This window comes from Rutidosis leptorrhynchoides, chromosome 4 (genome assembly GCF_046630445.1).
Source record: "Rutidosis leptorrhynchoides isolate AG116_Rl617_1_P2 chromosome 4, CSIRO_AGI_Rlap_v1, whole genome shotgun sequence".
NCBI lineage: Eukaryota > Viridiplantae > Streptophyta > Magnoliopsida > Asterales > Asteraceae > Rutidosis > Rutidosis leptorrhynchoides.
In genome coordinates, this window is record NC_092336.1 from 636,047,709 (window position 1) to 636,119,797 (window position 72,089).

Genomic DNA, 72,089 nt, shown 5'->3' on the forward strand with positions numbered 1-72,089 from the left:
GCTACTGCTGATTGTTTCTGTTCCATCATGCAAACACCACCAACACCTTTAAGCTATAACCACCATCGGGAAAAAAAAAAAAGCTTACCGTCGCTGGATATTTTTTTTTATTTTTATTTTTTATTATTTGTTGATCTCCTCATCGCTACTGCTCTAATTTCATGAGATAGTGATTTTGATTGTGAAGAAGTTGATGATCAAGATATTTTTTTTATTTATTTATGATACATGAAATAACAAAGAGGATAAATGTTCTGGGTTTTTCATTGAAGAAGAAGAATGAAATAGTTAAAGGCTAAATAGATATTAGGTATGTTATACTTCAGAAAAACAAGGTGGATCAGATGGTTAGAGTGTGTAGTCAGGGAACAAGAGGTCCTGAGTTCAAACCCAAGTCACTACAATATTCTTTTTATTATTAAGAGAAGCTGTTGGGCTTATTAAATCGTTAGATGGGCTTCAATTAGAAATATAGTTGGGCCGTGAAATTGGTTAATGAAGCTGGGCCGAGTATTCCTTTTCAGTTGGGCCAAAGGAGTCCTCATTGGACTAGGAAAGTTGGGCTGTGTCCCCTTTTGTGTTATTGGGCCGAAACAAAAATAAATGGGTTAAATAGTTTTAGCTAGGAGTATAAACAGAAAAGTAGAAGCAGCGGAATGGTTAGTGGTGTTGTGGGTGAGCGGGAGGTCATGGGTTCGAGCCCCGTCTGAGGTTTTTCTTTTTAGAAACCCTTTTGAAGGTAGTTTTCATTTTTAAAATTGATATTATTATTAGTATTGTTATTATTATTATTATAGTTATTTTTAGAAGACTTATTAGTTCAAATACAAGTATTATTACAAAATCTATCATTTATTATTATTATGATTATAATTATGACTAGGATTATTATTATTATTATTATTGTGAAAATAATACAAGTTATTATTATTAGTATCACTTTTGTAACTATTAGTAATATTATTGTTATTATTAAACATAAGTATCATTGTTAACAATATCATTATTAATAAAGCTATTATTATTATTATTAATAGTAAATTATTATTATCAGGATTATCATTTTAAACAAATAAATATTTAGTACATAAAATATACTTATTACATATACTATAATTATATTAATATTTCACAAAACTATATATATCAAACTCATTAACATTATACTTACATATAACAAACTATTGATTTTAGATAAAACATTAAACATATATGTATATATATAGATATTTTAAAATAACTAAACGAATAAATAATAACTATTTTAAAGTAATTTATATAATATATAAGTTAAGATATAATAAGTAAAAATGAAGTATATTTTTAATAAAATTTAGTATAAATTTTATGTAAACTACAAACACATAAATAATATATAAGTAATAAAGGAAATTATGTGATTTCCATTATATGTTTTAATATATATACAAATGATATAGGTTCGTGAATCCGAGGCTAACCCTGCATTGTTCAGTTCTGTCGTATGAATATTTTTACTACAAAATATTGTAGGGTGAGTTCATTTGATTCCCTTTTACTCTTTACATTTTTGGGACTGAGAATACAGGCGCTACTTTTACAACTGCTTTATTAAATGCTTTTGAAATACATTTTGAATCTGCGAATACATGAAATGCTTTTATAAATGTTTGACGAGATAGACACAAGCAAAACATTCCTCGAATGAATTATGTGGACGTGATAATTGCCACCATTGAATTATGTGGACGTGATAATTGCCACAATTGATATGAATATTTTTCCCCTGATTATTATTGCTTGGTAACCTAAGAATTAGGGAACATCACTAATTTTGAGAATTAGTGCATGCCTAATTGACGCGAATTCTAAAGGTAGCTACCGGGTTTAACACCCCCACCCAGAATGTTCACTAGACGGAAGGGCTAGTGGGCGTGGTGTTTAGTACTTCGAAGTTTATATGATTAATATACTGACGAGATGTTCTGTTTTGGGGATATTATTATGCGCATTATATGTTAAGGTCGGTTACCAAGCCAAGTTATGAAAGCAATGAAAAATGAATGTTATGTATCGAGAGAATGATTTTATACACAAGTTATGTGTATGTTATTTTTGTGCATGAGATATGTGTACGGTTACTAAGATTTATGAAAAAGGATTTCGTACACGAGAAATGTGTACTGTATTTAAAAGATATCGCACGTACATTACAGGTGGGTATAGGATTCGGGTCCATTTGTACCATGCAGCATTTAAATCTTGTGGTCTATCAAAATGATGAATTTTATTGTTTTATGATAAACTTATGAACTCACCAACCTTTTGGTTGACACTTGAAAGCATGTTTATTCTCAGGGATGAAAAAAACCTTCCGCTGTGCATTTGCTCATTTTAAAGACATTATTTGGAGTTGATCATCGCAATGGGACCAGATGTTGGTGATTTCGTCCAGATGGATTAGGACGGGGTATGACAGTATCTTGTTTTGCTTAAGTGTTTTAACCTCACGATCCATTATTTCGACGGGTTCTTCGATGAATTGAAGTTTTTCGTTGATTTGGATTTCGTCTAACAGAATAGTGAGATCTTCTTTAGCAAAACATTTCTTCAAATTTGAGACGTGGAAAGTGTTATGTACAGCCGCGAGTTGTTGAGGTAACTCAAGTCGGTAAGCTACTGATCCGACACGATCAATAATCTTGAATGGTCCAATATACCTTGAATTTAATTTCCCTCGTTTACCAAATCGAACAACACATTTCCAAGGTGCAACTTTAAGCATGACCATCTCTCCAATTTCAAATTCTATATCTTTTCTTTTAATGTCAGCGTAGCTCTTTTGTCGACTTTGGGCGGTTTTCAACCGTTGTTGAATTTGGATGATCTTTTCAGTAGTTTCTTGTATTATCTCCGGACCCGTAACCTATCTATCCCCCACTTCACTCCAACAAAACGGAGACCTGCACATTCTACCATAAAGTGCTTCAAACGGCGCCATCTCAATGCTTGAATGGTAACTGTTGTTGTAGGAAAATTCTGATAACGGTAGATGTCGATCCCAACTGTTTCCGAAATCGATAACACATGCTCGTAGCATGTCTTCAAGGGTCTGTATCGTCCTTTCACTTTGCCCATCTGTTTGTGAATGATAAGCAGTACTCATGTCTTGACGAGTCCCCAATGCTTGAAGCAATGTCTGCCAAAATCTTGAAACAAATCTGCCATCCCTATCCGAGATAATAGAGACTGGTATTCCATGTCTGGAGATAATTTCCTTCAAGTATAATCGCGCTAACTTCTCCATTTTATCATCTTCTCTCATTGGCAGAAAGTGTGCTGACTTGGTAAGATGATCGACTATTACCCAAATTGTATCATAACCACTTACTGTCCTTGGCAATTTAGTAATGAAATCCATGGTAATGTTTTCCCATTTCCATTCCGGGATTTCAGGTTATTGAAGTAGACCTGATGGTTTTTGATGTTCAGCTTTGACCTTAGAACACGTCAAACATTCTCCTACGTATTTAGCAATATCGGCTTTCATACCCGACCACCAAAAGTGTTTCTTGAAATCTTTGTACATCTTCCCCGCTCCGGGATGTATTGAATATCTGGTTTTATGTGCTTCCTTAAGTACCTTTTCTCTCATATCTCCAAACTTTGGTACCCAAATTCTTTCAGCCCTATACCGGGTTCCGTCTTCCCGAATATTAAGATGTTTCTCCGATCCTTTGGGTATTTCATTCTTCAACTTTCCTTCTTTTACAACTCCCTGTTGCGCCTCCTTTATTTGAGTAGTAAGGTTAGTACGAATAATTATATTCATAGCTTTTACCCATATAGGTTCCCTGTCCTTTCTACTCAAAGCGTCGGCTACCACATTCGCCTTCCCCGGGTGGTAACGAATCTCAAAGTCGTAATCATTCAACAATTCAATCCACCTACGCTGCCTCATGTTCAGTTGTTTCTGATTAAATATGTGTTGAAGACTTTTGTGGTCGGTATATATAATACTTTTGACCCCATATAAGTAGTGCCTCCAAGTCTTTAATGCAAAAACAACAGCGCCCAATTCCAAATCGTGAGTCGTATAATTTTGCTCGTGAATCTTCAATTATCTGGACGCATAAGCAATTAACTTCGTTCGTTGCATTAATACACAACCGAGGCCTTGCTTTGACGCATCACAATATATCACAAAATCATCATTCCCTTCAGGCAATAACAATATAGGTGTCGTAGTTAACTTTTTCTTTAACAATTGAAACGCTTTCTCCTGCTCATCCTTCCATTCAAATTTCTTCCCTTTATATGTTAATGCAGTCAAGGGTTTTGCTATTTTGGAAAAATCTTGGATGAACCTTCTGTAGTAACTAGCCAGTCCTAAAAATTGGCGTATATGCTTCGGAGTTTTCGGGGTTTCCCACTTTTCAACGGTTTCAATCTTTGCTGGATCCACCTGAATACCTTCTTTGTTCACTATGTGTCTGAGAAATTGAACTTCTTCCAACCAAAATGCACACTTTGAAAACTTAGCATACAGTTTTTCTTTCCTCGACAACACTAGCACTTTTCTCAAATGTTCTTCGTGCTCTTGATCATTCTTTGAGTAAATAAGTATGTCATCGATGAAAACAATGACAAATTTGTCAAGGTATGGTCCACACACTCGGTTCATGAGGTCCATGAACCCAGCTGGTGCGTTAGTCAACCCAAACGGCATAACCATAAACTCGTAATGACCGTAACGCATTCTAAAAGCAGTCTTCGGAATATCATCCTCCTTCACCCGCATTTGATGATACCCAGAACGTAAATCAATCTTCGAATAAACTGACGAGCCTTGTAGTTGCTCAAATAAGTTGTCGATTCTCGGTAGTGGATAATGGTTCTTGATGGTAAGTTTGTTCAACTCTCGGTAGTCGATACACAACCTGAATGTACCATCCTTCTTTTTGACAACCAAAACAGGAGCTCGCCATGGTGATGTACTTGGTTGTATAAAACCACGCTTTAAAATTTCTTGTAGTTGGTTTTGGAGTTCCTTCATTTCACTGGATGCGATTCTATATGGAGCACGAGCTATTGGTACAGCTCCTGGTACAACGTCCATTTGAAATTCAACGGATCGATGTGGGGGTAATCTCGATAATTCTTTCGAAAATACATCGGAAAATTCTTTTGCCACAGGAACATCACTGATGTTCTTTTCTTCAGGTTTAACTTCCTTGATGTGTGCTAGAATGACGTAACAACCTTTTCTTATTAGTTTTTGCGCCTTCAAATTACTAATAAGATTTAACTTCGCGTTGCTCTTTTCTCCGTACACCATTAAGGGTTTTCCTTCTTTTCGTACAATGCGAATTGCATTTTTGTAACATACGATCTCTGCTCTCTGCTTTTTCAACCAGTCCATGCCAATTATCACATCAAAACTCCCAAACTCTACTAATATCAAATCAATCTTAAACGTTTTGCTAACCAGTTTAATTTCTCGATTTCGACATATTTTATCTGCCAAAATTAATTTACCGTTTGCTAATTCGAGTAAAAATTTATTATTCATAGGCGTCAATGGATCACTTAATTTAGCACAAAAATCTCTACTCATATAGTTTCTATCCACACCCGAATCAAATAAAACATAAGCAGGTTTTTCATCAATAAGAAACGTACCCGTAACAAGCTCCGGGTCTTCTTGCGCTTCTGCCGTATTAATATTAAAAACTCTTCTGCGGCCCTGTCCATTAGTATTCCCCTGATTTGGGCATTCGTTTCTGATATGACCCGGCTTCCCACATCCATAACAAATAATGGCGGTATTATTTGTTCCGACATTACTTGTTCCTTTATTCTTGTTAGCCATTGGTCCGTAAACTTCACACTTCGTCGTACCATGACCCTTTCTATTACACTTAGTACACGATGTCGTACAAAGCCCAGTCGGATGGTATCCTTCACACCTCTGGCATGGTTTCTGCCTCTGGTTGTTATTGTTGGGATTGTTGTTGTTGCGGTTGTTGTAGTTGTTGGAACGGTTATTGTAGTTGTTGTAGTTGTTGGGATTGTTATTGTTGTTGCGGTTAAAGTTGCGGTTGTGGTGGTAGTTATTGCATTTGTAATTGCGATTATTGTTGTTGTTGTTGTTGTTGTTATTGTTGTTGTTGTTGTTGTTGTTGTATTGGTGACTCTTGTCACTATTTTCTTCCCACTTCCTCTTGACTTGTTTCGTGTTGGCTTCTTCGGTCGCTTGCTCTTTAATTCTCCCCTCAATCTAATTTATGAGTTTATGAGCCATTCGACTTGCCTTCTGTATGGAAGCGGGCTCGTGTGAACTCACATCTTCTTGAATCCTTACTGGTAACCTTTTACAAACGCGTCGATCTTCTCTTCTTCATCTTCGAACACTCCCGGACACAATAGGCACAACTCTGTGAATCGTCGTTCATATGTGGTAATGTCGAACCCTTGTGTTCGTAAATCTCCAAGTTCTACCTTGAGCTTATTGACTTCGTTTCTAGGACGGTACTGCTCGTTCATCAATTGCTTAAATGCCGACCACGGTAGTGCGTAAGCAGCATTTTGTCCTACCTGTTCAAGATAGGTGTTCCACCACGTTAACGCAGTACCTGTGAAGGTATGCGTGGTGTACTTAACTTTGTCCTCTTTAGTACACTTACTTATGGTAAACACCGATTCGACTTTCTCGGTCCACCGTTTCAATCCAATTGGTCCTTCGATTCCATCAAATTCCAAAGGTTTGCAGGCAGTGAATTCTTTGTAGGAGCATCCTACACGATTTCTTGTGGAATTAGTTCCACTGCTAGATCCAGAGTTATTGTTATTTTGCATCGCAGCCTGTACCGCGGCTATGTTTGCTGCAAGGAAAACACGGAAGTCTTCCTCGCTCATGTTCAAATTCTGACGAGTCGTCGGTGCCATTTCCTTCAAAAATAGCCCAAAAGAATTAAGTTAATCATATAGAATATTAAGAGTAGTCAATAGTATTTCGTAGCATAATATGAACTCATTTATAAAAGCTTTTTCTTCATATTAGCATTTTATAGTTTTAATTCGGGTAGTACCTACCCGTTAAGTTCATACTTAGTAGCTAATATACAATTCAACTACTACGATTCTATATAAAAAACTTATTACAATAATATTTCGCGTTCAAAATTTTATACAATATTTTACAAACATACAATACCACTATTATACATATAGGATAAAATATAGCACATAATATCTTTGCTACTCGGCAGCTATAAAGGCAATTCTAGTTAATACGCAAGTTGTTCAGCAAAAGAAATAAAGACACATAATTCATAAGTCCAGAAACAAGTCATGCATTCTGGTTTTACTAAGACGACTTCCCATCCTTGGTCTTGTGTAAAGTAACCGTTATGACCATTGTCTAGGCAGATGTTGTAATGTCGCCAAAAGGATGAGGATTTCGTAATGTTCAACAGCCTCGTAATAATCTAAAAACCTTGTTTCTCACCCCAACTACTGAATCCGTCACTTGTGGGAATGTTTCATTTAATAGTTGTAATCCGATGTTCTTTTTCTCACTTTGATGAGAAGCGAACATCACTAACCCGTAAGTATAACATGCTTCTTTATGTTGCATGTTAGAAGCTCTTTCTAACTCACGAAATCCTATGTTGGGATATGTTGAGTCAAAATAGGTTCTTAACCCGTAGCGTAAAATTGCATTTGGGTTCCCCGCATTTAACGCTTTAAAGAAAACACGGCGTAACTTACGGTCTCCCCAATGCGATATACCCTACCTATCAAAGGAAAGCCTTTTGTAAACTAAGGCATTTCTGGAAAGTCTTTCAAATGTTGGACAAGTTAATTTCGCCATAACTAAATGTGCTGATGAATTCTGACCGACTCTAGACAAGATTTCCTCAATCATATCCTCTGGTAGGTCTTCTAAAATATTCGGTTGTCTACCCTTAACGTCCATTTTATTTTTATACTGTAAAATAGACAAGGATTAGATTCGTAAAAGATAATTAACAAACAATACAAATAATTTTTACATAGAACATAAAAGTACAAGCACACTACAATACATATAATACACAACATAATTACAACCCTCTAATCTGAATCACTGGTTTCTTCTTCTTCGGACTTGGTTCGCTTTCCTAATTTTCTAGGAATATATGGTGTTCCTCTAATACGAGCCATTGTTTTCCACAATGGTTTAGAAAAACCTGGTGGTTTAGAGGTTCCCGGGTTATTGTTACATTTTAGAAAATACGGATGTTGTCGATACATATAAAGTTCATCGGGGTTGGAATCAGGTTTCTCTATTTTTATACCTTTTCCCCTATTATTTTCTTTTGCTTTATTAAATTGGGTCGAGGTAATTTCTATAACATCATCGGAATCCTCATCGGGATCTGATTCATCGGAAAATTAGTAATCTTCCCAATATTTTGCTTCCTTGGCGGAAACACCATTGACCATTTTTAACTTTGATCCGTTGGTTGAGGATTTTCTTTTATTTAATCGATTTACTGTAGGTATCAATATTTCTTCCTCCGGAACCTCTTCTTCTTCTTCCGGTTCCTCCTCTTCCGGTTCCTCTTCGGGAATTTGTGAATCTTCCCAATATATATTCTACTCTTCATTGTTATTAGGTGAGTCGATGGAATTTGTACTAGAGGTAGACATCTATCACACAATATCAAACATGTTAAGAGATTAATTTATCACATAATATTTACATGTTACAATTTGTAGTTTCCAACAAAAAAAAAAATATTAAGCAATCATTTTTAAAGAAAACACGGTCGAAGTCCAGACTCACTAATGCATCCTAACAAACTCGATAAAACACACTAATGTAAATTTTCTAGTTCTCTAAGACCAACGCTCTGATACCAACTGAAATGTCCCGTTCATATTGATTATAAATGTTCCATATTAATTGATTTCGTTGGGAGGTTTTGACCTCTATATGAGACGTTTTTAAAAGACTACATTCGTTTTTAAAACAAACCATAACTTTTATTTTATCGACAAGGTTAAAAGGACACCATCTAGATTACCAGAAATGATAATCTAAAAATATCACACTTACATACTTCCAATACATATTGGTTTACAATATTAATATGTTACAACAAAGTAAATCTCGAATGCAGTTTTAAACAATATTATACAAGCATGCTGACACCAAGTCTTGTCCATATGTTAGCATGCAACAGCGGAAGTTCTTAATAATCACCTGAGAATAAACATGCTTTAAACGTCAATAAAAATATTGGTGAGTTATAGGTTTAACCTATATATTATCAAATTAATATAATAGACCACAAGATTTCATTTATTCAATAATCCTACACTCGCAAGTGTATAAAAATCATTCTATGATGAACACCTGGTAACCGACATTAACATAATGCATATAGAATATTCCCCGCATATTTGCAAGTATGTCATAAATTGGCAATCGCAATCACGATATAAATCAAAGTATTAAAGCATTCCAAATTCCAGAATGGAGTTTGTTAGGCTCATAGATCTATCTTTAGGATTCGCGTCAATTAGGGGCCATTTCCCTAATTATTAGGCTACCAGACATGAAGGGGTAATATTCGGTTTAATAATCCAACCATAGAATGTAGTTTCGCGTACTTGTGTCTATTTTGTAAAACATTTAGAAAGCTGCATGTATTCTCATCCCAAAAATATTAGATTTTAAAAGTGGGACTATAACTCACTTTCACATATTTTTACTTCGTCGGAAAGTAAGACTTGGCCACTGGTCGATTCACGAACCTATAACAAATATGTACATATATATCAAAGTATGTTCAAAATATAATTACAACATTTTTAATACGTTTTAATGTTTTAAGTTTATTAAGTCAGCTGTCCTCGTTAGTAACCTACAACTAGTTGTCCACAGTTAGATGTACAGAAATAAATCGATATATATTATCTTGAATCAATCCAAGACCCAGTGTATATACGTCTCAGGCTAGATCACAACTGAAAGTATATATATTTTTGGAATCAACCTCAACCCTGTATAGCTAACTCCAACATTACTGCATATAGAGTGTCTATGGTTGTTCCAAATAATATATATATATGGGTCGATATGATATGTCAAAACATTTGCATACGTGTCTATGGTATCCCAAGATTATATAATATATTAGAATACATGTATAATACAATATGAGTTAGCTAGGATATGATTAATATAGATTTGTTACCAATTTTCACGTAGTTACAACAAGTAAAAATATCCAATCTTGTTTTACCCATAACTTCTTCGTTTTAAATCCATTTTGAGTGATTCAAGTTGCTATGGTTTCATATTGAACTTAAGTTTATGAATCTAAATAGAAAAAGTATAAGTTTATAGTCGTAAATACAGGTTACAAGTCGTTTTTGTAAAGGTAGTCATTTCAGTCGAAAGAACGACGTCTAGATGACCATTTTGGAAAACACACTTCCACTTTGAGTTTAACCATGATTTTTGGATATAGTTTTATGTTCATAAGAAAAATCATTTTCCTAGAAGAACAACTTTTAAATCAAAGTTTATCATAGTTTTTAATTAACTAACCCAAAACAGCCCGCGGTGTTACTACGACGGCGTATATCCAGTTTTACGGTGTTTTTCGTGTTTTTAGGTTTTAAATCATTAAGTTAGCATATCATATAGATATAGAATATGTGTTTAGTTGATTTTAAAAGTCAAGTTAGAAGGATTAACTTTTGTTTGCGAACAAGTCTAGAATTAACTAAACTATGTTCAAGTGATTACAAGTTTAAACCTTCGAATAAGGTAGTTTTATATATATGAATCGAATGATGTTATGAACATCATTACTACCTCAGGTTTTGTGGATAAACCTACTGGAAATGAGAAAAATAACTTGAGCTTCAAAGGATCTTTGATGGCTTGGAAGTTCTTGAAATAGAATCATGACACAAAAACAAGTTCAAGTAAGATTATTACTCGAATTAAGATAGTTATAGTTATAGAAATTGAATCAAAGCTTGAATATGAATATTACCTTGATTTAGAAAGATAACCTACTATAAATAATAAAGGTTTCTTGATCTTAGATGATTGCTTGGAATGGATTAGGAAACTTGGAAGTAAACTTGTAAACTTGGAAGTGTTCTTAATGTGTTCTTGAGTAATTGTTTTTATGATGATTATAGGTAATAACCAAAGCTTGTATTTGATGGTTCTTGCTGGAAAAATAGTAACTTATACGTTCATGGAAGAGAGTGTGTGTTTTGAGAGAGAATTGGGAAGAAAATTGGAAGTGAAATGGAGTAGGTGGTGAGTGGTGAAGGTGAGTGGGGTTAAAAGGAGTTCTTGTTTTTGTTTCCTTGCTCATAAGTCATGCTAGTTGTCTAATTGTTGGTTCCACATGTTTGTTGACTATCTAGGGCTGCTAAGAGCTGAATTATTATATGTATATACCAATAGTATATACGTTTAGGAGCTGGGTATTGTACGAGTACGAATACGGTTGCATACGAGTAGAATTGTTGATGAAAATGAATGAGAATGCAATTATAAGTATTTTTGTTAAGTAGAAGTACTTTGATATGTGTCTTGAAGTCTTTCAAAAGTGTACTAATACATCTAAATACACTACATGCATATACATTTTAACTGAGTCGTTAAGTCATCGTTATTCGTTACATGTAAGTGTTGTTTTGAAACCTTTAAGTTAACGATCTCATTTAATGTTGTTAACCCATTGTTTATTATATCTAATGAGATGTTAAATTATTACATTATCATGATATTATGATGTATGAATATATCTTAATATGATATATATATACATTTAAATGTCGTTACAACGATAATCGTTACATATATGCCTCGTTTCAAAATTCTTAAGTTAGTAGTCTTGTTTTACATATGTAGTTCATTGTTAACATACTTAATGATATATATAATTATCATTTTATCATGTTAAATATAGTGTAACAATATCTTAATATGATACATATGTATTTAGTAAGACGTTGTAATAACGATAATCGTTATATATATCGTTTCAAGTTTCTTAACTTAGTAGTCTCATTTTTATGTATATAACTCATTGTTAATATACTTATGGAGATACTTACTTATCATAATCTCATGTTAACTATATGTATATCCATATATATATATCGTCATGTCGTTTTTACAAGTTTTAACGTTCGTGAATCGCCGGTCAACTTGGGTGGTCAATTGTCTACATGAAACTCATTTCAAATAACCAAGTCTTAACAAGTTTGATTGCTTAACATGTTGGAAACACTTAATCATGTAAATATCAATTTCATTTAATATATATATAAACATGAAAAATTTCGGGTCACTACAGTACCTACCCGTTAAATAAATTTCGTCCCGAAATTTTAAGCAGTTGGAGGTGTTGACGTATCTTCCGGAAATAGGTGCGGGTATTTCTTCTTCATCTGATCTTCTCATTCCCAGGTGAACTCGGGTCCTCTACGAGCATTCCATCGAACCTTAACAATTGGTATCTTGTTTTGCTTAAGTCTTTTAACCTCACGATCCATTATTTTGACGGGTTCTTCGATGAATTGAAGTTTTTCGTTGATTTGGATTTCGTCTAACGGAATAGTGAGATCTTCTTTAGCAAAACATTTCTTAAAATTCGAGATGTGGAAAGTGTTATGTACAGCCGCGAGTTGTTGAGGTAACTCAAGTCGGTAAGCTACTGGTCCGACATGATAAATAATCTTGAATGGTCCAATATACCTTGGATTTAATTTCCCTCGTTTACCAAATCGAACAACACCTTTCCAAGGTGCAACTTTAAGCATGACCATCTCTCCAATTTCAAATTCTATATCTTTTCTTTTAATGTCAGCGTAGCTCTTTTGTCGACTTTGGGCGGTTTTCAACCGTTGTTGAATTTGGATGATCTTTTCAGTAGTTTCTTATATTATCTCCGAACCCGTAATCTGTCTATCCCCCAATTCACTCCAACAAATCGGAGACCTGCACTTTCTACCATAAAGTGCTTCAAACGGCGCCATCTCAATGCTTGAATGGGAACTGCTGTTGTAGGAAAATTCTGCTAACGGTAGGTGTCGATCCCAACTGTTTTCGAAATCGATAACACATGCTCGTAGCATGTCTTCAAGGGTCTGTATCATCCTTTCACTTTGCCCATCAGTTTGTGGATGATAAGCAGTACTCATGTCTAGACGAGTCCCCAGTACTCATGGCTAAGAAAATTGAAGTTGAAATGGATATTGAACCTTCATTCCCTCAAAAGCGTGTAATTCGTAGAAGAAAACAATTTGATGAAAGTTCAAGTGATCAGGATCGGATACTCTCTTCCGAGGAATCATTCAAAGTTAATTATTTCTTATACATTGTTGACCAAGCAATTGTTTCGCTTAAAACAAGGTTTGAACAATACAAAGAGTATGAGAAAAAATTTCGTTTCTTGTTTACTTCTGAAAAGTTGAAGTTATTTGATGAAGACCATCTTAAGTTGAGTTGTTACGATCTTGAAGTCGCTCTCATGAATAAAGATAAAGAACACTCGGATATTGATGCAAATGAGCTCTTCATGGAATTAAAGTTGCTTCGAAAGTTCTTGCCAAGTGAAATAATGAGACCCATCGATATTTTAAACTATTTGAAACAGAAGGATTGTTTCCCTAATGCAACAATTGCATATAGGGTATTGTTGACAATTCCCGTTACAGTTGCATCCACAGAAAGAAGTTTCTCAAAACTTAAGTTGTTGAAAAATTACTTACGCTCCACAATGACGCAAGAACGACTTAATGGATTAGCATTGATATCTATTGAGAATGATTTGCTAGAGAGTGTTGATTATGAAAAGTTGACTAATCACTTTGCTTTCAAAAATGCAAAGAGGTCATCATTATTCATATAACATATGTATATAAATTTTTGATTTAATATTATGTTTTTTTGCAACGGTTATTTTAATTGATGCTAGTATTTATGAAGATTTTTTTTAGTAATATTGGACTTGTTATTATTATATATGAAAGTTTATTATATAAAGGGCCTACTTTTATTTATTGGACAACGTCACAGCCCCTCCTTGCTACTGAAATACTCTGCGTTTAGTCAAATAATAAGGGCCCATTTTTACGTCTCGAACAGGGCCTTCAAAATCAATGAGACGGCCCTGGATATTTGATAAATCAATAAACGCTTATAGGTTTAGCAAACCTTTTTCTTTAATGATTAAGTGATTTATATGTTCTTAATACGATGTGTTAGAAGTTCTAACTTAGAACATCATTAATTATCATTGTAAAGTTAATATTATATCCATAACATGCAATATAAGTCATTTAAATCGCAAAATAGTAGTTGAACGTTAATGTTTGCAAGTTGAATCTGATCAGATTGTTTTGCGATCGATGTTGCGGTCAGACCGCAGTCATCAACCACATAAGGTTGTTGACAAACGACATTTTTGTATTTGAATTATATTTCAGTCGATTTCTCGATTAAAATGTAGATTTATGAACTCATGTTGTTCAATGGCGTATAAGGACATCGTGTCTCATCAAACAAAGATATTAACATTTGAATATTAGTGTTAAATTAGAAATCAACAACATTAAATTTAAATTGAAGCGATTCAAGGATTGCAAAGATACAAATGATACAGACTACAAGTCTACTTAAAATGATCCACCGATTTACAAATCATACATACAACAATTGAACAAACTTATACACCTTCAAACAATACATGGCTAATGATCAAATCCTAATGAAGCCTCCAAATCTCGAGTCAGGTTTGTGAAGCGGTCCAACGAAACGCCAGAAGAAGTGGTTGATACCCAAATTGAGTGTGAACCAAGTATAGCTCCTAACGAGCTTTGGACACACAAAAACACGAGGTGAGAGGCGGTGCAAAAGTAAAGTGTTGAAAACACCTAAACAAATATATTGAAATTCAAACCTCTCAGTCATCACTTTCAATCAAATAACCAAACACCATTAAATCTTCCGAATCTACAAATGACCTGATACCAATATAGCACCTAACAATCACTTGAGAAGCACATATATTGAAGTTAACATTAAATCAATTTAATTATACTTGTGGAATCATGTGCCGAAGTTTACTATGAGAATTAAAGTCTAGCTTGTTAGGTCTTAAATCTTATCAACCATCACCTTTCAATTCAAGGAAATGTATAAAATAACTTAGAATTAAGCATATCATCACGTTCCCACGTGTTTTATTCTAGTAATTTAACCTTGTGTTTTAATATTTAGATTTGCTATTTTATTTTATTACTTTTTCCGTCTCATTATTATATGTGTTCATTATTAGTCGTTTTTTATAAAACGGGTTTGTGATTTGATAATACTTGATTCATTCTTAAAACGTAAAACACCTTTTTAATTAACTATTTTGATCCTTACAAGCCTATGGTTACAAGCCTATGGACTATGGTTGCAGAAATCTCAATTGAGATCAGACGAGAAATCAATTTACTTGTAGACAAAAATAATTCAAATCAAATTATTAGTGTTTATGTTAATATTTCTGTCTATCCTTGATTGACATTCTCTGACTGTTTTTTGGAGGGAAAAACAGTTATGTTCGGTTGCAATCTGTAAGTGTGCAGCCCTTCGAGCAGGACCCCAACCAGGGGCGTTGCCACTTGGACCCTTAAATATTGCGCAACCCCCTTGATCCCACTATATCCGCGATAATGTATATTATAAAATTCTATGAGCGTGCAATTCACATTCTCCAAACCCGTTGTTGAGTATTGCTAGAAACTCAAACTTTTAAATAAATCACAACTACCTAAAATGATTCTTAAATAATAATAAAATCACCAACACTTTTAAATGTCTTTCTTTTTCAATTTTAATGTACCACAAATTGCTTTGTTTGTCTTATTTGATAAAATATATATGAATGAAAACACAATTTAAAACTCAATCTATACTTATAATTTTCATCAAATGTTATATATTATATAACATGTATACAGATATATAGAGTCAAAGTTGAAAGAAGTAAATTTGAGTTAATAGTTAACATTTATAATGAGACGATGTGAGTATTTTTCTTTTTGAGAAAAATATGAATTTAAAACAAAATAGATGATCTAATAATGTATTAGATAGATTGAGACCCGTTTGTTTTTTTTTTCTTATTAAGTTTTGTTGTCTGAATTTAAATAAAACGTCTGTGAGGAATAAGTGATGAATAAATAATTAGTGTTTGTTTTTTGTGATGAATAATCGTCTGAATAATTGAATTTACCAAATTAACCATGTACATAGGTAGTTACTAGAGTAGTTAATAAAAAGTCAGGACCTGAACGGAAATTCACATTTATTTGAATTTTTATACATTAAGACATGTTTTATATATTAAGTCACAAACAAACACTTTCAATATCTTTTCATATTAAGTTCCATGCTATTAAGTCAATTAAGTAAAAAACAAACATGACCCTAATGTTCGATTGAGAAGACCATATACTCCAAATACAAACCAAATTAATTGCAAAAATACTCAACTAACCCAACCAAACAATTACAAACCATTCTAGCATCATCTCTACCGCTACGGGTCTATTGAAATTCAACACTTGAAACACTCCTATCAACACCCGCGACCTCCAAACAACAACCAAGTGTGACGACCAACTAATCGAAGTTCCTAGATCAATCAATACCTGGTAATCCAAATAAATATATTTCAAACCATACTAAATTCCGAACGATAAATCACTCAAACTACCTTATCATAATAGAGACCCGCGCCTCAGGTGACCCCGTATTCCAGGATTTCAGCCCGTTCCGTCTGCGCCTCAGGATAGCTTAAGGATCAGATCCCTATAATGCGGTTCAGGTTTTCTCCCGAAAGTCCGTGTCTACGTGAAAAATGATAGGTGGGCGGGCTATTCCCCGGTCAGTAATTTCAAATACTTGCATTTCAAATTTCAAAAACAATAATAAAAAATACTCCACAGAGACCCGCCTGTAATACTATTTAACCACAAATCACATACTGAAAAGTTAAAAAATAGAAAGCCTAATCTAGTACTTACTTTCAATTTCAATGAACAGAAACAAAAAGTGGATTGCTAATAGTCAATGAAAAGTGATGGGCTAAAAGGGTTTTTGTTTTGATCTCTTTGTTTTCTAGTGCACACATAGTATAACCCATGTTTTGAAAAACATGAAAATAGTACATTAATTTTACCAAAAGTCACAAGTGAGAGTAAAAGTTTGAAAATATTCAGAGCCATTTTGGTGATATGCAAGATAGTTTTACTACTATATGTAAGGATCGTGCACTTAGTGGGGTTAAATTAATGAATGTCAAATGGGTGGTATATGTGTGTGTGATATACAGTAATTAAGTTGTATGTATCTGCTTGGCAGTGACTTAACACACTTGAAACCAGAAAGGTGAGCCCATTTTTAACTACAACTTCTTGTAAGTTTGTGGTAGGGTTTTGGAATTACAAGGTTTGTACTTATGCATTTCATTTGTTTGATTCTTCTTGGAACCTTCTTTATCTATAAAAGATGCTATTTTCTTGATCAAAGAGGTCACCTTGCATGAGAGATTGCATTCATTATGTGTGTATGTGAGAAGATATCAAGTAGGTGTGGGGATCATGAGACTTACAAGACAAGCTCTTTCAACTCATCATGATTCAAGTACTATATAGAAAAGAGATTCAAGATTTAAGGCAACTAAGTGTTTTATCTGATTATCGTTGTTTGGATTTATAATGACAAATGAATACACAATTCAGTTGATTATTTATTTTCACAAACACTTAAATATGTGTGTTCTAATATTTTTAAAAAGTTCCTCAGTTATATTACATTACATTACATTACAAACTATGCTAAATGGCGTACACTAACAAAGAAAATGAGTGGCTAGATTGGGATAATTAAGATGGATTGCATTTTTTATTAAATAATTAAAAATAGTAAATGGCCTAAACTAACAAAGAAAATGGTCTACATTGAGTGTGACAAACTGAATTGCCTTCTTTATTAAAAAAACAAAGATAAATACTAGTACTATTATTCGGAGTATAATTTTAAACGAAGTGATAAACATAATTAAATAGGCGGAGCATTTTGAAATAACGTATACTACTAATCATAAACAAGCGAGGGTTCAAGTTCCTTTCTCCATTTTATCTTATCTTTTTTATTTTATTTTTTAATTAACCCCTTTCATTTTTTAGTGTTTTAGTGTTGATTAAGAAAAATATTCATATTATATGTGTTTAAGTGATTTAGATATAGAAAATTAGATCATGTGGATTTAATACTCGTTGCTCGATGTTCATAAAAAATGGGTAGAAAAAGAAAAGGTGCGTTCAAGTGTGACGAGGCAAAAATCGAGGATCAAGTGGATCGTAGATGGTGATGAAAACTCCCGTTTCTTCCATTCTTCCATTCGAACTTCGAAGAAGATACTCAAAATTAAATATTAGAGGTTTAAATATCAACGGTGTATGAAACGAAGATCCATTAGATATTAAGCAAGCCACGTTCAATCACTTCGAATCTCTTTCCAAAAAGCAGGGTGTAAACAGGATGAAATTCTCGATTGACAATAATCAACCGGCAACAAGACGTATTAGTGAAGAACGGGCTGTACCTCTCGAAATTATTTTTACAGAAGCAAAAGTTCTCGAAGCAATCAATGATTGTGGAGTCTCGAAAGCCCTGGGGCCCGATGGTTTTAAAATAAAGTTCTTCAAACTCTATTAGGACTTGATAAAAAACGACCTATTATTGGCTCTAAACTGGTTTTGGGATAAATGTGAGATATCAAATGGTTGCAACTCCTCTTTCATCATGTTAGTCCCAAAGAAATCGGATCCCATGAGTTTGAACGACTTCGGGCCTATTAGCATGATAAGCTCATATGATAAAATTCTTACCAAAGTTCTTTCCAACCGAATCTGGAAAGTTATCCCGAGTCCTATTGATGAGGTACAATCTGCCTTTATAAAAGATAGATATATCATTGATGGCGCCCTCATCGCTAACGAAGCTACGAGTACCTAAAGAAAAATAAAAGAAAAAGCCTAATTTTTAAAGTAGACTTCGAGAAGGCTTTGATAGCTTAAACTGGGATTATCTTTTAGACATAATGAAAAGAATGGGATTTGGCCTTAAATGGAGGCAATGGATCCTTGATTGTCTCAAGTCGGCTTCCGTCTCCGTTCTTGTTAACGGTTCTCCGACCCATGAATTTAAGCTTGAAAGAGGCATTCGACAAGGTGACCCGTTGTCACCTTTTCTTTTCATTATCGCGGCGGAGGGTTTAAATATACTCACAAAAAAGGTCGTACATTGTGGGTTATTCAAAGGTGTTGAAATCGGGTCGGATAAAGTGTTAATCTTGCATCTCCAATATGCGTATGACATCATCTTTTTTGGCGAATGGAGTAGACAAAATTTTTACAATCTCATGAAAGTTCTTAATTATTTCAAAAAAACTCCAGATTTAAAAGTCAATTATAATAAGAGTGTGATGTACGAGTTAGGGGTTATAAAAGATGAAATAGAAAGTTTGGCCCTTCAAGTTGGTTGTGAAATTGGTGAGTTCCCATTAACTTATTTGGGACTCCCCATTGGATGTAACATGCGTGTCGAAAATTGGAAGGCCGTTGTAGACAAATTTCACACCAAACTCGTTGATTGGAAATCAAAAACAATTTCTTTTGATGGAATGTTGACGTTAGTTAAATTGGTTCTCAATAGCTTACCGCTATATTACTTCTCACTTTTTCGTGCGCCGGTGAGTATCTTAAAAATTTTAGAGAGTATATGAAAAAATTTCTTTTTTTTTTGGGAGGGGGGGGGGGGGGGGTGACAACCCGAAAATTTTCGAACAAATTTAAACTTTATCTTTATATTATTCCGACACGATAAGAAAAGTTTGTTAAGTTAAATCTCAAGAATTTTAAACTATGTTCATACATTCAATTAACTTCGACCATTTTCGACGATTCACGAACAAATGTGTGTAAATAAATATGTAAGTATATAGATATATGTAAATATAAATATAAGTGTATATATAATATTTTGAATTAATAAAATACACTTTAAACAATTGAAATTAAAATAATAAACAGAATAATTAAGTTACTATTAAAATATATATATATATATATATATATATATAATACTAATATAAATCTATATATAAAAATATATATGATTTCTACTAATAATTATTATTATATTGTAATATATATAAAATATATAAAAATTAAATATTCAATAAATGTTATCATATAATATATAATATAATTATTAAATATTACATAATTAATAAATTGTAATAATGATATATTAAATGTAATTACAAGTTAAAATATAGTGGTTGTTATATTATTACATTCATTATTATTAATATTAATATCAGTATTATTACTACTATTAAAATTATAATATATAGATATAAAAGTTTGATACTTGTAAATTTTCACATTATTATCATTATTATTAATATTATAATTATTATTACCCTTATTATTATTTTTTATTATTATTATTAATATAGTTAGTATTATTATTAGTATTATTATTATAATTATCATTATCAAATTCACAAAAATTATTATTGTGACTTATTATTATTATTATTATTATTATTATTATTATTATTATTATTATTATTACTACTTTTATTAAAATTATTATTATTAGTAATTGGATTATTATTAATATAATTATAATTATTAATTATTAATTATAATTATATAAAGATCATACGTACTATTTTTGGGAATCAATTCAGTTGCACATCGTAATCATATTGTAAGCAATTTGCTTTAGGTCGTAAAAATTGATTCCAATTGATTCAATAACAAACAAGAGCAGTTATAGTAGATGGTATTTTTTCTTCTGACAGGATATTTGATGTCGAACGAAATCAAGCTACAAAACAAGTTCCATTGGGTCAAATTAGCTGTAGTAAAATCTGGTTAACCTCTATATAATCACCTACTAATACAATTCGAAGGAAAGCTGAGGAATTAAATTAAAATTTTGAAAATAAGTCCGACTGTTTCTGTTCTTGGTTCAATTATTCAAAAGCAATAAAATGAATCGAAATCAAAAATGTATAAATGCAATCAGGTTATAAATCTTCATTTTAAACTATCTGCAAAGTTGTAAATCCCAATTCTTTTTATCGAGAACGAATTTTAGAGTCAAACTTTTGAAAGTAAAAAGTCAACGATCTGTTCTTCACAAAATTCGAATTCGTTTTTATGATTTCAGTTAAACTGAAGGTTCAGAGAGTTTCTAATAACGATTTTGAACCTTTTTCATTTGGAAATCGTGGTCTGAAACACTCTTAAAAATCGAGTTGATGTTTGAGTTTCAATATTTTTTTTTACTAAAACAGAAGCAGCAGCATTTTTTTCTGTTAATTAAAGGTTACAATCACAGGTCATTATAGTTAAAACCCAAGTCTTAATTCGATTTATATTTCATGGTTATGATATTGGGTACGATTCTGAGTGGGTAATACTTCTGGTCGACTAGTTTCAAATGAAGAAGAAGAGTGACAACAGAAACATGGGTTAAATATTTTTGGGTTCATTATATAAACAAAAAAAGGGCAACAGCCCAATGGTTAAGAGTGTTAGCGGTGAGCGTGAGGTCCAGGGTTCGAGCCCAGCGGATGGCATTTTTTTCCGATTATTTTGAGGTAGTTTCCATTTTTTTTATTATTATTATTATTATTATTATTGATATTATGATTATTATTATTATTATTATTATTATTATTATTATTATTATTATTATTATTATTATTATTATTATTATTATTAGTATTATAAATATTATTATTATTATTACTGTGATCATGATTATGGTTATAAATAAGTAAAATTATTAGTTAAGGCTATAAGTATATATATACATATAGAGATTATAAATACAGAAACGATTACAAAGATGATGATACTTATAATTGAGCAATGACTTAAAAAGAAATATTATTATTATTAATACCATTATATTATTATTATTATTATCATGAACATGAGTACGATATGTATGATACAAATAGAGATAAAATCATCAGTATTGACAACAAATAATATTATGAATACATATGAAATCTAAATAAGTTTATGGATTGTTGAATATGTATAACACATCTTTTATTATTGAAACTTTATTATAATTATTATCACTTTTATTACTACTACTATTATTATTATTATTATTAGTAGTATTATTAAAAAAAATTATCATTGTCATCATTTTTATTAAAATTATTATTTTACTATCATTAAAAATATTAATATTGTTATTATCAGTATTATCTATATTATTAATATTAAAATAATTATGATTACTAAAAATAAAAGTTTTAATGACGTCATTAAGGTTATAAGTATAAAAAATAAAATAAAGATTATATATATAAATATATATGTAAGTACACATGACTTAACTATATTAACATTTTTATATATAAAATGAAAATATATAAATAAATAATGAAACTTAAAAATTATTAAATATATAAATTACATCACTAATAATAATATATATATTTGTTCGATTACAAATATATGTTTTAATATATATATAAATGATATAGGTTCGTGAATCCAAGGCCAACCTTGTATTGTTCAGTTCAGTCGTATGCATATTTTGCCACAAAATATCGTATTGTGAGTTCATTTGCTCCCTTTTACTCTTTATATTTTTGGGACTGAGAATACATGCGTTATTTTTATAACTGCTTTATTAAATGCTTTTGAAATATATTTTGAACTGCGAATACATGAAATGCTTTTATAAATGTTTGACGAGATAAACACAAGCAAAACATTCCTCGAATGAATTATTATGCAGACAGAAGTTCTGTGGATTATTATTGAATTAGTTGGACGTGATAATTGCCACTAATTGTTGTGAATATTTTCCCCTGATTATTATTGCTTGGTAACCTAAGAATTAGAATCGGGTATGGCCCTAATTCACGCGAATCCTAAAGGTAGCTACCGGGTTTAACACTCCCACCCAGAATGTTCACTAGACGGAAGAGCTAGTGGGCGTGGTGTTTAGTACTTCGAGGTTTATATATTATACAGACGAGATGTTCTGTTTTGGGGATATTATTGATGCGCATTATATGTTAAGGTCGGGTACCATGTTGAGCAATGAAATCAAAGTAAATGTTATGTATCAAGAGAATAATTTTTATACATAGGTTATGTGTATTAGTTCTGTGCACGAGATATGTGTACGATTATTAAAAATCATGAGGTAACCTACGGGGGAGAAAAGGATACGAACCTACTCTGTCAAGCATTATGAAAAATGGTTTAGTACACGAGATAGGTGTACTGTATTTAAATCTTGTGGTCTATCAAAATGATGAATTTTATTGTTTACGATAAACTTATAAACTCACCAACCTTTTGGTTGACACTTGAAAGCATGTTTATTCTCAGGTATGAAAGAAATCTTCCGCTGTGCATTTGCTCATTTTAGAGATATTACTTGGAGTCATTCATGACATAATTCAAAAGACGTTGCATTCGAGTCATTGAGTTAATCAAGATTATTATTAAGTCAATTATAGTTGGATATATTATGAAATGGTATGCATGCCGTCAACTTTCGATGTAATGAAAGTTTGTCTTTTTAAAAACGAATGCAATGTTTGTAAAATGTATCATATAGAGGTCAAGTACCTCGCGATGTAACCAAATGTAATGTATTCGTCCAGATGGATTAGGACGGGTCGTCTCAGGGGGGTGTGTTCGGATGAGTGCCATAAAATGTCTTGGATCAAATGGCAGGACTCTATTCTAAACATTGGATCTCTTCGGGGGGAAAACCTTGCTCTTTTAGGAAAATGATTTTGGCGGATCAAAACCGAATAAAATTCTCTTTGGGTTTGTGTCATTAAAAGTATTTATGGAATTAACGGGTTACACATCCCTTCCGGTCCTTATAGACCATTTAGGAATGGTAGTGTGTGGACCAATATCTTATGTGCAGGAATCATGATCGAGAGTACCGGGCTGCATTTTGGAACATCCTTCGTCAAACAGATTGGAGATGGCAGGTCAACATATGACGACCCGGAAATTTTCGACCAAATTTAAAACTTAATCTTTATATGATTTCGACAAGATAAGCAAAGTCTGTAATATTGATTCTCAAAATTTTTGAACTAATGTTATATATTCAGTTAACCTTTGACTATTGACCGACGATTCACGAACATCTATTTGTATATATATATATATATATATATATATATATATATATATATATATATATATATATATATACAATAAGTTGGAATATTAATTATTAAAATTAATTATAAATAACTTGCAATGTGTATTTAAAAACTGATTTATGTATATTAAATAAAGATATATACATATATATAATTCAAGTTATTTAGTAAACGATGGTAACATTCATTTATTGATTCGATTGATATTTAGATAAGTTAACTAAAACGTTTAAGATGAACAAGTAAAACACTAATTTGCTACAGTATTTTCGAATTGCTACAGTACCCGAAAAGCTACAGTGTTTTCGAAAACCACTATTTGCTACAGTAAAAATCATTTGCTACAGTAAAATACTATTTCAAAATGAAAATGTATGTATATTTTACAAATGTTATAAAATATAATATTAACTTAGATATAAAACGTTTTGATTTAAAATAATATTATTATATATTAAGACGTTAATTTATAGACACAAATGACCAAAACACTCAAACGTACAAGATACACTTCGGGTAATATAGTTATTGGTAATGTAAGTCTATATTTTGACAAAGGTACACGTCACGAAACGTAAAGTACAAGTTATTAAAACATACGAAGTAACGTTCGAAAATCCGGAACCGGGACATAAGTCAAGTGACAACGTACAAGTAATCGGAGCTAAAATTACAAGTCACCTATACACGAGAATATAATATAATATATATATATATAATTAATATAAATTGTATATATTATATATATAATTATAAAATTATGTCGACGAGCTAGATAACAAAACAATGTGAGCTGTAATTTAGTCCCATGCGATCGCATGGGAAAAGGCCTTGGAAGCCATGCGATCGCATGGCAGTCAGGTCCAGGCCACATCTATAAAGATCGATCATTTCCCTGCGAATTCATTCATCCCTCTCTAATCTCTCTGTTCTATATACATATATATTTATATTATTATTATTATTATTATTATTATTATTATTATTATTATTATTATTATTATTATTATTATTATTATTATTATTATTATTATTATTATTATTATCATTATTATTATTATTAAGATTAATATTATTATTAATCTTATTATTATTATCAGTAGTATAATAATTATTAGTATTATACATAAAATACTACGATGAAGTTATGTCCAAATGATTTCAAAATGATTTTTCGAGCGGGAAAGAGCTAAGGAAATTATGAGTTATAGCTAAGGAGGTGATGGGTATTATTCGAGGGTATTGCTCGTGAGATCAAACTAGTGTTTATCATTTCCGTTGCATCTACATACTTTCCTGCAATATTGAATCACAATATTGATACGTTGAAATCTACGGTTATTTTGCATTTCGAGTTTCGGTCACATTTCGGTGAATGAATTTATGTGCTGCTAAGGTGAGTTTATAGATCCCTTTTTAATTGCTTTTGCAATCTATATTTTTGGGCTGAGAATACATGCACTTTATTTTAAACGCAATGGATACAAGTACATACTAAATTCTACACTAAGTTTGAACCAAAAATTCCTTAGCTTTGGTAACTAGTAACTGCCAGTTATAAGAACTGGTGGGCGCGAGTAGTTGTATATGGATCCATAGGGCTTGACATCCCCGTCTATTCTAGGTATAGAAACCCTAGTCTGAACTATAAAACAGACGTATGCTATTTGAGTTTAGCACACGTTGGATTGCGTGTATTGTACATGTTGGTTGCATGTATGTTAAAACAGGGGTACTTCTTATAACGTTAAAGTTTAGTTACCAGGGTGCTCAATCTTGTAGAATATTTTAATAAACATTTCTGGATGAAACAACTGAAATCTTGTGATCCACCTTTACATACAGATTATGCGCAACATTAAAACTATGAACTCACCAACCTTTGTGTTGATACTTTTAAGCATGTTTATTCTCAGGTTCCTAGAAGTCTTCCGTTGTTTGCTTATATGTGATACAAGCTATATGCATGGAGTCATACATGCTTTATTCGAGAAAACGTTGCATTCACAAAATTATCACCATGTATCTTATTTTGACTGCATTATCAACGGATGTAGTTTAACTATTATTTACGGTGATTGTTTATATATAGAAATCATAAAACGCCAAAAACCTTGGAATTTGATATTCAATTATGGTGTGCCTTTTCAAAAGAATGCAATGTTTACAAAACGTATCATGTAGAGGTCAGTACCTCACTGTGAAATCGGTGAATGATGTATTCGTCCAAATGGATTTGGACGGGTCATCACACAACATCATTCTAGGATGATCCATGGCTGATCGAAGGGTCGCTAAAAGACAAGTTTAAACGACTTTATCACCTTGAAACTGACCGAAAAGTAGCTGTACAAGATCGGGTCAAATGGATCAACAATTAGTGTCTTTGCACATGGAGTTGGACCCGTGACTTAACAGTACGTGCTCAAGATGATTTTAATTCACTAACTGCTCTTTTGTACTCGCATATTAAACATGACAGGAACCACGATGGTTGATGTTGTGAAGTTAGCAACAAATGGCATTTTTACAACCAAGAAACTATTGAGACTTATTTATGATGAAACCATTCTGGACAGGAGATCTAGGCCTGAAATATTGAAAAATAATTTGAGACCAGGAAAAGTTGAAGTTTTCATTTCGAGAGTTATAAGAGTTTGGGATCGAATTTATAAATGGTGGGGTTTGGGTCCGGTAATGAATCTAAGTGTAAACGAAGCATTTAGAGGAAAATGTAATCGGATTATTTCTTGGGTGTGGTGCAAGATTTGGCAAGCTTTGGAATGGATCGGTGCTTATTTAATTTGGAGAAACCGTAATCTCAGAGTCATCTCAAACAAGTGTTGGAACGGACCTATGGCTTTAATGGAAATTCAATTGAAATCGTTTGAATGGTTATGGGCTCGGGTGAAAGATGTCAAGATTGAATGTACGGAATGGCTTACCAATCCAATAGCATAAATTCTATAACCCACCGCATTTATAACATTCATGTTTTTAGTACATTAGGGTCTGTATTGTGATCTTTTGTTCGTGTATTTAACTGCTAGATATCTCGAGTCTTGATAGTTGCAGCCCTTGCAAATGTTTGTTTGTTGCTAGCTTTGTATCAGCAATTGGGATCCACGTGTTGTTTCTTTGGGCTGGGCTATTTGGTAAAGCTTGGCCCTTTTCGAGTTATAAATAAAATTCAAATTTTCGAAAAAACTAAAAGTTTTATTTAAGCAATAAAAGGTTAATTGAGTATTTCATTAATTAATGTAGAGTAGTTAACCATCAAGTACTTAGTAGCTAGAGTTCTAATATCTTCAATAGTTAAAAACTCAATAATCATATATCTTGGGTTGACTAGGAAAAAGATAAAAAATAATTATGGAATAACTCTACTAGATCGCATACATTTAGGTGGTATGTTTACTCTCCACTTAATAACCTGTGTTTGTACATCTTTTAATTCAGTATGTAAAACTGTAATTTTTTTTGTCATTTAATCTAAAAATTAGTATATTTCTAGAAAATACAAAATCAGACACACCTTCTCAAATAGAGACAAATGAAGACATAGACAATTTCAGAAAACAAAAAAAATAAATAAATAAATAAACGACCCCTTAGTTAAGTATAATTGTTATCCCCAAGTAAGCTATAACATAGAAAATGTTACCCGTTTCTTGTTGTATCAGTTCAAACATGTGTAAGGGTGCAAATCAAAGTCCCACATCGCCATGAGACAAAACAAATGTATGCATATAATTTTAAAGTAAACTCCCTCTATTACCTTTTGATTTTAGAGAAAATGGGGACTCTAGGGCTTATATTGTAGGACATCTTGTTGGGCTATACGATCCTATTAGTCGTATCAGAGCGACAAAGCCAGGCTATAGCCCAGCAGTGGTGGACGTCGCAGTGGACGCACCCCTGAGCGCACGGTGCGACGTGGAGCGCCCCTTGTAATTACGGAACGATGAGTGGACCCAGCTATTATTCGAGGGGAGGCCTAAGAGGAATACTTAGGTTTGAAAGAAGGTTTGTAAAGGTACAAATCAAAGTCCTACATCGATCATGAGACAAAACAAATATATGCATTGGATTTATATTAACATTTACCATGATTAAAGTTAACCAAACTAAGTTTCACTTTCTATAAACCTAGTTAACTTCTTGTTCCTCATATATGAAAGGAAAAGAGAAATATTATTTGAATTATGAGCATTGTGGACCACCGAACTATTGGTTGAGTGGTAAAAAGCCTCAGTTAGTTGTGGGCCTGTATCCTTGAAAAAATAGGTGCAGGTTCAAATCCTGATGGGAGAGTTTTCTCCAAGGTTGTGCCTCTGGTATCCTTCACTCTGTGCGGGCCAAGCAGTTAAGCTAAAGCATTTCGAGTACGCTTTTCACGATGGATGCGAGGAGTTTCTTCCTAACGGGTGCGTGGGTGGCAAATGAAAGGATTCGATGCCAAAATTGTCGTTCTAAAAAAAAAATATGAGCCTTGTGGCAAACATGTCAAAGAGGCAAACTAAGATGTTGTTTGTTTTTTAAGATGTTTTATGTCTGATATCTGTAACTATGTCTACCAAAGAAGATGTGGTTCTGATGTCTGCAAGCTAATGATAGAAGACTGTTTGTTTTTTTGTCTGCAAATAAAATCGTTAACTCGACATTCAATTAAAGTACATTTCGAGCTAAAAGGATACGTAATTCATAGTAATATATTAAAACCCATAATGTTAAACCAATACATTAAACATAAGATTTTTTTTAAAAAAATAGTAATTTTTTGAACCTTCTTGCGAAAATGGAAAAATCGTTTTTTTTTTTCTTTTACAAAAATGGTAAATCCGAAGTTTGGAACTTCGGTTTTGCCAAATTCGAAGTTTCAAACTTTTTTTTTTTTTTTTTTTTTGTAAAACCCTATGCCCATATAATTAATGGGGATGATAATAATAGGATAACATTGATTTAGATTTTTGGCTCAAGCTAGAAAATTAGAAGATATTTGAAATTTTGAAGAAGGAGATTTTGAAGAAGATAAATACAATTGGCAGTTGACGATAATATTAAATACTATGAAATTTGAAAGATGTTAAATTGATACTCCCATCTTGAGAAAATTAATAATACGCTAAGTTTCAAGATATGTGTGATGGTTGGTTAACTCTACTAAGATATTAAAGTGAATTGCTGAGTAATATCTTGGGAAGGTAAATGAACGTAAACGTGCAGTTGGAAAATAAAAGCCAATCTGATACAACTATGGATGAATAAAAAGTCTAGTTCGCTATATATGTTTTAAATTTTATATTTATATTTATATTTATATTTATATTTAAAAATTTAATTAATATTTAATATATATATATATATATATATATATATATATATATATATATATATATATAAGCTCATATTTCCACTTTTATTTTCCACTATGAAGAAGATAACTTTAGTTGTGTGGGTTGGGTAAAGACACGTTAATGTGTCTGTACTTGTACTATATTAATTTAGTTTTCATTTTGCACCCTCTTATTTATAGAAGCAATAATTTATACCTTTATAATTTATATTGATAACTCAATATTATTTTCATTGTAATCAATATAATCCTTCGAGTTATTAAAAATTTTAAAGTACCACACGGTGGAGTAGAAAGATAGTGGATCTATAATAATGAAATAAATAATATACTCCATTTATAGTGAATCTATAAAAAATAAAAGTGGAAATATCATTACCCATTAATTATATAGGTATAGGGTAAAAAAAAAAGGAAAAAAAAAAGCAAAACCGAAGTTTCAAACTTCGGTTTTGCTTTTTTTTTTTTTTTTTTTTTTGTAAAAAAAATTTCCGAAGTTTGAAACTTCGAATTTGGCAAAACCGAACCATTTTTGTAAATAAAAAAAATTGGTTTTTCTATCTTTGCAAGTATTATGATTAAAATTACTATTTTTAAAAAAAAAATCTTAAACATAAGCCATTATTTGTTCCAAAGAACTTAAACATATACCACCGTTTGTACTTTGTACCGTCCAGCTTATTCAAAAATTAAAATTCTTAATACTAATAAGTAATTATCTTTCAATTCAAAACTCCATATACTCACAACCTATAATTTCATTAATGTAAGAAACAAAATGACAGCAAGAGTTCTAGATACAAATTAAAAAATATTAAAATAAGAACTTACAGTTACAATTGAGTTACTATTAAGTGATGATATCAATATCAATATAACTATCAACATAAACAGGTGGGACATGAAGATTTTGAGAGACTCGCAAATAGATGTGTACATACACAATACCCATAAACATAATGAAATGCCCCTTTCATATCGATTATAAACGATTCACAATAGTTGATTTCATCGCGAGGTATTTGACCTCTATATGATACATTTTACAAACATTGCATTCGTTTTTAAAAGATAAACTTTCATTTCATCGAAAGTTGACAGGCGTGCATACTATTTCATAATATCCAAACTTTAAATGACCTAATCTGTCATTTACTTTAATTATAATCTTTATTGAACTCAACGACTTGAATGCAACGTCTTTTGAAATATGCCATGAATGACTCCAAGTAATATCTTTAAAATGAGCAAATGCACAGCAGAAGATTTCCTTAATACCTGAGAATAAACATGCTTTAAAGTGTCAACCAAAAGGTTGGTGAGTTCATTAGTTTATTATAATCAATCATTTTCAATAATATAATAGACCACAAAATATTTTATATTTCGAAAACAATCTGTGCAGGTCTGCTCACTGCTGTAAAAATCATTCATATGAAAAACACCGGAACCTTTCAAAAACAAACTCACCAACGGTAGCTAATGCGTCGTGCAATGCAAAATCATCTCACCGTGGTAGTTAATACAATATAATTTCAATAATGGTAGTTAATGCGTCGTGCAATGCAAAATCATCTCACCGTAAATAATTTTACAACTGTAGCTAATGCGTCGTGCAATGCAAAATCATCTCACCGAGGGTAGCTAAAACGGTAGATAATGCGTCGTGCAATGCAAAATCATCTCACCGTTACTAACTACTAAATCGAACCATTTCTGTAGCTAATGCGTCGTGCAATGCAAAATCAACTCACCGATGGTCGATAATACAATCTCTATAGAAATCAAACCTCTGAATCCAAATAATTCTATCATAGAATGCAGTTTTTAGTACTTGTGTCTATTTCGTCAAACATTTATAAAAGCAGTTCATGTATTCTCAGTTCAAAAATATATCTCAAAAGCATTTAATAAAACAGTTATCAAAACATCGCATGTATTCTCAGTCCCAAAAATGTAAAGAGTAAAAGGGAATCAAATGAACTCACTATATTGTATTTCGTAATAATTATGCATATGATGGCATTGAACAAGTGCAAGGTTGGCCTCGGATTCACGAACCTATATCAGTAATATATATCAAATAATGTAATGAACCTATAGTAGTAAATAAACAAATATTAATTATATAACATTTTTACTTATTTAAATTAGTAATATATATGATAAACAACTAATTAATAATTATTATTAAGTTATCATTATAAATTTTAGTAATATCAATATTTTAAGTATTCAAAATTTTAATATTCTAATATTTTTAAATCAATTCAATTTATAATAAACATACTTATATAAAAACGTATTATATTTAATTTTTAGCAAAAATTTATACTTTTTAATAAAGGAAAATTATAATTAATATATGTAAAAGATATTTATTATATTTATTAATAACACCTATATGTATTGAACATATATAAATATATATATATTTTTCATTTAAATCATGTTCTTATATATATATATATATATATATATATATATATATATATATATATATATATATATATATATATATATATATACCCATCGTTTTAATAACAAAATTTACTCCATTACATACATATACTTCTACGTACGTCGTATTAATATCTATTTATATATCCATAAGATTATTTTAATATATAAAAACCTTAATCATACATAATATAATCATAATCATATCACTCATAATCTTTCATATTATTTATACTAATACTTTCATATATTCAACTTTAGTCATTTTCATCATCTCTTATATTCATAATTTTATAATAATAATAATAATAATGATGATAATAATAATAATAATGATAATAATGATAATAATGATAATAACAATAATGCTTAATAATAATAATGATTAAGGTTTATGACTATAATTTATAGTATCCTTTTTATCATGTTTAATTCATAATACAAATATCGTTATTAATACTTAATTTCTTAATCATGTCATTAAACGTAATAATAATCCTATTACTCTTGTATAGGTCATAAAAATATTCATGAGCGTATTAAGTTCATATTTATACTTATCAATACACTACAATTATATTCCTTTTATCATATTTTATCTAATCATAAACATAATCATACTTATTTTACTCATAATAATAATAATAATAATAATAATAATAATAATAATAATAATAATAATAATAATAATAATAATAATCAATAATAATTATAATGAAAATAATTAAATTGCTACCTTTAAGAAATCAGCAAAAAAGAATGCCCCAGCCCGGGCTCGAACCCGCAACCTCCCGCTAACCTGAACACCCTCACAACCATTCCTCCATACTCGTTTATCTGATTAATACTCTCAACCGAATTTATTTACTCCGTATTTTTTATCATCATCTTCATCACATTACACAGACAACCAGGAAACCCCAAAGCAAAATCAAATAATAATTTAAGGTTTGAAACAAGATTTGAAATTAAATTGTAATTGACCTGTATTGAGTACTTGTTCAATTAAACATCAAAAATCAAAATTTAAATGGTTTGCTGCTGGTTCGTGAACAAGAATAAAACTCAATCATCAATCTCAAATTCCAAGACTGTTTTGGACAAGAGTTATAACATGAAATAGGTTGCAAATCGATCCTAGAAACTTTCTGAAACTTTAATTTCAACAGAAACAACACCTATAATTCCAATTTAATCCTAAAATGCCCAGTTGACTTTTTATTCAAAATATTTGACTCAAAAATTGGAACACGATAGAAAAATTTGTACTTTGAAACTTTCCAGATAGTTCAAGCATATGATTTACAACAACTCTGCATTTCTACTTTTTAGAATTTGTTAAATAATCGAGTTGTTTGAAAAATAAACCAAGAACTGGGTAGGCCGTGTTCTCTTAATTTAAATTTTGATTTTTGTTTCTTTTTAAGCTCGAATTGAATTAGCAGAGTATTATATAAGTACCTACAGATATAGTTACAGCTAATGTAGCTCAATTATAGATTGTCTTGTAGCTTAACAAACTCGACAAGAATTATTCGCTCAGTACCGAAATATATTAGAAAATTAAAAGGGGAAATTGATAGCTAACAGAATTTGGATGGGTTCAGTGATTGGATCCTTGATTGTACGAATTTAGAGACACAAAACAAAAATTAACACAGCTTGAAAACGTTTGAAAATAGAATAAATCCTTTTTCTGTATTTATTTATGCTTTTATTTATATTTATATTTATATATTTATAATCTGTATATGTATTTATTTATATAGATATCTGTATTCAGTATATGTATATATATTTAATTATAATCTTTAAATATATATCAGTGTTTATATATTTGTAATTATATCCCTAATTGTATATCTCTTATTGTTATTTAATTATATGTATAGATTATAATTTAATCTTATTAATAAATGTAAATATAATAATAATACTCTTTAAAATAATAGTAATGAAAATATAATAATAATTATAATAATATTACTAATGATAATGATAATAATTATTATGAAATATATAACACTAATATTATTTATAGCAATAATACTAATTATACTAATATTATTAATAATAACATTAATATTAATAATAATAATAAAAATAATAATATATCTAACATTGACTTTAATAATGATAATAAAAATAGTTTTATTATTAATGGTACTAATAATATTATTAGTTAACTTTACTGATAATAATAATATTAACAATAATAATATAACCATTTATGCTTATCTACTTTCATATATATATATATATATATATATATATATATATATATATATATATATATATATATATATATATATATATATATATATATATATATAATAGTGATGATACAAATATTAATATTAATATTAATATTAATATTATTAATAATAATGAAAGTAATGATAATATAGCATTTACACTTAAAATTATAATTGAATTTAATATGTTACAATTTCAATTATATCATTTTTACCAATAATATAATATATTGAATCTTTAGTATTTATTCACTATTTATATTTAATACTTCTTATGTATAAATTTTATACACACACACACACACACAGATATATATATATAAATATATATATACATATTTATTTACACATAAATTGTTCGTGAATCGTCGAGCACAGTCAAAGGGTAATTGATTACATGAACACAGTTCAAAGTTTTTGAGATTTCAACAATACAGACTTTGCTTATCGTGTCGAAACCATATAAAATTAAGTTTAAATTTGGTTGGAAATTTCCGGGTCGTCACAGTACCTACCCGTTAAAGAAATTTCGTCCCGAAATTTGATCGAGGTCGTCATGGCTAACAATAAGAATATTTTCCTGACGAATATGAGTTGTAAAATAGAGTTTTATCACCATTGAGTAATATAGATAAAACAATTTGATTACTCGAAGCGTACGAGTGAAGCTATCATAAAAGAGTGAAATGAGAAAATAAATTTTCGTCATATCTTTTGACGTAGATACAGTTGATTTCCAGAGTTAAAGGGATTTAGAGAAAATCTTCGTAATAATATTTGGTTCTTCGATAATTAAGGAAATTAGGATCTTCTTTGATTAAATGTAATAATCTGTTTTGATTGCTCTGTCGGATATTTCACTATAAATCCACCCTCTTCATTTCCTTTATATTTTGGAGTTCCACCCTTTTGTTTTCTCTTTCCAACTTTAGGTCAAGCGAATAATGGTCCAGAATTCATAGATATGGAGTTTCGAATGAACATGACTAATGTTCTAAGAGAGAAATTGTAGTAGCACGATCTGAATTGTCAAATTACTAGAATTGAAGGGAAAAGATAGTACTATCAAGAAAATTTGTTCTTGATATGTTTATAGATTAGATAGAATGTAAGAGTCGTGTAACATGGTACATGATGACGTTATGGTCTGTGAATCATCACGTTCCATTAGAAACTCAGCATCACTTACTGTAATATAATCATGTTGATCAAGACATTATATTATACTAACTCATGCATCAGTTTCCAACACTACTTCAAAAACATTCAAATTTTAAATTCGAACTTTCCAGAATTTTAGAAACTAAAATAGTTTCCTTTTTGATGTAACACTGATATCGCGAAGAGATAAATGATTTCAGATAAAAATAGATATGAAAATATCTTCAGAAATATCGAGGATATTTATAATGAAAGATACAATGATATCTTAGAATTTCTAATATCGATAGATGATGATGAATATTGTTCGTGAAGATGTAGAGTTAGGAGCAAAGTATACATTAATGTCTTCAATAGACACTGAATCATTTGGATTCTTTGAAGGCAGGTTTAGTCTTTGTAATTTGTCCACAGCCTCCTTCATGATCTGCTCAATCCATTTTCTAGTTCCAACTTTTCTGAGCTTTGCCAACATACTATTCTTTATTATTAAACCTTTGAAAATTACGGTTGTCTATAGTTTCTGCTGCTTCATTCAGCTTTTTTAAATTCAGAGTATTGATTCGCAGACTGGGTGCTTTTCAGAATTCCAGAAGGGAAGATAATAATTCTAAGAATAAATGTTATATGTATACATATAACTGTTGATGTAGAAACACTGCGAGATTCGAAATACTGATTGCTGATTTCTGGTAATTGGTATAGCATTCCTTGTTACAAGATGCGGATGAGTATATGATGGGGTTTCGATGAATGTAATGATTTTTTGGAAAGTCAAAGATCAATCAAGTTGTTGATAAATTTACTGCTAATCTGATAGGATATAAACGGTTCCCTGGTAACGATGACGAAAAGCAAACTTATATATCAAAGTATAATAAGGCTTATTCGAATGAAAGTCGAAGTTGACTTGCTGGAGTTGTGACGAAATTGGCTAATTTGAAAAGGAATTGCAATGTTATTTTCGGTAATAACAATGCCAAAGGAACTAGCACAGATACGTGTTAAACGTTTACTCAGGTTCCGAGTGTTTTCAGGTGCATAACTATATGCATCATCTTTTCTTCCGCAGATGAAGTACGGTTGGTTCATCCTCTCGATTGAGGTGTTTTCAAGAATCATGAAAGGTTTGAACGCAGATTGTAATCGTCAAGATACAAATGAGGTTTAAGATGAAATCAAGTGGCAAACTTGAAGAAATGTTTAGTTTCATATGTTATAATCTATATTTTAATTCATTTTAATTGTTCAATATTATTAGTCCACAGTTAGTAGTCCACAATTAGTAGTTCAACAATTCATATATAGTTTAATATATAATATTTGAATTAATTAATACGTATCGTGACCCATTGTATACAAGTCTCTGACTCGGTCACAACTCAAAGTATATATATTATTTGAGAATCAACCTCAACCCTGTATAGCTAACTCGAGCATTACCGCATATAGAGTGTCCATGGTTATTCCAAATAATATATATAGATGACATCAATATGATACGTCAAAACATTGTATATGTGTCCCGATTTATTGGACGATATTTAAAGTGCATAAAATAAATAACAGAAATTAAATGACGATAAATAAAATTACGAGAATTAAAATTGTGATAAATAAATTGCGATAAATAAAATGTAATAAGAAATTAACAGTTAGCTAGGAACAGTTAGCTAGGATTTTGTTAGCGTGGATTCTTAACAAAATTTCTCATAGTTAATTTGTTTGTTTCTAACAATTTTATTTTTGTCCAATGTTTTCTTCATTATGCCACTTGTTGGATTCTGTTAAGTCAAAATCCAAATATGAAATTGAATGACAATGGTTATTCTGCGGTGAACGAATACGTATATCTGTGGATGTAAGTAGGATAGTAAATGACTGTTGAATCAGATTCGAAGAATGTTCAGTGTAACTTATTAATGTGAAATCTAAATATTCCTTGGGTATTACCTACCCGTTAAAATATTTTCATCATTAACAGTTTGTACGAAAGAATTTTCAATTACAATCTTTATGAAAATATATATACATATATATTTTATTCAGATGTAATCATAGATTTAATGAGTTAATATGATGTTAAACTCATATAATTTACGGTTAGAACTAGAGTACATAATCTCTAAAACATTAGAGATTACATAATCGTCATGAAGAACAAAGATAACCGATGTAGAACAAAGATTATGCTCGAGGTATAGATTGCGATGTTGAGGCATGTGATGTTGAAACTTGGGTTGTTGTGGTACTGGTGTTGATGTTGGTGAAGCTGATAAGTTTTGCACCATATTCTCCAAAATCATTACTCATGCGCGAAGCTCGTTGACTTCTACGATTACTCCGGGATGATTGGCGGTTCGGACGAGCGGATGAATAAGATCTAAAATGTGAGATAGTATATAATCGTGATGAGATACTCTGGAAATGAGAAAGAAAATGGTATTACGAACATGTTCGCCGGTAAGTGCTTCAGGTTCTTCGCCAAGAGGTGAATTTGGTTGGTGGAAAGGATCGCCTTCTTCTCGTCTCCATTGATTAAGTCGACTACGAACCCATCCCCAATTCATCCAGAATAGATGATGGCTAATTGGGTTGATCCATTCCGGTCACACTGCTTCCGGAGCTTAGGTGAACATCCATGTCGGAATAGCTGTCGGATTCCAAAGAACTTGAACTAGTGGCGAGTTCCATTTCGTACGATTGAGTAAAGGTATTTTCGGTATGAAACGATTTTCGGATATTAGATGATATTCTAATTACATAGAATATCTATATATATATAGGACAAAAGATTTCGTAGATTACGGAGAAATTTACGGAATATGCCAGACAAAGTTTACAGTAACAGATACGCTAAAATATGAATTAGCAGATACGATAAGATATGAATTTTGTCTATACACTATTCATGCAATCAATGCAGTAAGATGTGTCTAGACTTTAAGAATGATAAGCAAATAATTTTCGACATGAAATGATAAGCAAAACTTTTGACATGCAGACACGGTCGAAGTCCAGACTCACTAATGCATCTTAACAACTATCAGTTAGACACATTAATGCAAGACCTGGTTCGCTAAGACCACCGCTCTGATACCAACTGAAATGCCCCGTTCATATCAATTATAAATGATTCACGATAGTTAATTTCATCGCGAGGTATTTGACCTCTATATGATACATTTTACAAACATTGCATTCGTTTTTAAAAGATAAACTTTCATTTCATCGAAAGTTGACAGGCATGCATACTATTTCATAATATCCAAACTTTAAATAACCTAATCTGTCATTTACTTTAATTATAATCTTTATTGAACTCAACAACTTGAATGCAACGTCTTTCAAAATATGCCATGAATGACTCCAAGTAATATCTTTAAAATGAGCAAATGCACAGCGGAAGATTTCCTTAATACCTGAGAATAAACATGCTTTAAAGTGTCAACCAAAAGGTTGGTGAGTTCATTAGTTTATTATAATCAATCATTTTCAATAATATAATAGAGCACAAAATACTTTATATTTCGAAAATAATCTGTGCAGGTCTGCTCACTGCTGTAAAAATTATTCATATGAAGAACACCGGAACCTTTCAAAAACAAACTCACCAACGGTAGCTAATGCATCGTGCAATGAAAAATCATCTCACCGTGGTAGTTAATACAATATAATTTCAATAACGGTAGCTAATGCGCCGTGCAATGCAAAATCATCTCACCGTAAATAATTTTACAACGGTAGCTAATGCGTCGTGCAATGCAAAATCATCTCACCGAGAGTAGCTAAAATGGTAGCTAATGCGTCGTGCAATGCAAAAATATCTCACCGTTACTTACTACTAAATCGAACCATTTCGGTAGCTAATGCGTCGTGCAATGCAAAATCATCTCACCGATGGTCGATAATACAATCTTTATGGAAATCGAACCTCTGAATCCAAATAATTCTATCATAGAATGCAGTTTTTAGTACTTGTGTCTATTTCGTCAAACATTTATAAAAGCAGTTCATATATTCTCAGTTCAAAAATATATCTCAAAAGCATTTAATAAAACAGTTATCAAAACAGCGCATGTATTGTCAATCCCAAAAATGTAAAGAGTAAAAGGGAATCAAATGAACTCACTATATTGTATTTCGTAATAATTATGCATATGATGGCATTGAACAAGTGCAAGGTTGGCCTCGGATTCACGAACCTATATCAGTAATATATATCAAATAATGTAATGAACCTATAGTAGTAAATAAATAAATATTAATTATATAATATTTTTACTTATTTAAATTAGTAATATATATGATAAACAACTAATTAATAATTATTATTAAGTTATCATTATAAATTTTATTAATATCAATATGTTTAAGTATTCAAAATTTTAATATTCTAATATTTTTAAATCAATTCAATTTATAATAAACATACTTATATAAAAACGTATTATATTTAATTTTTAGAAAAAATTTATACTTTTTAATAAAGGAAAATTATAATTAATATATGTAAAAGATATTTATTATATTTATTAATAACACCTATATGTATTGATCATATATAAAGAGATATATATATATATATATATATATATATATATATATATATATATATATATATATATATATATATATATATATATATATATATATATGGAGAGTTTTCTTATACATAAACCCATTGTTTTAATAACAAACTTTACTCCATTACATACATATACTTCTACGTACGTCGTATTAATATCTATTTATATATCCATAAGATTATTTTAATATATCATAACCTTAATCATCCATAATATAATCATAAACATATCACTCATAATCTTTCATATTATTTATACTAATACTTTCATATATCCAACTTTAGTCATTTTCATCATCTCTTATATTCATAATTTTATAATAATAATAATAATAATGATGATGATAATAATAATAATAATAATAAATATAATAATGATAATAACAATAATGCTTAATAATAATAATAACGATTAAGGTTTATGACTATAATTTATAGTATCCTTTTTATCATGTTTAATTCATAATAAAAATATAGTTATTAATACTTAATATCTTAATCATGTCATTAAACGTAATAATAATCCTATTACTCTTGTATATGTCATAAAAATATTCATGAGCGTATTAAGTTCATATTTATACTTATCAATACACTACAATTATATTCCTTTTATCATATTTTATCTAATCATAAACATAATCATACTTATTTTACTCATAATAATAATAATAATAATAAAAATAATCAATAATAATTATAATGAAAATAATTAAATTGCTACCTTTAAGAAATCAGCAAAAAAGAAAGCCCCGGCCCGGGCTCGAACCCGCGACCTCCCGCTAACCCGAACACCCTCACAACCATTCCTCCGTACTCGTTTATCTGATTAATACTCCCAACCAAATTTATTTACTCCGTATTTTATTATCATCATCTTCATCACATTACACAGACAACCAGGGAACCCCAAAGCAAAATCAAATAATGATTTAAGGTTTGAAACAAGATTTGAAATTAAATTGTAATCGACCTGTATTGAGTACTTGTTCAATTAAACATCAAAAATCAAAATTTAAAAGGTTTGATGCTGGTTCGTGAACAAGAATAAAACTCAATCATCAATCTCAAATTCAAGACTGTTTTAGACAAGAGTTATAACATGAAACATGTTGCAAATCGATCCTAGAAACTTTCTGAAACTTTAATTTCAACAGAAACAACACCTATAATTCCAATTTGATCCTAAAATACCCAGTTGACTTTTTATTCAAAATATTTGACTCAAAAATTGGAACACGATAGAAAAATTTGTACTTTGAAACTTTCCAGATAGTTCAAGCATATGATTTACAACAACTCTGCATTTCTACTTTTTGGAATTTGTTAAATAATCGAGTTGTTTGAAAAATAAACCAAGAACAGGGCAGGCCGTGTTCTCTTAATTTAAATTCTGATTTTTGTTTCTTTTTAAGCTCGAATTGAATTAGCAGAGTATTATATAAGTACCAACAGATATAGTTACAGCTAATGTAGCTCAATTATAGATTGTCTTGTAGCTTAACAAACTCGAGAAGAATTATTCGCTCAGTACCGAAATATATTAGAAAATTAAAAGGGGAAATTGATTGCTAACAGAATTTGGATGCGTTCAGTGATTAAATCCTTAATTGTACGAATTTAGAGACACAAAACAAAAATTAACACAGCTTGAAAACGATTGTAAACAGAATAAATCCTTTTTCTGTATTTATTTATGCTTTTATTTATATTTATATTTATATATTTATTATCTGTATATGTATTTATTTATATAGATATCTGTATTCAGTATATGTATATGCATTTAATTATAATCTTTATATATATATATCAGTGTTTATATATTTGTATTTAATTCCCTAATTGTATATCTCTTATTGTTATTTAATTATATGTATAGATTATAATTTAATCTTATTAATAAATGTAAATATAATAATAATATTCTTTAAAATAATAGTAATGCAAATATAATAATAATTATAATAATATTACTAATGATAATGATAATAATTATTATGAAATATATAACACTAATATTATTTATAGCAATAATACTAATTATATAAATATTATTAATAATAACATTAATAATAATAATAATAATAATAATAATAATAATAATAATAATAATAATAATAATAATAATAATAATAATATATCTAACATTGACTTTAATAATGATAATAAAAATATTTTTATTATTAATGGTTACTAATAATATTATTAGTTAACTTTACTGATAATAATAATATTAACAATAATAATATAACCATTTATGCTTATCTACTTTCATATATATATATATATATATATATATATATATATATATATATATATATATATATATATATATATATATATATATATATATATATATATATATATATATATAAATATATATAATAGTGATGATATAAATATTAATATTAATATTAATATTATTAATAATAATGAAAGTAATGATAATATAGCATTTACACTTAAAATTATAATTGAATTTAATATGTTACAATTTTAATTATATCATTTTTACCAATAATATAATATATTGAATCTTTAGTATTTATTTACTATTTATATTTAATACTTCTTATGTATAAATTTATATATATATATATATATATATATATATATATATATATATATATATATATATATATATATATATATATATATATATATATATTCATATGTATATATATTTACATATTTATTTACACACAAATTGTTCTTGAATCATCGAGCACAGTCAAAGGGTAATTGAATACATGAACACAGTTCAAGTTTTTTGAGATTTCAACAATACAGACTTTGCTTATCGTGTCGAAACCATATAAAATTAAGTTTAAATTTATTTGTTTGGAAATTTTCGGGTCGTCACACATAAACAGATGATTAATCAGTTTTTAACAAGAACTTGCGGGCATAGCTCAATGGTTCTCCCCATGTACTTTGTGTCATGGGATAGGGAGAGGTCATGGGTTCGATCCTTATGGATGACATGATTTTCTTTAAACCAATTGAACACCAATAATGGTGGTATATATTGACCCTATAGGGAGGTTTTACAGGATTCGTTCACGGACCCCAACCCGGAACCACTGCCCGAATGGATGTGTTCCCGGGTACCGTTTATCGGGTTCGGGTTTTCGCCCGAACGTGTGTGTTACGTGCAAATGATGAGGGTCGTTGAAAGAAATGATCTACTGATGCCAAAAAAATCGTCGTTAAAAAAATCAATTTTTAACAAAAACAAAAAATAATCAGTTTTTAACAAAAAAAATACACCAAGATCAGGTATTTCGATTGGTGATAGTGGTGGCCGAAGTTGGTAGAGGTACTGGTGGTGGTCGGAGCTGGTGGTCGCCGAAATTGGTGGTCGCCGGAGGTGGATGATGGAATATAGAAGGTAAGTGGATGGGTGAAATAGATCTAGGTAGATAGGAGAAATAAATGGAAGTAATTAGGTTAGAATGTCTTCCAAATTGAGAAGCACTATTTTAGGTCTTCTAATTTGAAGATATTAGAAGATCTTTTTTTTGTCTTATGTCTTCAAGAAAACAAATTGTCTGAAATCAAAACATCTGCCCACTCGCAGACATAAGCCAAAATAAGGTCTGCGAAGTGAAAAACAAACAACACCTAAAAGTTTATTTATCGATACCTTAATACCTATATCTTTTTTAATACCGTAAATGGGTCCTAGTTTAAGATTTGTAACTTGTGGCACAATTCTATTCGACGAGTAGTAGAAAATACAAGGGAAAAAATTTACACAATAATACAAAGTAAGATAGACATGAAAGTGACAACGCTTTATTTTCAAATCTAATCACTAATATTTTTCTGAGTGAGTTTTCCCCTTCGTTAGTGTGATGAGTTTTCCCCTTCATTATTTAATCAAACTTAAAATACGATAATTAGTAAAACAACAAAAAACCAATTGATAACTATTTGTATTAAGTAAAAATTGTAAACACACATTAGAACTGTTGGTGCATGAATCCCCAGCCGTAGATTAATTTGTCGTTTAATACATTCGGTTATGTAATAACGTTTTACTTATGACTATTGATTACGTTTGTGATTGTGTGTGCTTCATTAATTTAAATAATCAATATGTTAAACTACATACACAGTCGACCGAGTGTGTCCACACACTCGACCGACTGTGTAACACAGTCGACCTGTGACGACCCGAAAATTTTCGACCAAATTTAAACCTGATCTTTATAAGATTCTGACACGATAAGCAACGTCTATTAAACCGAGTCCCAAAATGTTTGAACTATTTTTCATGAATGCATTTGACCTTCGACTATTCTCGACGATTCACGAACAGTTGGGTGTAAATAAATATAAATATATATATATATATATATATATATATATATATATATATATATATATATATATATATATATATATATATATATATATATATATATATATATATATATGTATTATAAAATTTTTAAATATTACATGATTAATAAATTGTAACATTAATATATTTAATTACAAGTTAAAATATAGTTGTTATATTACTAATAATAACATCAGTATTATTAATACTATTAAAATAAAAAATAGATATAAATTTTGATACATGTAAATTGTTACATTATTATTATTATTATTATTATTATTATTACTTTTATAAGTATTATAACTATTATCATTAAAACTCATCATCTTATAATTATCATTATTATTAAACTTATTATTATTTTTTTATTATTGTTAGTATTGAATTATCATAATATTATTTTTGTCATTTATTATTATTAATATTAATATCAGTATTATTAATATTAATATCAGTATTATTAAAATTATTATTATTTATTTTTATTTGAAATATATAAAGTATTATAAGTAATGATATTATTATTATCATTTTCATATAAAAACTATTATTATTTCTATTATTATTGTTATTAATATTAGTTAAATTTAAATTATATAAACATACATATAACTAATGATATATATATATATATATATATATATATATATATATATATATATAAATACGGATATATATACATATATAAATAAATATGTATTTAAAGATCATAGGATCCAAAACCTGTTATGTATCTCAATCGATGTTGTAGATAATTTTGTCTTCTGTCTGATCAATCTCTTATCACGTTCATCAAGTATAAAAATCAGTTTTCCATCGACATCAGTTTCCTTATTTTATTCTTCTTTATAGTCCTTCTTGTCTGAGCGAATAAAAATGTCGATTTCATTGTCCATACAAAACAAAAATCAATGGTACCATATTACTGCTTCAATCAGTCAATTACTATCTTTATATACTGCTATCCACTAATGCAATTGGGGAATTAAAACAGAAATTGGAGAGAAAACAGAAATGATAACTCTGTTCTTAGTTCATTTTGTCAAAAGCTTGAATTCGAGTCCTTTTTTCAAAATGTATTAATGCAGATAGGTTAGAAATCATGTGTCTAAACTGTCTGCAAAGTTTGAAATTCCAATCTTCCATATTGAAATCGAATTTTAGAGTCAAACTTTTATATCAAAAAGTCAAACAGTGTGTTCTTGGTGAAATTCGAACGTGTTTTGATATATTGAGTTCAACTGATGATTCAAACAGTTTCTAGAAGGGATTTAGGATATATTTCATGAAGAAAGCACTATCCGAAAGTGTCCTAATTTTTAAATCAGGTTGTGAGTTGTTATTTTGCAAAACGAAGCTTTTTCTGTTCAATTTTAAATTTTATTTTCTGTTTCTGTTGGTCCATCCTACTCTAATCGATTATGTTTCAACAATACGTCTTAAATCAAACAATTAATTCGAAGTCTATTTGATTTTAGTTTTCTGTCGATTAAATAATAAGAAGAAGAAGAACAGGCGAGTAGACGGGTTAAATAAATTTTGTTATAGAGTTAATCAGAAAAACAAAACTGGACAAATGGCTTAGAGTGTTAAGGGTGAACGAGTGGGCGAGGGTTCGAACCTGTGCATTGGCAAAAAAAATTTAAGCCATGTTCTTCAAAGGTTGTGCTTCATTTTTTTACTTTTATTATTATTATTATTATTATTATTATTATTATTATTATTATTATTATTATTATTATTATTATTATTATTATTATTATTATTACATTTATTATTTTTGTTATTATATAATAATACTGATAATATGAATATTACTATCATGAAGATTATTATTAGTTAGTGTTATTACAAGTATTATAATTATTATTATAATTATTATTATTATTATAATAATAATAATAATAATAATAATAATAATAATAATAATAATTATTATTATTATTATTATTATTATTATTATTATTATTATTATTATTATTATTATTATTATTATGATAGTTATTATTAATATTAATCATGAACTACTAGTTATTATTATTATTATTATAAGTATTAGTTATCATTTATTATTATTAACATAATTATAATTTCCATTATGGTGATTATTATTATTATTGTTATTACTAATATTATTACCATTAGTAGTATTATTAAGTAGTATTGTTATTAATATTATCATTAGTAATAAGATCGTTATTATTATTATTATTATTAAGTATTAGGTATTATTATCAAAAGTATTATTTTCATTATCTTAGTTAGTAAACTTTTCATTTTTATTAAAAACTACTGTTATTAACATTATTATTATTATTATTATTATTATTATTATTATTATTATTATTATTATTATTATTATTATTATTATTATTATTATTATTATTATTATAAGTATTATTATTATTATTGTTAATATTAATGTTATTATTATTATGATTAGGATTATTAATATTATTATCATTATAAAACAATACAATATGTTATTATTTTTCATAAACATTATTATTAGTATCATTGTTATAAATATAAGTAGTATTACTATCATTATTGCTAAAAGTATCATTACTTTTAAATTCATCGATTTTATTAAAACTATTATTATTACTATCATTATACTTATTCTAATATTATTATAACTATTAATATCCTTATTCTAGTACTATTATCATGAATATTTTGCAAACAAAAGAAAATATATATAAGAATATATTTATTATATAAGTATACTAATATTACATAATATTACGTTTTAACTAATATAATGTCATCTATATTGATATAACGTTAATTAAATTATATATCAAATGAACATTATAATATATGATAAATATTAATAAAATTTTATATATATATATATATATATATATATATATATATATATATATATATATATATATATATATATATATATATATATATATATATATATATATATATATAAATATTAAACTTAATACATAACTAAATATATATAAATTTATTCGATTGCAATTATATGTATTAATGAATATACAAATGATATAGGTTCGTGAATCCAAGGCCAACCTTGCATTGTTCAATGTCTTCATATGTATTTTTACGACAAAATACAGTATCGTGAGTTTCATTTGCTCCCATTTTAAATGCTTTTGCAATATATATTTTGGGCTGAGAATACATGCGCTACTTTTATAAATGTTTGACGAAATAGACACTAGTACTTAAAAATATTCTACGATTGAGTTACGAGTACACCGGATATCACCACTTTAAGTCTGGTAATCTAAGAATTAGGGAACAGACCCCCTAATTGACGTGAATCCTAAAGATAGATCTATGGGCCTTGACAAGCCCCAGTCAGATAATTTGAACTGCTTTAGTACTACGATTTTGGTATACAACCGCCAGCTTTAAAAGGTATGACCTGTTTGTGAGATGTACACAACCGTTATATTTAAAAGAGTGACCTGTTTGTATGCTTTTTGCATGTCGTGCGAAATGCCTGTGTGCGGGGGATATTCTAGATGCATTTTGTTAATGTCGATTACCAGGTGTTAATTTCGTATGAATGATTTTTACAGCAGTGAGCAGACCTGCACAGATTGTTTTCGAAATATGAGTATCTTGTGGTCTATTATATTATTGAAAATAATTGATTATGATAAACTAATGAACTCACCAACATTTTGGTTGACACTTGAAAGCATGTTTATTCTCAGGTATTAAAGAAATCTTCCGCTGTGCATTTGCTCATATTAAAAATATTACTTGGAGTCATTCATGGCATATTTCAAAAGACGTTGCATTCGAGTCGTTGAATTCATCAAGATTATTATTAAGTCATTTATAGTTTGGATATATTAAGAAATAGTATGCATACCTGTAAACTTTCGATGAAATAAAAGTTTGTCTTTTAAAAATGAATGCAACGTTTGTAAAATGTATCATATAGAGGTCAAATACCTCGCAATGAAATCAATTATTATGTAACGTTTATATTCGATATGAACGGGGCATTTCACGACCGACTGAGTGACACACTCGACCGAGTGTGTCTGATATGCAGTATATATACGGGTAAAAACCTCCTTTGTGAGGTTACACATTCCCTTTACCTTAGTCGTCAGGTTTTCGTCTCAACTAAACCCTAACACCATCTACCACCGAAATCATTCGTTTAGACGTCGATCTAAACTAGGTTTTGTCCTAGGTTTGACCAAATCGATCTCAACACGACCCGTATCTCGGTTTTACTCGATTCTAGTGTATTCCGCCTCTAGGATTGATAGCAAGCGACCTAAGATCCGTCAATATTCGTCTACAAGAACTATTTAATCAATCTATTGTTTTTTTGTAAATTAAAGTTAAAATATTCATATAGTTAAATTGTAAAATTTTAATAGCATATAACTAAACCTATAAAAAATTAAGATGTACGTACCACATCATCCACTATTTTGATCGGTTAATGTTTTACTCCGTAGTACAGTATAATGTGGTTCAACGAGTTAAAAACTTAGCATGCATATATTTTCTCGAATACTAGTAGCTTTTGAAAAAATGGTATAAAAGGAAACGGAAAAGGAGGGAATATTTTCCTAAACATGTGGTGACTATTAAGAAAATTAAGAAAATCTTTTTTATAATTGGCTTGTGTATAGATTTTAACTAGTCCGGACCGGCCCGCGCGTTGCGGCGGAGGCTTTCGGCCTGCGTATTGATATTTAATATAGTGTTGTGTATTTACAGAGGGGAAAACGAGCCGTCTATTAAGCGCCGTTATAGGTGTCGTCGTCTTCAGTATTTTTTAAAAGTATCCGTTTCGAACGTAGTTAGTTTCGTTTTGTTGATAAAATTATTCCGAGTCTAACGGTGCTGTCGGAAAAATTTAACTCGCGTCGAGGAGGAAGATACGGGTTGTCGTTGTGTTTAGCGTTTTTTAAAAAGTGTCCGTTTCGAACGTGGTTTGTTTCGTTTTGTTCATAAAATTATTTCGAGTCTGACGTTGCACTCCGAAAAATTTAACTCGTGCCGAGCGGAAAGATACGGGTTGTCGTTGTGTTTAGCGTTTTTTTTAGAAGTGTCCGTTTCGCGTATGGTTAGTCCCGTTGGGTTCGGAAGATTTTTTCGAGTTGAACGGTGGTCTCTGAAAAATTTAACTCGCACCCAGCGAGAAGATAGGGTCCGTTATAAATTCGGGTGGAATTAGTTTCTTATATTTTAATTAAATTATATATTTACACTTTTGACCCCTTTAAAAGTGTAAACTTGATGGACTATTGTGGAAATATAGGCGAAGTTAAAGGACCGGTTGTAATGTGAACGCGAAGTCAAAGGTACAATAAAAAATAATTAAAACTACATCATTTGTCACGACATTTAGTATATAAGGTTAATAATAATTTCGTCCATAAACACAGTAAATCACAACTCACTCATAAGAGTAAATCACTTTTTTTGTATCTTATTTTCTTCTTCTCTTTTCGAGAATTAAAATTGTTATAAAGTTTTCGATTTTTGTCAAAAAAAAAATATATATATATATATATTTATATAAGCTCTCAGCCGTTTCTGAAGCAAATTAAATTGAAATAAATTTTGTATCATCTAATAACCACAAATCAACGTCATATTGCCAAGTCGCTCTCATATTTTTAGTATCAATAATCAATAAGAAGACTTAAAATTGTCTTAAAAAGCACTAAAAGATAACAAAACTGACAATATGAAATTTTGGGTAACTACAATTCTGTAGGTTCAGTGTGGAATGATTCTTTAAAATTTAAATTGTTTTGCCCTACTCTACTAATTGGTGAAATATCACTTTCTATTGGAACGGAAAATAATACTTTAAATTTGTATTATAAACTTACTTTTTCCCAGTTTTAGAAATCTAACACAATACTCCTCTGCCCTATTCGGCTATTCCCACTATTCTGCTACCTTGTTCGTGATATTTTAAACTTTTTGTTATTTTTAACTCATAATAATTACCATTATCATATTACGGTATTTGATTTTCATCGGCTGTTAACTTTTATTTACAAGTTAAAGTTTGATAATTATATTAAAGCCTTGTAAATAGTAAAAAGATTGCACAATAAATTGTAAATCATGGTCAAAGACTGATAAAGGTATATTTTTTATGAACGACGGTTAGGAATTGCTGACGAGGACCCGAACGCGATGTCAGAACTCACTCACTCGATCATTTCCTACCCTCAGGAGTAAACCCCCACGACGAATCCATACGAACATCGCGTGTGGTAAAACTCCTTCGGGTAAAGTTCAAATGCAAGACGTCCACAACCTTCGAGGCTCATGGAATGAATGGGTAACAGCAAGGAATAATTTGCAGTGAGTGAGAGTTGAACTTCTGACTAGTTACAATACAGTATATTATTTTTTACTTTAATGTAAAGCAGATTAACCGATTATCCGCTTTGTATTTGACACTATCTTGTGTGATGATACAAAGAGTGATGATCAATTAATTCACTTCACAATATTAATCCACATTTTACATTTTATTAAGCTGATTTTATTTATTATTTTAAGCATCATCATCATCATAAATGACACAAGATCGATTTTCTGTTAAATAAATGAACAAAAAACAGACAAATAATACCAACTCATTTCAAAATTTAATTACTAGTTTTATTTGACCTTTTCATTTAAATTTTGTTTTTTTCTTGAAATTCCTCTTGTGTATTTAACCTTTTCATTACAAAGTACACACAACTCTTCTTCATCATCTTCAAAAAGTTAAAAACTCTCCACAAAATGGATAACAACTTTAAACTTCGAATATCTAAATTATTCCAATCATCCTTCAACTCTTGCCGGACTGAAAAACACTTCTCCGACGTCGCTGAAAAACCGTTCTTCTTCCCGGAAAACCGCCATCACCGTCAACTTATCGACCTTTTTTCTCCTAAACCCCAACCACTTTCATACTCATCTTGTAAACCCAAACCCCATTATCCCAAACCAAAAACATCCGACCAAAAAACCCATTTTCCGGCAGCTAAACCTGACGGAAAACCACACTCTATTTTCCCTGTTGCCCCACCTCTGTTTTATGACAAAAAACCGAAAACAACCAAGACAAAGAAGCCCCACTACCGGAAACCAATAAAGTTTCAAGATTTCACATCAACTGCAGATAATTACTACTACGATTGTTGCAGTAGTGATGAAGATTACGAAATTGACGATGAAACTACTCTGTTTTCATCTCGATCATTTTCGTCGGAATCTTCGGTATCTTTTTACAAAAACAGAGTACCACGTCGGAAAAAATCTAAGAGGGGTGGATGTAGAGATCGAAAAGCAACCGATGTGATTCCGATTAAAGGAAAAGGGAAAATAGTGAAAGATAGTGTTGCAATTGTGAAGAAATCAAGTAACCCACATGAAGATTTTAGGGTTTCAATGTTGGAGATGATTGTTGAAAGACAAATATTTGGAACACAAGATTTAGAGAATCTACTGCAGTGCTTTTTATCACTAAATTCAGAAGAACATCATAGGGTTATTTGTGATGTTTTTACTGAGATTTGGGAGACTCTGTTTTCTAATTATGTTTAGATTAACTTTTTAGTACTCTGTTTTTATTCTTCATGCACTTGTATTTTTTAGGATTTAGGAATGGTTAATTAAAGTTAATTTAATTAAAGAAAGCTAGTTTATATTTATATAAAGATTAAAGAATTAAATATTTAACTTGTGTTGTAGTGTTTTAATGGTTTTGTATTTTTGGGTTTTATTTATTTGTGTCTTTCAGTTTTGAAAAAAAAAATGTTGTATAGTTTGTGTAAGCTTACGTCTAGTCTAGGCTTTTTATAAAAATAATTGATATTGAGAGAATTACTTCTGATAATATCATTTTTATTATATTAGTAGCTTATAAACTTCAACAAATTTTTTTAATTAAGCTAATAAATTATGATATGAAAAGCTCATCTATAGATATCATAAAGTTGATATTTGAAATCTTGTGAATGTTGTTAACCTTTGATGCAAAGAAGATTGACCTCAAAAAGTATCATAAAAATTTATGTAACATGAATCTTTTTAATCTGCAGTGTTGTCTATTTCTTTTTCCTTTTCTTTTTCGTTAAAGTATTTTTTTTTCCAATGTATTTTTGAAAATTTACATTGACTTGTTTGTACGACAATTTAAATTCAAAATCAGATCCTACTTCACAAATGATTACTACGGGCTGCTATTTTATATCTTTATTTAAAATAATTGATTGATTCAGTATGTAAACGTCATAGATTAATATTCCGAAATCAGTTGGATTATGTTAAAATAGTCAAACACTTTATCATAACAATTCGAATCTTGTACTTCCAAATCTAAACTTGTGTACTTTGAAATCTTTTGGTTATTTTTCACTCGAGGCATCCACATTGCCTATTTTTAGTTCTTTCAAAATTGATCATAAGACACTTTGGTGTGCATATTTGATAGTACTAATAGATAAAGAAGTTAGAGAAGAATTTATCAATTATGTGCAATTAAATGAATATTATGATTATGATTGATTAAAAGACACTATAAATATGCTCATATTTTGAACGGCGATTTTTTTGACATCAATAGATCATTTATTTCAACGACCCTCATTATTTGCACGTAACACACACGTTCGGGTGGAAATCCGAACCCGATCGACGGTACCCGGGGAACACATCCATTCGGTCAGTGGTCCCGGTAGAGGTTAGCTCGTTTAAAATTTGCGGAGTTCGAGTTCGGCTCGGTTCGAGCTTAACATATAAAGCTCGAGTTCAGCTCGTCTACATTTAAGGAAGTTCGAGCTCAGCTCGAGCTCGACTTGTTTATTTCGTTACATTATTATTTTATTTTATTTCAATATCTATTTTATTTATTGCATAATTTTTAATCATAAATAATCCGATTTACTTATTATATAATTATGTAGTATATTATTAAATAAATATATTAATTAATTAATTAATTAATATAAATGAAAAGCTTTTCATGACCCGTCCTAATCCATCTGAACGAAGTCCATATCGATTATAAACGATTCACAATAGTTGATTACATCGCGAGGTACTTGACCTCTATATGATACGTTTTACAAACATTGCATTCGTTTTTAAAAGACAAACTTTCATTACATCGAAGGTTGACATACATGCATTCCATTTCATAATATATCAAACTGTAACACCCCGTTTTTCTCCGTACATGATATATAGGTGTATTGTGTAGGTACGACTAGAGTTTGAAGGATTTGAGACGTGTTCGGGTGTTAAAGTCTTGTACGCGGGAGAAGGGAGCAGGTCGAGTTTTGGGTCGCGGCGCGACAAACGAGGCCGCGGCGCGGCATTCTATTGAAATTTAGATCAGAAGTTAGTTATAAAATGATCCCAGACTTAGTCAAATGTCGCGGCGCGACATTTAAGGCCGCGGCGCGGCATACTGCACGAACTGACACCAGATTCTTGTAATTTTAAATGAAGTTCAAGGGCAATTTGGTCTTTTCGCGTTTGAGCCAGATTTGAGGATTTAACCTCATCCACTCATTTCATTTTCCTAATTTCCTTTTCCTTTTCTTTTCATTTTTCTCTCAAAACTCAAACACCCAATTGAATTCAAAGGGATTTTTGGAAAGGAAGAAGCGGGATTTGATCTTTGGCATAGTTGACAAGTTTGTTCTCCTCGTTCTTAGCTACACGGTGATACTAGTGGTAAGCTCTAACTCCGAATTTCATTTTCGTGTTCATCATTCAAATTTTGGGCTTTTGATTGTATGATTCGTAGATGGAACCCATTTAGTTGTTAATTGAAGATTAACACCAAGATTCGGGTTTGTAAGTGTTAAAGGCGAGTTTTGGGTTGGTTAATGATTTAACCACGTTTAAGACTTGAGAATGGTGTATAATCACTAGTGTTAGTGATTATTAATGTTTTGGAGACTTTTAGGGTTCTTGTGGTTGACTAATTTTGACTAGAGTCAAAATTAGGGTTTGTTGATGGTTATGACCCGAATGTCGATTCGTTGAGGTTTATAAACTTAAAATGGATTAAGTTGAGGTATGAAACCGAGTTAAATATGTTTTGGTGTTAAAACTTGTAAATGGTGAGATTTTGACTTAGTGGGTCAAAATTAGGGTTTATGGGCGATTTTGAGAACGATAAGTGTTTAACACTGGTGTTCGGGTTTAAATTGGCATATTAGGACCATTATCACTTGTGTTAGCAATTATTGGTTAGTTTGGGGCTCGGTTTGTCCTTGGAAGTGCATTTGGGTCGAAATTGCACTAAGTGTCGAATTGGGTTGGTTGGTAGATCCAATCTAAGTGTGTTGTTGAATTTGTGATAACAGATTAGGTACTTTCCATTGACGAGTTGCAGATTACTTGGAAGCATTTCTTCAAGGCGGCAAGGTGAGTGTTAATATCCTATATGCATATGTATGTGTAGGATGGGTGCGGGTCGGGTGAAGGGGTTCTCGCTTGTAGAGCTCGCTTCTCGTATAGGTGGAATTGTTGGACTTGTGTATAGGTCCAATTGGCACGGTTGTGCGTTTTGGTTGACCACTTTGGCGAGGTGCACACTTTGTGTGTACGTTATCACATGGGCGTGCGATGTGGACTTATGTAACCCCAATGACGAAGGGTTAATATAGTGAGTGGAATGATTATACATGTGTATATAATGTATTTTACTTGTACGAGGTTCGATGTGGGTTTAAGTTCGGGCGATCGATACCACATCGGGTCAATATATGATATGGGTTTAAAGTTCGGGCGTTCGATACCATGTCATATAGGTGTGTGTGTGGGCGTGTAGTGTGGGTTAAAGTTCGGGCGTTCAATACCACATTACACGTGACGGGTGGGTTTTAAGTTCGGGAGATCGATACCACCCAGGGGTTAGTGATATATTTCGTTGTACACTAACGGTTGTTGGGAACACCGATGGGAAATTTGAAGTACCATTCCCTTTTACTTGGTTAACCATGGTTATTGTGTAGTAAGCGTAAGCAAATTATGTTATTCGATATATATATATATATATATATATATATATATATATATATATATATATATATATATATATATATATATATATATATATATATATATATATATATATATTGTATACATATAATGTTGTATTGTCGTGATGTAGCTAACCCCCCGGGTGTAGCTTATTGGCATTGTTCACATCGTTGTTGGTGAACTTATATTTTGTTGATGTATCTTTAGCGCGTTGCTTAGTGATCTTACGGTATGCTTAGACTAGCTTGCCTTTATGCTTAGATGCTCCGGTATGCGGTATTTGGTTTTGTGTGGTGTGTCCATTTTATGCATATATATGTATATAGTATATTCTCACTCACTAAGCGTTAGCTTACCCTCTCGTTGTTGATATTTTTATAGGTTCGCATGCTTGGCGGCTCGGGTAAGCTTGGGGATTAGAGATCTTGGCTAGGATCCTTAGAAGATCTTGCTTTTGTATTCAATTAGGATTTGGGTAGCGTAGTCCCAAATCACCATGCTCGATTTTGGTTGGAAACTAAACTAGTCGGGTCGTGTATGTCCGTTTGGACAATTAATCAATGTATTAAATGTTTTAAGGTTTATTAAACCTTCTATTGTATTAAAGATGTTTATGGAAACACAATTGGGACCTAAAGTGTTATTTAAAGCGTATTAAAAGGAAAAAAAATTTATGGGCCGGTTTTTAATACGGGTTGGGTTGTTACACAAACTATCAACGACTCGAATGCAACGTCTTTTGAAATATGTCATGGATGACTCCAAGTAATATCTTTAGAATGAGCTAATGCATAGCGGAAGATTTTTTTCATACATGAGAATAAACATGCTTTAAAGTGTCAACCAAAAGGTTGGTGAGTTATAGGTTTAACCTATATATCAAATTGTAATAATAGACCACAAGATTTTATCTTTCAATAACATGCAATCTGCATAAAAATCATTCGTGTGGTTGAACACCTGGTAACCGACATTAACAAATGCATCTAGAATATCCCCAAATATAATTATCGAAGTACTAAAGCAGTTCAAATTCTCTGACCGGGGCTTGTCAATGGCCCATAGATCTATCTTTAGGATTCGCGTCAATTGGTGGCAATTATAATAAACACCAATTCTTAGGTTACCAAGTTCAACAAGGGCGATATCCGGTATAACGATTCAACATAGAATGTAGTTTCAATACTTGTGTCTATTTTGTAAATCATTTTCAAAACTGCATGTATTCTCATCCCAAAATATTATATTTTAAAAGTGGGACTATAACTCACTTTCACAGATTTTTACTTCGTCGGGAAGTAAGACTTGGCCACTGGTCTATTCACGAACCTATAACAAATATGTACATATATATCAAAGTATGCTCAAAATATAATTACAACATTTTTAATACATTTTGATGTTTTAAGTTTATTAAGTCAGCTGTCCTCGTTAGTAACCTACAACTAGTTGTCCAAAGTTAGATGTACAGAAATAAATTGATATATATTATCTTGAATCAATCCACGACCCAGTGTATACACGTCTCAGGCTAGATCACAACTCAAAGTATATATATTTTTGGAATCAACCTCAACCCTGTATAGCTAACTCCAACATTACTGCATATAGAATGTCTATGGTTGTTCTAAATAATATATATACATGGGTCGATATGATATGTCAAAACATTTGCATACGTGTCTATGGTATCCCAAGATTACATAATATATTAGAATACATGTAATACAATATGAGTTAGCTAGGATATGATTTGTATAGAATTGTTACAATATTTCCCGTAGCTACAACAATAAAAAAATATCCAATCTTGTTTTACCCATAACTTCTTCGTTTTAAATCCGTTTTGAGTGAATCAAATTGCTATGGTTTCATATTAAACTCTATTTTATGAATCTAAACATAAAAAGTATAGGTTTATAGTCGGAAATATAAGTTACAAGTCATTTTTGTAAGAGGTAGTCATTTCAGTCGAAAGAACGACGTCTTGATGACCATTTTAAAAAACATACTTCCACTTTGAGTTTAACCATGATTTTTGGATATAGTTTCATGTTCATAATAAAAATCATTTTCCCAGAAGAACAACTTTTAAATCAAAGTTTATCATAGTTTTTAATTAACTAACCCAAAACAGCCCGCGGTGTTACTACGACGACGTATATCCGGTTTTACGGTGTTTTTCGTGTTTTCAGGTTTTAAATCATTAAGTTAGCATATCATATAGATATAGAACATGTTTTTAGTTGATTTTAAAAGTCAAGTTAGAAGGATTAACTTTTGTTTGCGAACAAGTTTAGAATTAACTAAACTATGTTCTAGTGATTACAAGTTTAAACCTTCGAATAAGGTAGTTTTATATATATGAATCGAATGATGTTATGAACATCATTACTACCTCAGGTTTTGTGGATAAACCTACTGGAAATGAGAAAAATAGATCTAGCTTCAAAGGATCCTTGGATGGCTTGAAAGTTCTTGAAGCAGAATCATGACACGAAAACAAGTTCAAGTAAGATTTCCACTCGAAATAAGATTGTTATAGTTATAGAAATTGAATCAAAGTTTGAATATGAGTATTACCTTGTATTAGAAAGATATCTTACTGTAACTAAGAAAAATTTCTCGAGGTTGGATGATCACTTTACAAGATTGGAAGTAAGCTAGCAAACTTGGAAGTATTCTTGATTTTATGAAACTAGAACTTATAGAATTTATGAAGAACACTTAGAACTTGAAGATAGAACTTGAGAGAGATCAATTAGATGAAGAAAATTGAAGAATGAAAGTGTTCGTAGGTGTTTTTGGTCGTTGGTGTATGGATTAGATATAAAGGATATGTAATTTTGTTTTCATGTAAATAAGTCATGAATGATTACTCATATTTTTGTAATTTTATGAGATATTTCATGCTAGTTGCCAAATGATGGTTCCCACATGTGTTAGGTGACTCACATGGGCTGCTAAGAGCTGATCATTGGAGTGTATATACCAATAGTACATACATCTAAAAGCTGTGTATTGTACGAGTACGAATACGGGTGCATACGAGTAGAATTGTTGATGAAACTGAACGAGGATGTAATTGTAAGAATTTTTGTTAAGTAGAAGTATTTTGATAAGTATCTTGAAGTCTTTCAAAAGTGTATGAATACATATTAAAACACTACATGTATATACATTTTAACTGAGTCGTTAAGTCATCGTTAGTCGTTACATGTAATTGTTGTTTTGAAACCTTTAGGTAACGATCTTGTTAAATGTTGTTAACCCATTGTTTATTATATCAAATGAGATGTTAAATTATTACATTATCATAATATCATGATGTATTAATATATCTTAATATGATATGTATACATTAAATGTCGTTACAACGATAATCGTTACATATATGTCTCGTTTCGAAATCATTAAGTTAGTAGTCTTGTTTTTACATATGTAGTTCATTGTTAATATACTTAATGATATGTTTACTTATCATAATATCATGTTAACTATATGTATATCCATATATATGGCATCATATAGTTTTTACAAGTTTTAACGTCCGTGAATCACCGGTCAACTTGGGTGGTCAATTGTCTATATGAAACCTATTTCAATTAATCAAGTCTTAACAAGTTTGATTGCTTAACACGTTGGAAACACTTAATCATGTAAATATCAAATTCATTAAATATATATAAACATGGAAAAGTTCGGGTCACTACAAAGCTCGTTTAGGTTCGTGAGTTTCTTCGAGCTCGATATCAAAAGCTTGAGCTCGAGCTCGTTTAGTCTCGGCTCGAATCGAGTTTTTAACGAATCGAGCTCGAGTACCTCGCGAATAGCTTGATTCATTTACAGCCCTACAAAGGTGAGTCCATTATGTGTGCGTGCGTACGTGCGTGCGTTAGGAATTATGGACTCAAACAAGACCGGTGATTTAAACCAATCACCAAACCTACAAACGATAAACGATAAAATAAAGCATGAAACGATATATAAACGTCACGAGATTTAACATGGTTATATCCCAACTCCAAAACACGGAGAAGGGTTTACTCCACAGGCGCAAACCAGAGACTTTTTACTATAATTTTTGTGCACACATTTACAGGTTACATGAGGTTATATTTATAGGAGAAAACAATAGCTTAGGGAGAAAGCTAGGATACTCTAGAACCAGAATCCAAATCGAATAGGGACTCCTAATTAGAATATAATTCCTAATAAATAACTCGTGTTCGGAAAGTCCAATTTGTGAAACTTCTGTGACAACCAAATTTAGATGTCACCAATGGTGACATTATGTCACCAAATGTGACATCAAATTTTCCAACAATTCCAAAGTGCTCGATCAACATCTTCACGTTTTGGAACTTGTGCTCACATTTGAGCCAACATCATTTATTTGTTTTAAATACTTCTTCATATTTAACAATCTCCCACTTGAAGGAGTATTTAAACAAACCCCACACCGATTTTCAACAGAAAATCCATCACACCTGTCAACTATGTTTGTACAACCCACAATAACTCTAGACTAGCCGATTACCAACTCCTTTTGATACCACCGGATAAGCTACCCGAATCACGCCGCATTTCACTCGTTAGCCTACAAGCAAATGAAGTCTTTCGAAACCAAAAAACACCGCTGAGCGATAATCCAATCTCTTAGTTACTAGCTTGAGCCATCTCGGTTTCTATCGCCACCATCTTCTAACACGAAGATCATCTTCTTACACTAGAAAACCAACTGAAGTATGCGACTCTTCAGTTATAGGATTCTTCATGAGACAACCATGGCGCACACGTCGATCTAGACACATCCAATCCCGAACACATATGTCAACGACCACCCTCGTACAGGATTTCCAGTCCATCAATGATTTCCTTCACCAATCCCGAACTCCAACAGACGCCTTTGTAGACTCTTCTTCAAGATACCCTAGTGAGAACGTCATCACCACCTTGAAGTCTACTAACTTTTCTAACTTTCCGCTTTCTCGCTGGTACACTGACTTCCTCATAGCTATGAATTTCACAAACTCATCTTCTCATCCCAAGCACGCTCCCACTGTACGAGTAAGAAATAAAACCGCGGCTACTCGAGAAGAAACTTGGTTCGTACCACCAGTCAGTCGCAAATTTCTTTGCCATCGGAGAGTAAAAGAAGTACTCGAAGCTCTAGTGTTACCCGGAATCATCACACTAATCTTGAGAACTTTGAAGAACAACGTCGCATAATTATCTCCACCACTCTACTAGTTGACTAACTCCCACTAGCTCGATAACTTACGTCGATTACTAAACTCAACCGAGTTCCCGACACCCTCAACGATCCTAGAAAGCTCAAGTTCCATAATATCCCAATCATCTTGGAATATCCGACCATACGCTTGGTCACCCAGTTTCATAACCACGCAAGCAACAACTTTCACCGATAACTCCCACTGTCAACTTCGACTCGATGCATCTTGTTCGTTATCCAAATGCTCTAACCCGAGATAAAAAAACAACCTTCTGAGCTCCCATAACAAACCCACATCCCCGAAAAACACAGGTCGTATCGCTCGAAGTTTCACGAGAAAAAAAAACGTCTCGCACTCGCGTCATCAAACCCGAAAAAGTCCAACCCTGAAACTGCCCAAATTCGAAAAATCATAACTGAAAATACAATGGTCCGATCAACCTCGAATTTTTACCACAAGTAGAACTATGTGTGTAGCATCACCAATCCAAATATTAACTAGATCTAACGGTAGACGAACCCATAATTAATTTTCTCGCACAGCTGCGCAAACAAACCCCAAAAGGGTTTTTCCTGGCTGCTGGAATTTTCGAAAAAATATATCTCTAAATTGAACGGTCCGATCGCTACAAGTTTTTGATATGTTTTAGAACTACATGTCTAACACCTACAGAAAAAGTTTCACGACGATCCGACAGTTAACGAACTCTCTATCAATTTTCGACCACAGTTCTGCAATTAAACCCCAAACCGAGTTACTGCAACTTCGAAAACTTTTATCTCCAAATTCAACCCGTCTGATCACTTTCAAATTTGGTATACAACTAGATCAATGAGTCGACAACTTACGGTTAAAATATCACGGAGATCCAACTGTTAACGAAACCGGTACGAATTTTCTACCACAGCTGCGCCAGATTTCAGAATGCTAAAAAAAATCTCTTCTACAACAAAACCTATCGATCCGACCACCGACTCCGTTACCACCGCGAACCACCACGATAACCTATTATAATCATAGACCAATTTTAATAGATTATCTCATGAGTACATAGACATACTCATGAGTTCTTCGCGATCTTCTAACAAAATCCTTTGATCTCGATACATGTTATACAAAACCCGTCGTTCTTTCACCATGCTTTCAAATCGCCATCGCTCCCACTCGAAACCATTAACTCTGATACCACTCGTTAGGAATTATGGACCCAAACAAGACCGGTGATTTAAACCAATCACCAAACCCACAAACGATAAACGATAAAATAAAGCATGAAACGATAAATAAACGACACGAAATTTAACGTGGTTATATCCCAACTCCAAAACACAGAGAAGAGTTTACTCCACGGGCGCAAATCAGAGACTTTTCACTATAATTTTCGTGCACACATTTACAGGTTACATGAGGTTATATTTATAGGAGAAAACAATAGCATAGGGAGCAAGCTAGGATATTCTAGAACCAGAATCCAAATCGAATAGGGACTCCTAATTAGAATATAATTCCTAATAAATAACTCGTGTTCGGCAAGTCTAATTTGTGAAACTTCTGTGACAACCAAATTTAGATGTCACCAAATGGTGACATTATGTCACCAAATGTGACATCAAATTTTCCAACAATTCCAAAGTGCTCGATCAACATCTTCACGTTTTGGAACTTGTGCTCACATTTGAGCCAACACCTTTTATTTGTTTTAAATACTTCTTCATATTTAACATATGTCTTCCAATGAATTTTTTCTTATAACATTGCGAGACCTTTATTTTGATTAGTTACATTTTTGTAGTGCATCTGAGTAGCTTAGTGGTTCAACTGTTTTTGTAAGCAATTCGCTCGCATTTTAAGTTATAGGATGTTTTGTATTGAATGGAAGGTTCTACATTTATTCAATTGCTTGTAAATTTTCCTGAATATCAATTTGATGTCTCATATTTATTTATTTTTGATTTTTTTCCTATTTTTTGTCTAAAAAAATGTACTCCGGCCGTATATGTTAGAACAATAGAATGTGTACATTTAAATACAACTTCGACATTTAACAGTAAACTAAATAAAATACGGAGTGGCATGCATGGAGCATTTTTACTCTGGGTGTGGGGGGGGGGGGGGGGGGGGTTAAAAATAAACATGATATGACACATTTGACTTTGCTGACATATACACGACGTTAAGCAAAATGGAATATATTAGCAAATGCATTCAAAAAAACTAGTTGAAAGACCCGTAAATTCACGGATTTATTAAAAGAAATAATGAATGATACGTTATAATTGACAGATTTTATTAAACCGGCATGTGAATCTTAAATAAATGAAGTTTATTTATGATATAATGAGTTTGTAAGTGTAAGTTAAACAGATGTTTGAAACTTTTTATTAAACAAATAGATATTGTAAGGTGGACATTCATAACAAGAAAAGTCACAAAACTATTTTGCAAATGTTGAGATTATGTACAAATACTTCAAATTTAATTATGACAACGATATTAATTTTAAGTTGTATAATATGATATGATGCAAGGTGGACATCCAAAGGAAGTCATGATACGTTGGTTAGATAAACAACCAAACTGCAACTACAACTTACAGTATATTCTAAATATAACAGAAGGACCTACAAAACTATCTAGCTTATCAATATTGTAAACAAAGTGCATATAAGACAAAGAGAACGATCAAAGAGAAGAAAAAAATGAAAGGCGGTATAATTTTTTTCAAATGAACATCGTATTTATTTAAATAGCTTTCATTGTGTACAGGAACCTAGCCTAATCCTCCCAAGATCATTTCAACTCTTATACCGTACTTAGAAATCATAATTTACAAATATCAAGTTCAACCCTAACTGGAATTCTTTTTTGAATGGAACGCCAAATGAATATCCCAACTTTTTGGGGGATGAGTTTGTTACGTGGTAAAGATGTGATAGTTGTGTTCGAGCCGTATTTTAAGTTGTTGATTGTTTGTGTGAGTGATTTGGATGAAAAAGTTTCAGAGGTGTCTAAGGACCATTTCCATGAGTCGGGTTTGTTAGATAATGAGACTGTTGAGAGTAGATTATTTAGCTCCTCTAGTTCATTAGATGTTCGACCAACAGTGTGACGCCCCGTACAAAACCATCGTGTACGGATCATCAACAACAGGATCATTACAAGGTCAAACACTATATGCTGTTTGAAAATAAGTTTGCATTCATAAAGAGGGGTAACGTCTTTACCGACGTTAAATGTTTTACAAACGATAGTGTGCTTCTACGAATAGAAAGCAACAACATAAGTACGAGACTCAAAGGTCATTACAATTTCATTGTTCAAAAGTAACATAGTTCGTGAATAAAAGTAAAAATTTTATGCAAAAACATCTCTAAACAAAAGCAGCGGGAGTCTACACAGCAAGTCTAACAGCGAGACTAATACAGCGGAAGCATCAAACGTCTAAGCACCTGAGAAATAACATGCTTAAAATGTCAACACGAATGTTGGTGAGCTATAGCTTAATTGTAACAGTAATGTAAGGTAGGTCACGAGATTTCGTATTCAAAACAGTATGAAAAGTATATGCTTAACCGTGGGCACTTGGTAACTAACTTAACGTAAATATCACCCCCTAAAAGTAAACTTGGCGAGTGCGTAAGTCTACGAAGTATTAAACACCCGTTAAATGCTAGCGCGACTAGCCCGAGTGGGGATGTCAAACCCTATGGATCGATATCTAAGATTCTCGTTCACCGGTTCATAAACCAATGACTAAACGTTACCGAGCTAAGGGGAAAGTTTATGCCGTTATATAACCCACACATATAAAAGTTTAAGTACTCGTTCCTAGTAAGTAAAACATAAAAAGTGCATGTATTCTCAGTCCCAAAAATAGTTGAAGTAAAAAAGGGAAGCTATAACTCACAGTGAATAAGCAGTAAAAGTCGATACGAGATAAGTAAGTAAGTAGTTGGTCCGAAAGGTCCTCAACATAAGTCAAAAGTTACTAAGTCAGTAAATCGTTCCCAAAGGTTTGAAAGTATGTAAATTAAGTCTTAAGTATCATCATCATTCATCATCAATCAAAAAGAGTAAAGTAGGTTTCAATCAAGAATAGAGATCGAAACAAAGGCTGACTTCGTTCAGCTGCTACGACCTCTATACAAATCGAAAAGATGCGTAGTCAGTGGCCATGGCTCCGTATGTGAGTCCTCCAACCACTGACCAATTTTCATAACCAAACTCGTCTTCGTTTGACCGTGGCGACAGTTTAAGTGCGAGTAGGTCAGAAATTTCAGCATAACGTTACAAAGACGTAGTGACTTTCGGAAGGCTATAAATCCTAAACCGTATATCGGATTAAGACGAGTCTTAAACGAAAAGTTATCTAATCGAACCGAAATATCTGTAAATCAACTTTTCCAGTAGACCAGGTGACTGATCAGATCTAGAAAATAGTAAGCAAGGTGCTCCGGTGGGATTCTTGGTGCTTGATGCTCATCACGGTTCTCATCCTTGATGCTTATAGCTTCAAGTGTACAACTCGTTGATGTGTTTGCATCACTTTTGACCAAAGTTCTACCATTAACACACAACAATCAAGACTAAGAATTAAAACACAACTCATGTGAGAGTTTGAGCAAGGTGATGAACCAAAGTTGCATCACTTTTCTTAGTTTCAACACAAATACAAGTCTTATAAAGCTATAAACTTTGAATCAACTAAATAATCAAGACCTTAAGCTAGATAGCTTAGATCTTAACTAGATTTTAAAGATCTTAGACTAAAAAGTCTAGATCTCATGTTATTGGTGAAACACTAAGTCAAAACACTTAGACCTTCAACTTTACACAACCATAAGCTATGAAACTTAGATTTTGTAAAGTAAAGTGAACACAAATAAATGAATTCTTGTTTTAACAAGTTAGATGACCATAAGTTATATATCTTAGATCAATCTTACATGTGTGAAAGTTGTAAACTAGTAAGCTTAAACTTTCTTGTTCTTGAACTTTCAAAGTTAGACTTTGGTTACAAGATTTATGAGATCAAAGTTTAACAAGTAATCTTTGACCAAGCAACTTAAACAAATCGAAATCCATAAACATAAATGATAGATTTAAAGTCAAAAATAAACAAGTTCAAGTAAGGATTCTTTATATAAAAAGATATCAAGTCATAAACTTGAATCTTCATGAAATGAACTTTAAAGTTTCAATACTTGAACATGAAGAAGATCATAAAGTAATTTGATCTTAAAAGTTGTTACAAGTTCATGTAGAACCAAAAGCTACAAAGCTTTGATCCTTGTTATTGCTTCTTTATCATAAAAGAGATCAAAGATTGCAAGATAACATGAGGATTGAAGTTATAAAAATCAAAATCCAAAAATTACAATGATGATGATGATGCTACGGTTTTGAGAAGAAAAAGAAGAGAAAAAGAATTAAAAACCTTCAAGTTCTTCAAGAAAAGTTGAGAGAAAAGTAGAGAGAAATTTGAGAGAATAAGAGTGTGTGTTTTTGAAATGAAAATGAGTGAGTTAAAATGAAATGGTGGTGTTGGGTGGTGCCTTGTAGGCCGACGGTTGCAAGGGTGGGGTGGGGGGACCATTTGCTTGCTACTGGATGGTGGTACATGGTGGTGGTTGTACATGTTGGGTGGCATGGCATAAGGTGTTAAAACATGTAAGGAAATGGTACACTAGCATGCTTAATCTTGTCTAATCTACTAATGGACTTTGTCTTATACTTAATGGGCTAAATTAGTCCATTAACTAGTCCATTAAGTGAGCCCATTAAGTTAAGTAGGTTGGGCCTTTAATTAACTAGGTCCATTAAGGTATTAGGTCCATTAAAACTAACTAGTAAGCATTAGTAACCACTAAGCATAATTAAGGAACCATAAAGCTAGGTAATTGTCATAAATAACTAACAATTATGTTTACATAGTCATAATATTCCAATTATGACTAAAGTTTAACGTGTACCAAGTACGTAACTCGTTTTAAACGGTAAGTGACACTAACGGTCGTAAATGCATTCAAGGATCATGTTAAGCACTTAATATCACGTTGTAAGGCATTAACGAAAATAGTTAACATAATTAATGACCCCAGAATATACTCTATCACAGTACGCACAAATACGCAGTTTCGTGAAAGAAATAAATATAATTAAAAGTCGAAAAAGTCGGGTCGTTACAAACAGGTCTTCGTAGCCAACACCAATTGCCGTAACTTGTGGTGTTTTCGGAAACGATTCTGTCCGCGACCGTTGCCTTTTTGTTTGTTTCTAACATATATAGTCTCCGGAATTGGGTGCTAAAACGCTCAGTTCCGCACCAAGTATCATTCCAAAATTGGAAGCTTTCTCCGTTTCCGATGCTCTTTACAAATGATGAGGTGAATCCTGATCCTAACTTATCCGCGATCTTTCCAGCTTTGATGATCTCTTTCCAAATTGTTTGCCCTGAAAAATTACCACTTGAAAAGTTAGTGTCTAACCCCCTCCCGTCCCATAGATGCTAGTGATAATTATGACCCATAAAGCATTTTTTCGTTCAAAAATCGCCACCACCATTTACAAAGTAGTGAGATGTTTTTGTTAAAAAGAGAGCCAATATTTAAACCGCCTTTTTTCATATGGTAGTAAGATTTGGTTCCATTTAATACAGTTTATTATATTTTTTGATTCAGACCCACCCCAAAAAAATTTCCTTCTTTTGGATTCGAGAGTGTTAAGAATGGATGTAGGGGCGTGGAAAAGGGAGAAGTAGTATAGTGGGATACTACTGAGGATGGATTTGGTTAAAGTCAAACGACCACCAAATGAAATGGTTTTGGCCTTCCACTCGGATAGTCTTTTGTCAATTTTTTTTCTATGATAGGCCTCCATGATGAGGCGTTGGAAGTGGGAACGCCGATGGGAAGACCGAGATATGTAAAAGCTGGGAAGCTGACAGTGCAGTTTATGTAATTGGCCATTAGGTCGGTTTCAGATTTTGAGACACCAATTCCATATAGTTTACTTTTTTTAAAGTTTACTTTTAAACCGGAAATTTTTTCAAAGCATTTAAGGAGTTTGGAGATATGTTTAGCATTTCTTTTGTGTAACATCCTGGCTTTTTCCGTTTACTTTCCGTTATACTATTTTAAAGTCCGTTATATAATTATAACATCTACCGTTAATACGCGTTTTAAAATATCTCGTTTAGGTAATTCACGCACCCGCTTTTGAACTTGAGGGACTAAACTTGCCAAGAAGCAAAAGACTTGACTAGGTCAACTAGTCAACAAGTCTTCTCCTCCATTCATTCTCCTCTTTTCTCTCTTTTACTACTTCAACTTTTCTCTCAACCTTCAAACAAAGAATCATCATCTATTTCAAATCGAGCAAGCATCAATCCAAACAAATTACATATTCGGAATCCTTGTATCTTCCTCTTCGAATCCATACCAACTTTATTGCATTTGGGTAACTTTCTAAAAACACTAGATTTTGTGTTCTTGATAATTTTAAGTTATAGAAGTGTTAATTAGTGTCTATGGCTCAAGTCTAACATGATTATGTGATTTATATGCTCGATCTCGTTATTTTAGTGTAACTAGAATGAACTTGAAAAGTGTGTGTTTGATCTTGGGTTTCGGATGATTAAATGTTGTTGATATGCTAAAGTGCAAGTATTAATTGTGTTACTAGCATCACTAGCTTCATTTTGATGTGTAGGTTGATTGAGAAAACTTAAATAACATGATTTATGAGTTTATGATTTTTGGTTAGGGTTAAGTGGTCTTCAATGTGAATTTTGATGCATTAAATGCTTGACAATGTTACTTGTAAGTGTTTAGTTGCAATGTGTGATTAATTACCTTCAAAACGGCATATCATTTATGTAAAATGGATCACCGAATCATGAAATGAGATTTATGAACTTGGATGCAATTAATGATGAGCATTAAATGCGGTTTGGTTGTTGTAAGTGGTAGATTGATTGATGAAATGTGTTTAGTTATTTTCCTCGTCAAATTACCATCCCAACGGTATAAGATACATGTTTTGATTGTTTGCGGATCATAAATTGTGTTTGTTTGGGTTTTGGTTCATGCACTTGTACAAAATTAGCAATCAAACCTGAGCACTGATCTGGACGCCATCCAGATTCCTGGACGCCATCCAGGCCTTCACATCTGGACGCCGTCCAGCCAATTTGGACGCCGTCCAGATGAACTGTCAGGTTCTGATTTGGTTGGTCATTTTTCGTTTAATTCTAATTATGCTACGCACCTCCGATTCACATGTAACTTGTTCTAACATGCTTATATATGATTAAAAACCTCAGAAAAATAGCTCGGGACCCGATCCGAACGTGTTGACTTTTTCGTTGACTTTGACCCGACCAAAGTTGTCTTTTGATCAAACTTAACCAAATACTTATGCAATCGTTCTAACGTGCTTTCATACTTGTATCTTTCATGAAACTTGACAACGTGACTCACATGCTATATCATCGAGTCGTAACGAGCCACAGGACTAATTGAACACTTTGATCGACCGTGTTTACCGATATTGATACGAACCTATTTGTTTAGGTCAAGACTAGCATTCGTTCTTGCACACGTTACTTTGTGAAGTACATTATACTATTCGTGCAACCAAGGTGAGATCATAGTCCCACCTTTTCAACAACTTTTACTCTTTAAACTATGGGATGAGAAACATATACGTATTATACTTTTATGATTTGAACACAAGTACGAAAACAAACATTCCACGTGCGAGTTAGAACAAAAAGGCCTCAATTCAATTATCATTAGTTACATTTGCAGGGTGTAAACGTGAACTTATGTTGTGTGATCACATGGGCTTGACAAGCCCTCATTCGGACGGTTCGTTACCGTTAGCGGATGAAATATATTTTCGAGTATATAGTGTAGGTTATAAAACTATGATAACGGGGTTCGTGAACAGTTAAGTCTTGATAATTGGGTGCTCCACAAACGTATAACAACTTTGGAATGAAAACGATTTTGATAATTAACGTTATGGCAATACAAAATCTTGTGGTTCAAAAACAACGTTTACTACTACACCTATGTTTTCACCAACGTTTTTCGTTGACAGTTTTCTATATGTTTTCTCAGGTCCTTGAACGCTAAATGATACATGCTTCTGCAATCTACTTTTTGATACTTGCTTGGATGTCGAGTATACATGCATACGGAGCGTCTTTTGACTTTACTTAAATTTGTGTCGCATAGGTTTCATTCGTACTTAAAACGTTGTAACGTAACTAGCCTTTGAACTACTTGGTAACAATTGAAACATCTTTACTTATGAAATGAATGCGACATACTTTTGGTCAAACGTTGTTTAAAGACTTATGACCACGTAAAGGGACCTAAGTAGACGGCGCCGTCAATGACGATTTTGTCGGGTCACTACAGATGGTATCAGAGCATTGGTTGTAGGGATTTAGAGTTCATTGGTGTCAACCCCGAGTCATAGGGTACATTGGTGAGTCTAGACTACAACCGGCATATAGACTTGAAGTAGGAATTACTTGACTACTTGTGCATTTATACTTGAACTCTTCTATTTGTACCTAACTCTTATTACATCTTAATCTCACGTTGTTTAATTTGATTGACACGCCATCTTGACTGTGACGCCCCGTACAAAACCATCGTGTACGGATCATCAATCAACAGGATCATTACATGGTCAAACACTATATGCTGTTTGAAAACCGATTCGCATTCATAAAAAGATAACGTTTTACAGAAGATAGCGCGCATCCTACGAATAGGAGCATAAACATAATTATTTGACCCTAAGGTCGTTACAAAGCCATTGTATGAAATTAACATAAACTACGAATGCAACAGAAGAGTTTCATGAATGAGACATCTCTAGTAATGCAGTGGATAACTAATACAGCAGGTCCGTAACAGCAAGACAGCAAATCTAACAGCATGACATCAAGTCTAACAGCGGAAGCAATAAACCTCTAGGCACCTGAGAAATACACACTTAAAAGTCAACACGAATGTTGGTGAGCTATAGTTTAAGTTGTAACAGTAACGTAAGGTAGGCCACGAGATTTCAGTGTAACAAATAGTCTGAAAAGTATATGTATAACCGTGGGCACCCGGTAACTAGACTTAACGTTTATAACCCCCTGAAAGTACACTTGGCGAGTGCGTATGTTCACGAAGTATTAAACACCCGTTAAATGCTAGCGCGACTAGCCCGAGTGGGGATGTCAAACCCTATGGATCCATATCTAAGATTCGCGTTCACCGGTTCAAAAACCAATGACTAAACGTTACCGTGCTAAAGGGAAAGTTTATGCCGCTGTATAACCCACACACATATAAAGTTTAAGTACTCGTGCCTAACATGTAAAACGTAAAAAGCGCGTGTATTCTCAGTCCCAAAATAATTAAAGTAAAAAGGGATGCTATAACTCACAGTGATAAAAGCGGTAAAGTCGGTAATGAAAGTACGCAAGTAGTAAGTCGGTCCGAAAGGTCCTCAACCTAAATCAAAGGTTACTAGGTCAGTAGGTTGTCTTTATAAATTCCAAAAGTGCATACAATAAGTTTAAGTGTCATCATCATCATCGTTCATTATCATAAAAGCTAAGTAGGTTCGACGAGAATAGAGATCGAAACAATAGGCTGATTTTGGTCATAATAGGGTGTAGTGACTCTCGGAGGGCCATAAATCCTAAACCGTAACTCGGATTAAGACGAGGCCTAAACGGAAAATCATCTACTCGAACCGAACTAACTGAAAATCAACTTTCCAGTAGCCCAGGTGGTCTGATCAGATACGAAAAACAGTAGGTAAGTGCTCCGGTAGGGTTCTTGGTGCTCATCACGGTTCTCATCCTTGATGCTCGTAGCTTCAAGTGTACAACTTGTTGATGGTTTAGCATCACTTTTGACCAAGATTTACCATAAATACACAATATGTTAAGACCAAGTAAGAACACAACTCATTCATGAGTCTTAGATGGATGATGAACCAAGGTTGCATCATATCCTTAGTCTTAACACAATTTCAATTCACAATAACAACTAAAGCTATAAAGTTTACATCAATTCAACAAGTATAAGCACAATCCAAGTCAAATGTGGTGATGGAACCCTAAGCTAGAGAGCTTGGATCCATTTCACACAAGTTACAAGGTTACAAAGCTAGAAAGCTTGAACCTTTAAGTGTTCTTGAAGATCTTGAAGTATAAAGCTTGGATCTTGAAGATACATGAAGATTACAAACAAAAGTTTGAATCTTTTTCACAAAACAACATGATCAAAGCAAAAAGAACTTAGATCTAACAAAAAGATATG

The 72,089-nt window shown here is 31.4% G+C and overlaps 2 protein-coding genes across 2 annotated transcripts; both read left to right on the forward strand.

Annotated features, from left to right (window-relative positions):
* The first annotated feature begins 13,232 nt into the window (after positions 1-13,232).
* LOC139843142 (uncharacterized) lies at positions 13,233-13,919 on the forward strand. Its single transcript, XM_071833213.1, has one exon. The coding sequence runs from the start codon at positions 13,233-13,235 to the stop codon at positions 13,917-13,919; it is 687 nt and encodes a 228-aa protein (XP_071689314.1).
* Positions 13,920-51,229: 37,310 nt separating this feature from the next.
* LOC139904271 (transcription repressor OFP8-like) lies at positions 51,230-52,148 on the forward strand. Its single transcript, XM_071886213.1, has one exon. The coding sequence runs from the start codon at positions 51,254-51,256 to the stop codon at positions 52,058-52,060; it is 807 nt and encodes a 268-aa protein (XP_071742314.1). The 5' UTR covers positions 51,230-51,253; the 3' UTR covers positions 52,061-52,148.
* The last annotated feature ends 19,941 nt before the right edge of the window (positions 52,149-72,089 follow it).

Bases quoted from the DNA above. Each gene is read 5' to 3' on its own strand.
- LOC139843142 (XM_071833213.1), top strand. From the start codon at position 13,233: ATGGCTAAGAAAATTGAAGTTGAAATGGATATTGAACCTTCATTCCCT.
- LOC139904271 (XM_071886213.1), top strand. From the start codon at position 51,254: ATGGATAACAACTTTAAACTTCGAATATCTAAATTATTCCAATCATCC.